Here is a 71,808-nt window from a genome sequence, read left to right on the forward strand (position 1 = left end):
TCATAAACAAATGACTCATAATAACCTGATTGAGGAATTTTGGAAGAGGTTGTGATCTATTCTCCCGTGACCCATCAGGGAAGATGATTTGTGAGGTAGATTTATAAGGATAGGACTTGGCTGGTAAAAGGAGGGAGGAAGGAAAATAAAAAAGGGGAGCTATTATAGGAAAAGAAAAATGATGTATGTTCTGGAGGAGAGAGAGTGTTTAGAAATGTTGCAAAATGTCTGAGGTGTTGGACAGGAAAGCACTGGAACTGATAAGCGGACCCTTAAAGCCTGGCTACAGAATTTAGGCCTCGTTCTTTGGCATTGGGAGGGCGTTAGAGCAGGTCTGCGTGTTTTTTCAGCAGAAGGGAAAACAGTCTGAAGGAGGAGAGGGCCTGGGAGGAGGCCTCCCGGGAGGCCGATGCTAATCTTATGTTCATTCTCCTATATTTACTGTGCACCTACATGTGCCTAGAACAGCTTGAAGGGGGCAGCGTGTACCAGTGAACGAGACCGCCAAGGCCACTGCCCTCAGAGAGTCTTACACGCTACTGGGAAGAAACGGGCGATAGAAAAGCACACACGGCTAACAAGACTGAGGAGGCCGGAGAACACGTAGAAGCAGGGTGTTATGAAATGGAGTCAAGTAGGCGGGAAGGCTGCTTGGAAGTTGAGTCAGAGAAGGCCTCGCTGGGAGGCAAACAGAAATGCAGAGGAAGGAGACAGATACCTCTGGGCGGGGGATGGGGGTGGGAGATCCGAGCGCTGACCAACCCTTTAAATTGTATGGGACCTATGGGACCTATGGTTTACGTGTGCATTTTTCTGGGAAGACTCTCAGAGGAGTGTTGCATCTCTTCCCCCCATTTATTAAGAACCAGCACGTTGAGTTGCTTAATGAAACATTTTGGGGCTCGAATCTACAGTTGGGTGTTCAACCCAACAGAGCTCAATAGCATCGTCCTCAAAGGACTGCAGCCGTGTCTTCCTCAGATGTCTGTGCTTTATTATAAGGGGCATCTCTGACACTTTTAGTATTTGTTTACTTACACACATGTACCAGACATGTTCACTTACACATTTACGTGTTATATATGTATGTACGTAATAATGCCTATATACTAATATATCCATGCAGATGTGTGGCTATATATGTGTGGGTATTTTTGGATATATGCCAACGCACACACATATTTTGGGGAACTGAACTAAGACATAGGCATTTGGGGGGCAAAACTGGCCTCCTCTGTCAGCTAAGTATATCCCAGATAGAAAAGAGTAATAATACTAAAAAAAAAGTAATAATACTGAGCTTTTGTTTTTCCCACTGTAAGACCAATAACTGATGTGGCCCAACCAGGGCTGGGCTTGCCCTCTGCTGGGGAGCCTTCTGTCTTCTATTCTGGCTGTTTCACTATTCTGTACCCCAAGCACAGCCAACTGTCTGCGGTTCTGCAGGTGATAGTCCCGCTGGTTAGGTCCCCTGCGCACGGGGCCCCTGCCTCGCTGCCACAGGTGCTTGCAGTGCTCTCAGCCCGGGGTCAGGGTTGGGGTCAGGGTCAGGCCGCGGTCAAGGAAAGGCCGCGGAGGGAAGGCTACAGAAGCAGGACCCTGGCCTTGACCCCAGCCCCCGCCTCAGTGCTGCAGGTGCTCCCAGTGCTCTCAGCCGGGGGTCAGGGTTGGGGTCAGGGCCAGGCCGCGGCCCAAGGGCAGGCCACAGAAGGAAGGCTGTGGAAGCAGGACCCCGGCCCTGACCCCAGCCCCCGCCTGGCTGCCGCAGGTGCTTGCAGGGCTCTCAGCTCGGGGTCAGGGTTGGGGTCAGGGTTAGGCCGCGGTCAAGGGAAGGCCGCGGAGGGAAGGCCACAGAGGCAGGACCCTGGCCTTGACCCCAGCCCCCGCCTGGCTGCCGCAGGTGCTTGCAGGGCTCTCAGCTCGGGGTCAGGGTTGGGGTCAGGGTTAGGCCGCGGTCAAGGGAAGTCCGTGGAGGGAAGGCCACGGAGGCAGGACCCTGGCCTTGACCCCAGGCCCCGCCTGGCTGCCGCAGGTGCTGGCAGTGCTCTCAGCCCGGGGTCAGGGTTGGGGTCAGGGTCAGGCCGCGGTCAAGGAAAGGCCGCGGAGGGAAGGCTACAGAAGCAGGACCCTGGCCTTGACCCCAGCCCCCGCCTCAGTGCTGCAGGTGCTCCCAGTGCTCTCAGCCGGGGGTCAGGGTTGGGGTCAGGGCCAGGCCGCGGCCCAAGGGCAGGCCACAGAAGGAAGGCCGCGGAAGCAGGACCCCGGTCCTGACCCCAGCCCCCGCCTGGCTGCCGCAGGTGCTTGCAGGGCTCTCAGCTCGGGGTCAGGGTTGGGGTCAGGGTTAGGCCGCGGTCAAGGGAAGTCCGCGGAGGGAAGGCCACGGAGGCAGGACCCTGGCCTTGACCCCAGGCCCCGCCTGGCTGCCGCAGGTGCTGGCAGTGCTCTCAGCCCGGGGTCAGGGTCGGGGTCAGGGTCAGGCCGCGGCCTGAGGGAAGCCTGCGGAGGGAAGGCCGCAGAAGCAGGACCCTGGCCTTGACCCCAGCCCCCGCCTCAGTGCTGCAGGTGCTGGCAGTGCTCTCAGCCGGGGGTCAGGGTTGGGGTCAGGGCCAGGCCGCAGCCCGAGGGCAGGCCACAGAAGGAAGGCCGCGGAAGCAAGACCCCGGCCCTGACCCCAGCCCCCGCCTTGCTGCCGCAGGTGCTTGCAGGGCTCTCAGCCCGGGGTCAGGGTTGGGGTCAGGGTCAGGCCACGGCCCGAGGGAAGGCCGCGGAGGGAAGGCCTCGGCCCTGACCAGCTGCAGGGCTCCCGGGTGGCGGGGGTCGTCCTTGGGGTCGCTGCCCCCCCCGCCGGCCCCCGGAGCTCCCGGCCGCCCGCGGCCCGCCGCCCTCCCTGTCCTCCCGCCGCAGGAAGCCCGAGGCCGCGGAGGGGCCCGGGGCTCGGGGCGGCGGCCGCGGAGACGACGGCGAGGACCACGCGTGGGCCTGCGGCGCCCTGGGGTAAGAGGGGCCCCTGCACCTGCGCTGGGGGGGTGGGGGGGCTGCAGGCTCCGGGGTCCCCCCCAGCGGGGCTCCCCTCCCGCCCCGGCCGCCTCCCCGGGGGCGCCCAGCCCTGCCCCGCGGCCCCGCGGCCTCCCCAGCAGCCCGCGCCCCTCCTCCCTTCCCGCCCCAGGGCCTGGCATCCACAGGCGACCAGTACCCCCCCCTTTTTTTTCATCTTTTATTTATTAATCCACGAGAGACACAGACACAGAGAGGCAGAGACACAGCGGAGGGAGAAGCAGGCCCCACGCAGGGACCCCGAGGCGGGACGCGATCCCGGGACCCAGGGTCATGCCCTGGGCCCAAGGCGCCCCTGGATCAGTACCTCTTGATCCAAAACTTGGCTGAACCGTATTTCCTACGGATTTCTTCAGGGCACACCTTCCCCCCAGGAGCCCATACACTGTAAAGGAGTCACGGACACTCTGGCTCCGCGTGGCTCCGCGTGGCTGTCCTGCCTGACTCTTCCCAGAGAGTCCTGCGTTGAGCCGCAGCCCGTCCTACCCGTTAGCCGGGGCCTCCCTGATGCTCCGGCCTCGCACAGGTGCCCGCAGAGTTAGTGTTTGGGCCTCTGGGCCGTGGGTGTCCCCGCCGCGCGCCCCGGGTGCTGTTCTGCCCCCAGGTCAGGCCCGTTTTCACCCCCCCCCGGCACCTGGGTGTGAATGGTGAAAAGCAGACATCATGGGCCTGGTGTCTAAGTTCCAGAGAATTCGTCATGTTGGTTCTAATCTGCATTTCACCTCTTTGATAGTGTCTCCGTCCCCACCCCCCCACCCCAAGACCTTAGTTTCCTGAGCTTCTGTGGGTCAGGCCCTCCAGTTTGCCTTTGTGGGAGCTTTGGGGCGCCTTGGGCCTTGCAGGGCCCATCTCCACGGCCCCGCCCGGCCCTCGCAGCCTGCCCCAAGCACCTTGGGGCCTCTGGGTGCAGAGCCCGGCCCCTGAGGCACCTTACCCGCCGTGTGCCTGTCCCACCACCTGTGTAGGATTCTAAGGAAGCAGACGAGCAAAATGGGGAGAAGAAGCGGTGAGAGCGGCGGCAGCAGCCCTGGCGCCCCCGGCACCCCTCCCCAGGTAGGGCGGTGCTACCCTGGGCGGCTGGGCGCCCCCACCCCGGCCGAGCTCCCCCCACCCTGCCCCAATCCCTGCGCCCAGTGTGCTCGTGGTGCACTGGGAAGAGCCAGTGGGCCGTCTCTCTGCTTCTTTTAACAAAGGGAAAAGTCAGCCAGCAGCTCCCCAAAGCTCCAAAGCGGTTCTTGCGGCAGCTGGATTTGGGGAGAGGCCGCACCTGGCTCCTCGGGCCGCGCCCACCTTTCCTCATTCCCTCACACGCACCCTGGGAAGACGTGGGTGAGGGGGTGGGCTGTGGGCAGCAGCAGTTCCCAGGACCTCCGGGGGGGCCACAGCACGCCTTCCCAGTTGACCCAGTTCTCGCTGTGTGACCTCAGCCGTGGTTTCCCTTCACTGTGTCCCCCGCCAAGAGTCTTCCTGCCACATGCTGTTTTGCCCGTTAGGGGACTAGGACCCCAGAGCTGAAAGAAGCCTGATCCTCTGTCAGGGAGGTTTTTAAAAATCCAAATAACTGAGACTCACCTCCATCCCCACGGAGTCAGAACTTGTCATTCCTCCCCCCCCCCCCCAAGGATCGTTATTTTTAAAAGATGTATTTAATTTAGGGAGAGAGCTCATGCACCTGTGTGCAGGGGAGGGGCAGGGGGAGAGAGTCTCAAGCGGACTCCTCACCTGGGACTTGATCCCATGACCTTAAGATCATGACCTGAGCCAAAATCAAGAGTCAGATGCTTAACCAAGTAAGCAACCCAGGTGCCCCTCCAGTGTTTTATGTATGTATGTATGTATGTATGTATGTATGTATGTATGTATGGGGTTTTAAAAAAAGATTTTATTCATTCATTCATTCATTCATGAGAGACACAGAGAGAAGCAGAGACACAGGCAGAGGGAGCAGCAGGCTCCTTGTGGGACTCGATCCCGGGACCCCGGAGTCACACCCTGAGCAGATGGCAGATGCTCAACCCCTGAGCCACCCAAGGCGTCCCTCAAGTATTATTTTTAAAACACTCCCTAGGTGAGGCTCATGCAGAGACTGGCCGTAAGTCCATGTTGTCTGGGGGAGCAGGGAATTCACCTCCAGAGAAAGATGAGCCGCAGCCGACCTTCCGATGTTCGACTACCCTTCCCGCCAGGGGATAGTTTTCTCATGGGCCAGTGACGTCCTCATACTATCCTCAAGCTTAACCTGCTTAATCTCCCTGTTCCTCCTTTCGTTTGGGGTGATACCTAACATTTTAGTTGTGTATTGCTTAGAGTTTAATTTACAAAGGATTTTCTCTTTTGAGATAGAAAACAAACTGAGTTCACTCCTTAAAAATTCCTTTAAAAAAAGAAAATGAACTCATCACCTCTTCACATTCCCTATTACAGGGTAGATTGCTACAGTCCTCTCCTGTACACGCCCCACATTTCCCCCCCACAGCGCCCGGCACGTGCCAGGAACATAAATAGTACATATTAGGGCCTTTCCCTATTCATTTTTCGGCTTGCTTTTGAACATTTCCCAAGTGGTTTTCAACATCCGGAGTCTAGAATGAGTAGCGGACTGGTCAGTGTTGAGTACAAAGTGCAGATTAGAGAATTTTCGTTGGCGGATGGAAAGATTTCATAGGCTATCAGATGTGGTGCTCAGATACAGAAAACTTGGCGAATGTGCCATTGTGCGCCAGGCACACACTGAACTGGATATTTTATTATAGTTTTATTTTTTTTTAAGATTTTTTTTTTTTTTTAATTCATGAGAGACAGAGAGAGAGACAGACAGACAGACAGGGCAGAGACACAGGCAGAGGGAGAAGCAGGCTCCATGCAGGGAGCCCGACGTGGGACTCGATCCGGGTCTCCAGGATCCCACCCCGGGCTGAAGGCGGCACTAACCGCTGAGCAACCCAGGCTGCCCTGTTTTATTATAGTTTTAAAATCAATTTTGAAAACCTGTGTGTCTTTACTTTTAATAAATAAGAATGAAACCATAAGTTAACGTAAAAGCCTTTCTATCTCCTACTAGGTGTTACCAAGCTGGTAATAGTTTGAAAAGAGAACAGTGCATGTTTCTCAAAAATGCTGTTAGTGTCCTTATAAGAGGGAGAATGGGTCATGAACCTTTATGCCTTTCTCACACTTTAGCCACAGACATGAAAAATTATGTACTTGAGCTTTTAAAGTGTTCTTAACGTTAAGTTTATCCTAAAACAAATATTGTTTTAGAACTTGTCTCACTGGAATTTGGATTCGGAAGTACCTGCTCCTGAAAATAAAAATCTCCCACCTGGAAAGGATAGTGCAGCAGGTGGTAAGAAATCCTAGACGTGTGTATTTATATTTATACATGTTGCAAATCTATATTCATAGTTATGATATCAATGGCCACTCATATTAAAGGGGGTTTGTTTTTAATACAACCAGTTTTATGTGACTATTAATTGTCATTTTTTTTCCATACACATTCTTTCAGGCAAAATGAACAAGGTAAGGATAAATGTTTGGTTTTAAATCGTTCACAAAACGATTATTTTAAAACTATATGTTCATTAAAAATTTTTTTTCTTTCTTTAAAAATTTCAATTTCATCTCTGTAGAGTTCTTCAAACAAGTCAAAGCCTTTTCTGTTCTGCAGGGCTGCAACTGGTCATTAAGTTAATATATATTTTATCGTATATTTTGTTCAGTGTGCCTATACCAGAAGTGGAAACTAACGTTGCGTGACTATAGTGTTTTGTAGTCACTGCCAAAGGAGAAGTAGTCTCAGCTCTTAAGATATACTGAAGCCGTTAAGATGGTTACTATTTTGTTTTGAAGTAGTGAGGAAATTAATCTTTCATCTACTTGTTTTTGATCGAAATATAAAACACTGAACTGTTGGTAAAATAAAGTTAATCTTAATGATATTCGAAGCTCATTAGTTAACACTGCTGGTATTTGTAACAGATTATGTTAAGTTGCTGCTGAAGTCAGTAAAAGCAAATGGTATCTGTATGTATAAAAGGGAGTATTTTATGACTTTATATTTCTTGGTTAGAACAAGAACTATATATTCTTAGAACAATAACAGGAAATAGGGATGTATTGTGTTTAAAAGTCTTCTGCTGCTTTATAGAACCATTTGGAAATTCCAATAGATCAACTGATGCTAGAACTTAATTCGTCAGAGCATGCTCACAAAGGAACGCAGGTGAGATTTTATTCATCATACCCAAAGCATCTTTCTTGAAAATGCATGCAGTTACTAAGATGTTGTCCGTGGTTTTTCTGTTATCAGAACAGTAAACAAGGGATGTTTCAGTTATGGAGTTATCCTCTTAACGAAGGAAGTACCATGGAGAACAGGTGAGAGAATATTGATTTTCGTAAACCCCTAAATTAATGAAATACACTTAAATACACATGAGTTAAAAAAAATACTAAAAAAAGATACACGTGAGTTTACTCACCTGAAATACCAGGAGAAAAAAAACAACTGGAAGAAAAAGTATTGTGTGCCTTTGTGGCAAATTATGGAAGCTCACCCTAAAACAGGAAGTGGCTGGCATACACTGAGGGCATCACTGGAGTGTGAAGAATTCAGAGTTTCCTGTGCCCTGACAAGGAGAGTTTACGTGGATAGAGTTGGAGCTTGTTGTTGAAGGGAAAAAGAAGTGTAACAGAAAAGTCATAGTGCGTCGGGTAGGAATGATTTCTGTCCCTTGCATATGTGAATCCATTTAACCGCCACAGCGATCCTATAAGGCACTGTTGCCAGCATCCCTCTTTTACAGATGAGGACACGGAGTCAGGGTGACAAGGTATGTGACTTGCCCAAAGTCATGCAATGAGTGGATGGAAGAACCAGGCTCACGCAGTATATTGCTTCTCAGACCTTGTGTAGGTTTGATTTCTTAGTTTTTGGTTCTTAAACTTTGGTGCGTGTTAGAACCAGCTCGAACGCTTCTTACAAAAAACCAGTTTACTGCTACGTGGGGATGACATTTATTCAACACCGCGTCACTTTTACACACAGGATGTTGTTTGATGGAGCTCCTGAATCCGAACTAGAGAATGAGTTCCTCAGTTTCGTGCCCACTTTGGACAGTAGGGTGGCTCACTGGATGGTAGCCGACCCCCCGGCTGCCCGGCTCCCCATCAGAGGCCTTAGGTCTGTGAGGCTCCCAGTAAAACTCACCCGATGCTCAAGTTTGAGGCGTGAATCCAAGAAGTGCTACGGGCCCATAAGGACTAGTGTCCTAAGGGAACGTCAGTGTGAGGGGCATAGGAAAGCCACCTTCACTAGAAAGATCTCCCCTGGGAACAAGGACGTCAAGGTAAGAGGTCAAACGAAATGAATGGAGTTTTATCACACTAACACGGAGCAAACATAAACTGAGTCAGGAGCGGGGCAGTGGCTAGGATTACGAACCAGGGTCCCACCACTCAGCTCCTCCACTTAGTAGATGTGCGACCTTAGCCACTCTGTGCCTCAGTTTCCTTTCTCATAAAAGGTAGAAAGTAAAAGTGCCTATCCTACGGGGTGGTTGTGAGGGCTGAACAGTATGATGTGTTTGCTGGCATTAGTCACTGCGACCGGGGAAGCCCACGTAGGTTGCAGAGTTAGAAGTCGTGTCCATGAAATGTCCTAGGACTGAGATTTTCCTCCTCAGTAGCCATCAAGAAGCCCAGAGCATAAAATCAATATCTTTCATCTAATGTTTTACATTTTGCAAAGTACGCTCATGTAATTGTCCTGCTTCTCAGCCCACCCCAGGGTCGGTACGATCATTACCATCCTGCTCACTGGTGGCAAAGGGGTTCAAACCTAGGTCCTCACGCCCAGATTTCATGGCCTTTTCAATAAACAACATGGACTGTATCTATTATCAATTGTAGGTTTAAAGTGGCTTCCTTGTGGTTTTACAAAGTTTACAAGTTAGTTTAATATTTAGCTAAATCAATACATTTTTACTATTTTCTACAGAAATGAAAGTATTTTTCAATATCCTTTACTTTGTTGTGTTTAAACTGGCATGAGGGGCAGGCCGGGTGGGTCAGCGGTTTAGCACCACCTTCAGCCCAGGGCCTGATCCTGGAGCCCCGGGATCGAGTCCCACGTCGGGCTCCCTGCGTGAAGCCTGCTTCTCCCTCTGCCTGTGTCTCAGCCTCTCTCTCCCCTTGTGTCTCTCTCTCATTAATTAAACAAACAAACAAACAAACAAACAAACAAAAAACTGGAATGAAAGGAAGCAAGAAGATAATGAGACTGTATATGTCAATTAATGCTTCAACTCTTCCAATGTCAGTACTTCAATAAGCTTAAAAAAAAAAAAAAAAAAACCAGACTATAAACCCAGTATTCTATGGCATGGCTCTTTTGCAGTTTTCATTGTAATACACTACCTAGAAGCATTACTCATAAAATAAAAGAACACCATCGGATGAAAATTACTATGGGATAATTTTTTTTAATTGTATAGTTTTTTGGGTTTTTTTACTATGAAATAATTTTTGGTAAACATTGTTTTTGCTTCTTTTTATGTTAGCATGACTTTTTAAAACCACAACAGCTAAAGTAGAAGGCCTTCTTGAGAAACCTAATTACATCCTTTGAGTTTCCTTTTATCTAATACTGGGTGCATAAACATTTCACTATAATTTCACTTTGAGTTGGAGAGCCCGCTTCTCAGATGTCATCACTGCACGTACGATATTAATAACAGGCAAACAGATATAATTAGCCATCGTTAACCGGTGGCCACTCATAGATGCAGCCGGCCATTTGTGGGTATGATGACCTGGTCACCTGGGCATGCACGAAGGGATGTCCAGATAATATTCTAATCTATATTTTTTTTTTAAATGTATATAGTTGTATATAATCGAGCATATTTAGAAATGAACATACATCTGTTACAGATACACAGAGGCCGTTGGAAACTAAATGTTAACCAGACTTTGATAATTTTGCTTATTGATTACCATTTTAACAGCATTTTAAGTCTAGTCAACAAACCATTCATTAATTAAATCATTTTTTAAAGGGATTTCAAAAAGTCTGCAGTGGAAACTGGCTTTAATGTAACCAATAATCCCATGAGGCTCTTCACTCTGAACCACTCACTGACAAGTGCTTCAGTCGATAAGCAAGTTGATCCTTACCCAGGACTACAGATGCCGTCAGGTCTCTGCTGGCCCTATGCCGATGGAGACTTCTTTAAGGACAGAAAAGAGCCTTATATTAATTTATGTCCAACTGCAGAAAACAATAGTGGTGAATCTTTATGTGCCCCAAACTGGAACTTGAAATATGGAAACAGCAGTGTGGAAGAAAACTTAACAGACGAAAGTGATTTATCTGAAAATGAAAAAGCAAACGATGGTTTGCTCAGCTATTTTAAAAAGATGGACCTGAACTTAAAGCCAGAAACAATAGTAAATGTTGAGGAATCTTTCACAGAGGAACCAAGTGAAGTATTTCCATATCCCGATTTTCTCCCTTCTCCTTTCAATACCCTGGACTTGCACAAATTAGCCCTCTCAAAATCTGAAACTTGGAAAGCGACAGTGGAGCCTCCAGAAAGCTCTGTTGAACATTTGATCACTCGGTTACTGGAAATGGAAAGATTACAACATCTGACTATACAAAAAGAGAGGCCCAGACTACAAACTACCTTCTGTGCTCCTGCGGCTTCTGAACGCCCTTTCTCCTCCAAAGCTATCCCCAAAATGAGACAGCCCAAACTTTTGGACTCTCTGAGTCTTCAGACAACTTGTGTCAATAAAAGTCGTGAAAAAAGAAAAAGCACTTGTGGATCTTGCAAACTTGAACAAAATGCTTCAAAATGGAATGGGAGCAATGCCGGCAAATGCAAAAGGACTTCCAAACCACCATCTCTCAAAAGTTCATCCACCACCAAACAATTGGTTGCAACTTGTGATGACATTAGGAACCTCAGAAGCTCCATTTTAAATCCATGCCAAGAACTCTCAACCAAGGCCACTACTTCCCAGACAGCCCAATCATTGGTTAAAATGGTCTCAACCAGATGTCTGCCACCAAGGTCTCCGATCCCAGTTTCAGCTATACCTCTGTCTTTTCCCGAAAATCAGAGAGAAGAAATTAAGACACCAAGGACCAAAAAGAAACCTTATCAAAAAAACATTGAATTAAACAAACCACTCTATATTCAGAAGTTAAACTGTTTATCACCTTCCTTTACAGCTAAGGATAAGTGTTCACCCATTGACCAAAAATAACTTTTCTCCTCCTCTTCTCAACGTGAGCAAGTCTTATTTCCAAGAAGCTTGGCTAAAACATGGCTCATCATTCCGAGATGCAGGTATTACACACATGAAGAACTTGATGTGATGTGGCGCGGAACTCGTGAAAAGCACTGCTGAGATGTCTAATGTATAAATCCACGGGCTTCCATACTGACGTACTTGGCAATCTTTTGCATGTTGTGTTTCAAAGGAATGTTTCACTTAGTAAATCAGTCAAAAGAGTATTCTTTTGTTGTGATTGTTTCCCAGAATTCCATCATCAATAAATGCTGTAATCGACTTGCTGCTGGTATATTTTTGTGTTCTGTGACAGTCTTAAGAGTGCAGTTACCTCTAGTAGGGACTTGCTCTTTGGGTTTTCCTGTTCTGGTGGTATCTCTTTTTCTTTACTATTTCTAAAACCCCCTTAGTCTACCACTTTGACCTATTTAGTTGACCATTAACAGCTCAAATACTTGATTTTGTTGAATTAACATGCAAGATCCTCTAGATCCTCCCGTGAATCTTTAAATTTTTTTCCTTTCCCAGGTCCTTTGTCACATACATGAAAGCGAGATCAGTTCTCCCGGGACCTAAAGAGAGCTGTAGGCATGAAACAACCCTCTTCCACTCAGACCTAACAGTTTTCAGAACGTCAAAGGAAAAATGAGAAAAGGTTGCTGTCCACATAGCAGCCAGAGTCTATTGTTAATGGCACTTTCCCCCTGAAGTTCTTTGTTGCTGGAAGTCTTAGCCCTGGTTAGTTCATATGCAAACAGCTAAGGCCTCTTTTTCTAACTTTCTTTTCTTTTTCTTTTTTGTATATATTTTTTTACTGAAGTTCGATTTGCACCAAGGCTTAACTCATTAAAAAGAAGTGTGTGTGTGTGTGTAAGGGAGAGCGTGTGAAACAAACCGGGTGAGTCGGGGCTCTGGAGCAGGCCCGCGCGCACAGAATCCGAGAGTGGGGCTCAGGGACCTGCATGATAAACCTCCTGCGTGATTTTAATGCGGGGGGTTCTTGGATCACATTTTGAAAGATATTGTAAAGGACAAACTTGATGTAAAATACACAGCTCAGTTTGGATGTTTGGGGGCGAGGGGATAGTATGCTTTGGTTTTTAGTGGATGATTGGTGAATTCAAATGAGTTTTCCTTAAACATTAAAAAAAAAAAAGACGAAAACTTCAAGCACTGCCCAAAGGAAAATGAGAAGTAAAAGGCTATCCCCCACTCCCAGCCACAGCCACCTGCCAAGGCATGGTCAGTATTACATTTCGTGGATCATTCCCCCCCCCCCCCCCCCAATCCCAGCAAGATGAAATATTCCAGATAGGGACGGAGCAGATGAATTAAAGGATGATTCAAGTCCATGTTGAAGAGAGCAACTGCGGCTTGTTTCTTCTATTTTTAGTAAAAGAATAGGCTCAAAGAGTTCTTAGAAGCAGAGGATAGAATGCTTAGTTTTTAGGTTAATTTCAAAGAATTTTCTGGAACCACACCAACACGATAGAAAATAAATGTAACTGTTCAGGACCTTATCATAGGACAGGATTTTACCTCCACCCCACAGCTGGTATCACCATCCACAGAAACAGAGAATAGGTCACAGATCAGAATGGGCTTCCGGCTCGCCACTGGTCTCCCCCACCAGCCACTCTTCCTCCCCTCAAAGTTCTCATGGAGTCTTGAGCCTCATTCGGCAGCCCTCATCCCCCTTCTCGTTTCTACCTTCTTTACCTGCTTGGATTTTACCCACTCACCGTTAGGGTTGTCATGATGTAATTTCCACCTGTGAAAACATCGGGAAAGGGGACATGCCTGTTCCACTGTACCCCCAACAACCATCGCCCGGCATTGGAGGCCCCCTTCAAAGTACTTGATGAAGGAAGGGGCTTGGCCCGGCCTGGAGGACAGTTAGGGGACACGGCAGCTACGAGCACTGGGCGCACAGCCAGACGGAGTTTGAACCCAGGCTCTGTCACTTGACAGCTCCGCACTCAGGCAGGCCCCTTAAGCTCAGTTCTTCACTTTCCTAATGGGTAAGGTGAGTAGAGCATCTTTTATCTCACAGAATCATGTGAGGATCAAGTGGCTGGCAAGTTAAAAAACTGATGAGGGAAACTAGGAGTGACACAGAAGGGCCACACTGCTGCCTCGGCACTGGAGTGAACAACTCAGATGATGAAGGTCCTGCTTCTCGCGAGGCCAGCGCCAGGCATCCATCCGGTACATGGTAGGGGGTAGTGAAGACACAATCCCGTTTTCAAGAAGACCCAGAGTGGGAGTGGACGTGGGAGACGGCAAACAGGAGCTGGGGAGTATTTTAGAGGTAGAGGTAATAAAGGATCAGCAGTTATGAGAAACGGATCCTTGGTACTCAAGGACTGAGGGGTGGGAGGAGATGGATTCTAGACTTTGAGGTCTGAGAGGTAGGTAGGCCAAATTCTAACTGGAAGCATAACCAGGCGACTTTATCTAGGATGCCATTAGACCCAAGAAGAAGGAGCTACTGAAAACACCTATCAGAGTTATAAATTAGTCCCAATTGTTTTAAATATAACTATGTAAAATAAGCATTAGCAGCAATGCTGACTTCAATAATGAGGCAAACGTACTCATTTTAACATGATCATTAGGAAAAATAGTTGAAATTTTTTGTCTGAGCCCCTAAAATGAGGACAGAAGAGGCACATACATCGCAAGTAGACGTAGCCATCTTAAGTTCATCTTGTGAAATGATGGGAGTAAAATAGGCAATATTTGGCTAAGAGAAAAACTGACCATTGGGCGAGTGGGAGCAAACTGAAAGACTTGGCTGTTTTTCAAACCCGTTCGAAGCCAACTTCCACCTCTATCCCTGAAGAAACACTTGGTAGCTTCTAGCAGACACACACAAGCTGAAGTAATTCTATTTAGGCAATTCGAGTTGAATTTGGCTTCCTGGCTTGCTCATAAATTCCCCATGTTTTGGCTCTCCGGTATGGGCGCTTTTTCTTAGCTCTTTTTTGGATCTTAACCGTGGCAGATTCTTATTCATCAGTGAAAAAACATGTAAGAAAGTTCTCTTGAAAGCGTGCCATACCCCCTCCCAAACCCAATGCACCCGGCATACTACTTTCCCTAATAAAACACAGGAGCTCGTGACCTCGTCAGTTGCTTTAGACAGAGGAATACGTAGTTCTCAAACCTCCGCTGGCCCACGTAGAAAACTGCAGCCGGGGCCTTGGCAAGGCGGCTGGCCAGAGCCACTGCCATTATGGCCCATTTCTTACAAAAACCAGGGCTTGACCACGAACGAGGTGGAGAAGGTAGCATCTGCTAGGTCAGGTGTGCCACACGTAGCCAGACACTCTGGCCCTGCATCCTCCAGTCCCGCTTTGTGTGTTAAAAGATTCATTCAATCTCCTGGCCCTTCTTAATGCTTTACATTTTAAGCTGAGGACATTTCCTTAAAAGGAAATGAGGAGTGGAGAGACAAAGGACACAGTCCAGTATTTGTCAGGCTTCCCCATCAGCAATGGACCAACTGGTCTGCATCATTACAGCAAAGGGAGTCATCTCATTATTTATGTTTCTATTAGCATAATCAAATCAGAAATATATGTAACAAGAACACAAATACCATACCCTTTGGTGTGTTCTGCATGGAGTTGCTGGGAAGTATTTTGGGGTCTGTAAGGAAGATCATACCAAGTCGGCCGTTTCCTCTACACCTTTCCCCTTCACGGGTACTCACAATGCACATCAGGTATCTTCTGAGGAACTTTTAACACAAATATTGAAACCCCACTTTAACCTGGCAGCTAGCAGTCCTATTTGGGCACAGAATACCTTTCAAAGCACATCTATGAACACCAGTGAAATAGCATCTAAGAAACTTTAGGTAGGAAATGATGTTTTTAACTTAAAACTAAACATAAAATACCAAACTACAACAAAGGAAGAATCAGGAGACAGTATGGTAACAAGAGGCATATTTTATTAGTTTTCCCAATAATTGGAAAACATTGCTGCTAAAATTCAAGTTACAATTCAAATGATACCATGATTAACTGGGATACATATTGAGTATTTTCAGAGACCAGCTTCCATATCTTGATCACTAAATGGAAAGATTCTTCAGAACAGTCCCTTACCCTACATACAGAAGGAGAAAAAAAAATTAAAGATGCCATGATGATATCTATCAAACTGGAAAACATTTTAAAAGTCAATTTAGCATACATTATTGACATGTAAAAAAAACACAAATGAATTTGTACCGAACATTTCCATAAGGAAGAAATGCCATCTAAAAGGATGATAAAACTCATGTTGAATACAGACTTGAACTAGGATACTACTACAAGAAACATTTTATGAAGCCCAGTTTCTAATCAGGTCATCATAACTAATGAAAGGAAAGTATTCCAATTTCTACATTTTTCCTATCTCCAACATTTAAAAGGGCATTCTTTAACTACTTCTGTGATTCCGGTTTCATTTCAGAGATTCTATTTCTACCTAGCCAGCTAGCGTTATGAAATGATAAAGAACACAGAAGGAATGCAAATCTGAAACAGATCTGAGAACATTACATTTCTCTGTCTCTATCACATACCATGAAACATATACATTTTTTGTATTGTAGAAATGTCCTGAGTATTTGTTTTGGAGAAAAAAGGTAATTATTATAATGGAAAAAAAATTACAATACCTTAAAAAACAATTATTTTGAAAGTAGTAGAGTGGAATGAGTTATACATTGGGGAATAAACAGGATGCTATTAATAAGGACTTAAGGGTGAATATAAATACTGGGAAGGTCTTTAAAATTTATGACAAGATGCTTCCCTTCCTTCAAAACTTTGATACCTCATTCAACCGGATTTCTGATACCTTCAAGTATAAGGTCCATCTAGAGAATGGGGTCTACAGTGTATCTGCTTTCCGGATCTCATCCCCCAGCTACAGAAAGAACTATGACGTTTTTGAGGATTATGTCCTAAGATTTAGGAACCCTGACGTCTGACAATCACATGGTATTTTTGCTCAGATGTGTATTAAACAAATGCTTTATCAGAGATTAACTTGTTTGAAAACTATACAGCTACTCTGAAATACGAATGCAGGATAAAGATAATTCACTAAATCAGGACCATCATCTAACAGAGGTCTTACAAAGTTCCAAATTTCTGCCTCAGAAAATTACTAATTCTAATAAAATCACGTATATGTATGTAAAGAATGTTTACAGGGTTCCCTTCAAGTAGACAAATCTAGGAATGCTAAATTTGGGAACAAAGATCTACTCTCACTTATGAAGAAAAACTGACAGTGGTTCTAAATATTTTGTCTATCTTAAGACCATGACTGGACCACTTGTAAAAAAAGTTATTAAAAGGGAAAGTTGGGAAAAAGAGTATTAAAGGAGTTGGGTAACACTGTTCTTAAAATTCCACTTTCTATTCTTTTGCATCTGCAAAGGAGATAAGATACCTAAAGCTAAAGACTACTTTTTGATGTATGTGATCTTGGTGGTTTTTCTCACAACCCCTAGGAACCAATTTTGATGGCCATGTGTTCTGTGGAATCTCACCATTCAAGAGTCTTTCATAGTATCACTAAATCTGACCACAGTGTTTATTTGGGGGGGCGGGGTGGGGTGGGTGGGTACGGAGGGGAGAGAGTGGGGAGCAGAGAGAGGAAGGAAGCATGATAAAACAAGCACTTTACAGATGAACACCACAACAGCACTACTACTCTAAGTGCCAAACATTAACGAAACCCAAATCATAATGCTGAAAACTAAAAAAATTAGACAAAAATTAAATGGAGGATTCTTTTTTTTTCTTTCTTTCTTTCTTTTTTTTTTTTAAATTTTAAATCTTTTATAGGACAGAAACCTTAGCTCATGTCTTCTGGCTGTCATCATCTTCCACTGAACTGCACCTAAAACACAAAGAACAAGTAACAAGCAACTTTGTTTTTTAAAGAATAGGTTAATAGTTTTGAAGGCATAAGATGAACTGTTTCTAGTGGAAGTTAACTTATTAAATAATTACATAAAATGAAGCCATGAAAATCACCAGAAGCATCAAAATGTTAACTATTTTGAGTGCAAATAACTACAAAAGACTCGAATATGCAGCATATTATCACCAAAATAAAGTAAGTCATGGTGGGAAAATCACTACCCATTTTATTTTGTTAAGGTAGACAAGCTGCACCTGTGATGCCTTATTTAAAAGGCATCACTCTACCTGAAGATGGAAACCACCTTTAATTTATTTTAGTAAGTCTAAACCATGAAGAGACGGGGTGTAGATTCAAAGTTGGCTTATTATATCATCTATCACCTTCCTGGCTGTAGTTCATTTCATGTCTTTAAATGGAGCAAAACCCACCAGAAGAATGCTGCTATTCTGATTTTCCATTCTTGAATGCACCAAAATGTGCATGCTTGTTGTAATTAGGTGCCTGGGTGAATAAAAAAATCCCATTTACAATTTAAAAATATTATTTAAACCCCCAAAATCTGGTTATTTTCCACAATGCTCAGGAAGACAAGCATTATATTTTACCACCCAAACAGAAAAGATGTACATACATTTCTGAAAAGTCTCTCCTACCATGTTAAAAATACGAATTCCTTTGTGTTGCAAACCCAAGCTGATTTACATGATTTTGTTTTAAATTGTTGCTAAATGTTTATCTACACATGCTGTCAGAAATAACCTTGTTAAGAAGGTGAAGCTGGTGTCTCAGCAAATCAGACCCCTTGGAGAAGGCGGTGAGTGGCCTGTGCCCCGTTTTCCTTTTCTCTTTCCGCACCATCAAAAGGAAAAGTGAGAAAATAGCAGAAACATTAGTTAAATCCTGAATTACACGCCGTAACCTACAGGAATTATCTCACTACACTGAAAACTGACAATACTTGTAGGATTTTTTTTTTTTTTTTTGACGAAATAAGTTAGGATCCTGATTATTACTAAAACGATTAACTTGTGGCTAGGCTTAATCTTTAACAAATAATTCTTTTAAAGACTTAAAGGAAGAAACGAAAGGTTGCTTTTTAACTATTTATGGTTTACCTGACTTACCAGCACTGAAGACAAAAACTTTTAAAAATGGCTACAAATGCCTTGTTCACAAAAGACTTTATTATCTAGTGATGCATACTGAGAACATACAGAAATCTGCATGGTCCACTTCACATGCAGGAGAACAATCTTCACTTTACAATAAGTGAGTGTCAACTGTTTTATGCAATAGACAACACTTTAAAGTCACATTCTTAAAGAAAAGCTTCATTTACAAAAGAAATAAAAGGTAAAGAAGCAATTACCGCTTTTAAAAAGCAGCTGCTTTGTTCAAGAGTGGAAGGTTTATGCCTGTATTGAAAGACAACATGATCACAAATAATGAAAACAATGAACAAATGAAAAACACTTTTACCATAAAGCAGTACACTTTCAAAATGACATACAAATAGTTAAAAATTTCATTATGTTGTCTAACTTTTAAATATGAGGACTTTCAGAATTAGGCCTCAACATGTGTAATTAGTAAAGGAAAACTATGCCTTGTTTCTACGTCACTACGAACTGTATTTAACAAAATGTATATAAAGTCTATAGCAAGTTGATTTAAAAAATTAAAGTTAATAAGAAACAGTACACTGAAGGCGCTCTATCCATCAAGCGCATACTCTTCCAATTTTAAATGTGATGAACAGAACAGAAACTGTAACTATGCCACAGTTGCAATGCCAAAAAATAAAAAAAGATCAGTTATCACACATGCAGGGAATTCCGCCACAAAGCTAATATCCCTCATTTGTCAACTGTTCCAATAAAATAACATCTTAAAACACCAGTGATGTTGATGGTTTAGCTTACCTTCAGTGTACTGAATGTTGTACACAACCTGCTTTAAAAGAGGAGACCATCCCTGCAGGCAGGCTCAAGAAGGAACAGACCCCTTTCGGCACTGACTACACCAAGGGCATGCTGCTGTGGCCTGCACACACACACCTAGGAAAACGTGAATATAAACAGCATTTATGCTGGCCATTTTATCTGAAGACCAATATGAAGCCAAGTTTGCTAAAAATAAATCAACCACCCAGTATTACTACTCATTTTATAACAGATGCTTTTTGTCTTTTATGTGAACTGCAACCATATACATTAGCACTGTAATTTTGTGCAGTCTTGGCAATTAAAACAGTTCTACAGTGAAATTTCACATAAGACACAAAACAGATTAACTAACATTTCTAAAAGAAATATCACCCTTGGTGTTAATTCAAATATATCATGCTTCCTCAAATTTGCTGGAGAAATATTTATAAGTTTATATACATTAATAAACTGCTGTGAAATTTCTTCAGTCTTTGTATTTAATTACTCAAACCCTTGGAGCTTCTTCATCTCGTTTAAATTTTTTCCTGGATGAAGGCATGCTGTAGGGCCTGGTTGATGCTAATTCGTTTAGCTGGGTCCAACATTAGGATCTGGTCCAACAAGTCCTTTAGCTGGTGTACTTTTTTACGCTGGTCTTCAGGAAGTCGCTGGCACCCAATCAAGTCAGCCAATAGGTCCTTGGTTGGATTAATGGTGCTCATGACAGTAACTTTCTCCTAAAAATAATTTTTAAAAATGTGTATGTCTACATGAGTTACTAAGTATATGTACCTTAAATTAGACTGCTTGGTCTATCAGAACTTTTAATACATTGGTATATATAAATATATCATCATCTACTCATTTAAAACTTCCCCATGGCTTCCTCTATTCTCTACATCTTTTTAAGAAGCAACCAAAAAACCTGAATGAAAAAAAAAAAAAAAAAAAAAAAAAAACCAACCCCAAGGTAGCTATGATAGTTTAAAAAAAAAAAAACATACTGTTAATTTGGTAAAAAGATCTAAATGCTAACAGAAAGGAAGTCTATGAAAATCAACACACAGTTAAGTAATTAGTAATAATTAACAGCAAACACTTGCTATTTGAACTGTCCTTTCCCTATCATAAAGTACCATAAAGTAGGGACACAGGAGGACACGGAAATGTTACATGCTCTGACAAAGTTAGGAATAGACAATATAATTGGGACAAAAACAGAAAAGTCCTTACTTCAACCTGGAGGTTTTGCAAAGCCTCATACAGAATGTGTATTTCCCCTGAGGCTTGAAGCTGGATCAACTTTTTTTAGGGGATGAGGAAGTAGAGGTGGCAAATAAGGTCAGGATGGTTTGTAAACAGAGAGGTCTGACACAGCATGCCCTTCAGCTAACTGCCAGATGTGGAATGGTAGGGTTTACAGAGTACCTACCACGAGGGGCTGCAAACTGCTGAAGATGGCAGAGTTCCATCAGAGAGGAACCCAATGAAGAGATTTTTTTAAAAAAATTTTTATTTATTTATATGATAGTCACACAGAGAGAGAGAGAGAGAGAGAGAGAGAGAGAGAGAGAGAGAGAGACATAGGCAGAGGGAGAAGCAGGCTCCATGCAGCGGGAGCCCGACGTGGGATTCGATCCCGAGTCTCCAGGATTGCGCCCTGGACCAAAGGCAGGCGCCAAACCGCTGTGCCACCCAGGGATCCCTCAATGAAGAGATTTTAAGCAGGGAGAATAACATGATCAGATTTGTTTTTAAAAAGTTCACTCTGGCAAGCAGTACAGAAGCTGGATGGGAGGCCAGAGAAAGAATGATCCAAAGAACAGAGGAAGAGAGTCTAAATAGGACCTATAATAAAAATAGACTCATTATCCTAGACAAACATTTTTAAATCCCTTCCTCTTTCTCATAGCCTGATTGTGTTTGATTCAGGAATTGGCCAACAGCAAAAGGAATTATTTTTAGTATTTTAAATGTTCGCAGCTCCTAGTACCACCCAGTATTCAGTTCATTCACAAATAAGACAATCATTTCACATAAGGACAGTTAAAAGAGACTTACCCTCTCTGTTACTTTATCAACTTCTATATACATGAAGTTGAGATTTTGATCAAAATGTTGGTCTTTGAATACGCCTTTCCGAATCATCTGGCAATAAAGCAAAACAAAACTTGGGTCTTGAACTATTATGAAATAGTCTGGCCTACCAACAACTTAACACATAACCAGTCACAATTAAGACTTATTTTGTCTCTCTGGGTTTGTTTTCTCATTTAGGAATCTTTTAGATTCCTTGCTCTAGAGAGTTTAACATCTTTGAAAAAGCTAATATAAATGCTGTGCCTAAAACTATTTAATAACTTGAAATTGTATTTTCCAAGGCAGTGACTTAAACCAACTATACCATCACATTGTGCTTTCACTATTCAAAACTGAGGCTTAAAAAAAAAAAAAAAAAACAGGCTTAAACAAAGACAAAATCATTTGTTCTCAGATAGGAAAAATATAACACATTAGGGGCCTTTTCTCTTGGAAAAATATAACACATTAGGGGCCTTTTCTCTTGGCAGTTTAAGAAACCCAGTGACGTTTTAAAAATTAAGTTCCAACAGCCCTGAAAAGATACAGGTCAGACCTCATTAATACAAATACCAATGTTAACTAATTTCTGTGTAAATTATTCTAAACAAGTGCAACATGATTGAATTTGGACAGTACCTAAAAAACATAATGGCTTCTGACCTACTTTGGGAAAAATCTGTAAACTCCCAGAAATTCAGCAAATTAAGCTGAAGTCATCGGAAATCTAACATATAGCCCTCAGACAAGTTAATAAGCGCCTAAAATTTCTGCTTCATTTCTGAAACTAATTATTGCAGCTGAAGCATTAAGGGCAAGTTTTATGTTAGAAGGACGTCAATTTCAAGTGAGTTTTTCTTGGTACCTTCCTTTCCCAAATAACTTCCAATCTTTAATAAGCTGATTGCCATCAAGTTCCTTTTCCAATATTCACCCGTCATTCTCTGGCAACTGAGCTCTTCTTCACATCTGAACTAACCTGACCTGCATCTTTTTTCATTCCACCTCTCAAGCATGTTTGGTGCTGTTACCAATAACGGTGAGCTCCCAAGGCTGCTTCTCTGCCCATCATTAAAGGATAATAAATGGAACAAGGGAAGAACAAAGATATGAAACAGTCATATATACATGTATGGTTGCTTAACAAATTTATGCTCATCAATCTCTCTTCCTCAATTCCAATTCTATTCTGTAGGCCCCTACTCTTCTGCTTAAAAGAGTAAAGAAAAGCAAAGAGAGACATTAGAGGGGAACAGGAAAATGGAGTTCTCTTATTCACTTCTGATAGCTCTTTGCTGACTAGAACCACTACCTTTAGTAGCAGAAATGAAAAAGAGCTAAGGAATCACAGTAGCCATATAGCTGCCTTTCTGAAATGGTTTTATAGCCACTAGTGAGTGTGATGAGTACCAGTAATGCATTGATCTACAGTAAACTATTGCTAAGACGTTAAAAAAAATAATAATAAAAACTCACATTAATGCCCTACCTTATTTGGCATCTTTCCTTTGAGATCCATGGCGAGCTTCAACATATGGTTATTGGTCTTGCCAGGAAATAAAATTTTTCCAGTGTAGAGCTCATATAAGGTACAACCTACAGACCACATATCTATACCATAGTCATAGCTTTTACCTATAACTGAAAACAAAATGGAAGTTTTAATACATGATGATAGTAACAATCACTATTTACTTTCATTAATAGGGGATTAATTTAGCTTGGCTTACATAACTGCAATCTTAATACCTCACTTTGGCATTAGCTTCATGTTTTTTTTTCCCCCACTAATTCTTAACTTAAAATCTTAAAAAATGAGGGAATGCAGAAGGAATTGAAAGGGGGGCAGGGGGCAGAGGAAGTGTGTATTTCTTTTATTTCACCTTTGGTGGAGGTGCTAACCAGCCTCAACCAAGGCACAGGAAGAGCAAAAACAAAGGTCCCATACAATCCATAAATTTGATAATCAGACCTTGAGTAATCAAGAGCAGTCTTCTAAAGCCGAAGATTTTCCACAACTGTTTTGCTACTCTTGCCAGACATGATCAAGACTCCTGTCACAACTACCACCATTCCACCTGAGGAGGATGAACTTGCTACGGTTCCCTTCCTCATCAATGACCTCGTGCAGCTGCTGAAGTGCGATGGAAAACAGTACTTAGACATTAAATATGCTGTTTCCACTGCATATGATGGCCCAGGTCAAAGAACATTTGAAGAAACTTACTGATTTCAGGAGCACGATAAAATCTACTGACAAGATAAGGTGTTATGTCATTATCCGCAACATGTGAAGCCGACCCAAAATCGCAGAGCTTTAAAATAGTTTTTGATTCATTAACCTGCAAAACAGTTTATCATGGAAGTTTAATTCATGTCCAAAATAATTATGACAAGTAATCAGATAAAAATAACTGGCTTTGAGAAGTTACTTCCAATACTGAAAACAAAGTTACCCATTTTAAAATTCCTTTTCTAATTATGTAATAAGTCAATTTCCTAATTATAAAAAAATTAAAAGCTATTAAATATTTGATTACAATGAGTAAAAAAAAAAAACTTTTTTCAGTGAAGAAATATGGGCTAATACCAAGGACATTTAATTTTAACCAATGCTACTTAGAAAAGGGAGGGATATAGTAAGAGAAAAATCTCATTGAAGCAAAGCATCTTCTAAAAATCCCCAGAATACCTGAATCAAGTCGAGTTACTATTTAAAGGAATATGAAGACAATTCATTAATAAGGATCAGATTTAGGTTAACTTTCAAGTGACTGTAGTTAACTTTCAGTTGCCAGAAAATTATGACAGCAATGAAAGCAGAGGATGATTCAGATTAAATCTGGACAAAAACAGAATAAGAACATTCTTCATCCGAAGCGGCTAGACCATCCCATATTTAGCAATCACTTCAAGTCTAAAAAGTATCAAATCCCTTAAATATAAAGAAGGTATTAGTCAAGAAAATGTTAAATATATTTGGCACAACTGATAAACACGAACTCTATATTAGTTATTTGTTTCTTTTTTCCTTTGTAAATACTTCAACATACACAGTAACAGTGACATCTGCTGAGAAAGGCTGGAGTTGCTCCCATGGCTGCTGCCACTCATGAGTCAGAAGCATGTTCAGGTCTAACAAGTGAAGATAATTCATATTCCAGAGTCCCTTCCCCCCTTCAAAAGAGACACACACAAATTCCGAGTTGGGACTTGAACTTGGCCTACAGTTCCCACCCCAAAGAAACATAACACTTTAAATAAACTAGGCACTTTCTATTGGGACACCAGAATACTTGGTCAGTGTTACAGATTGGCCCATTAAAGAGGATATCCACAGAATTAAGCTAATAACGGAAATGATTATTTTTCACTGACAATTTTTAAATGAGAAATTATCAGTTGAACTCCTGGGCTGGTTAAGATGCCTTAAATAATCACAGGATACCCACACTTATCTGCACTCTCCAGTTTGGCTACACAACCTCCATGAGAAACATGGAACTCCTACCACACTGATGGCTGAAATGCTGGGCTAAAAGGTTTGGATTTTCTTTCTTTCTTTCTTTTTTTTTTTTTAAAGGTTTGGATTTTCATTCATAAACAACTCCCTCTGGTTTCTGATGTCTACCTCCTCGTTCTCAGGAAGGAGAGAAAACCTGAAATGTCTGAAGTCCATGTGTAAACTACCAGAGTAGCATTAACTCAAAGAAAATGAAGTTTTAAAAACAAGAGCTCCTAAGATACTGGCAAATGTCTTAACTTCTATGATGGTTACACAGATGTTCACTGCATAATTACCTTTAAATTTTACATATTTTATACAGTCTTCGGTACAGATGGTGTATTTCACAATTTAAAAGAAACAAATGAAGATAAACATTAACTTTGAAGTTGACTAGACAGGTCTATAATTCATTTATTTCACTGTAATTACTTAGCTTCTCTGATCCCAGGTTATATTAGATGTGCAATACATTGTAAAGTCAAACACAATCTATTATGATGATGGTCTCATTATTAATGCGGTAGTCTGGAAAGAAATATTTTAAGATACTAAAAAAGAAGAAAGCTCTGAACTAACAGCAAAGTTATTGATGAGGAGTCCTTAACAAACTTTAATGGGATCATAACCTTTTAAAAGCATAGAATGTTATCAGCAGACAAGCTAGGAATTCACCAAGTTGTGAACACATCCCCAACGTTGAATACTTCAGTATGGGGTGAAGAAATGGGGCCAGGGAAGGAAGTAGTATGTGTACACTCACTGCTCCCTAATGAGGATGTATTACTTCTAAATTAAAAACAAAAAACAAAAAACAAACAAAAAAACCACACAAACCCTGTGAAAGCTGTGTATTACCACACCAGAAGTCTCTACTAGGGAGGTAAGATTATGAAAAGGGATGCCTTTCAACCTTAATCACAATCGAGCTCTGCTGTGTTTGGGCTCCTCCTGGGCACCTATAAAACACTATTCCATGTATCTACTTAAGAAATAATTCATTTAAATGTCTCTAACCCTGTTAGACCACAAACTAGAGAACAAAGAGCCATGAACAGTCCTATTTCAAAATGCATTTTTTCTGCTTAGATACCAGAGGAAGCCCATCATTACTACACTAAGGCACTCTTGGGATTTGTGTGTACTCAAATCTATCAATTCAAAGGAATAATTGGGACAACAGCCTATTTCCTCTTTCTTTATACTTAACTATTTAACATTTCATGGATCAATTTCCGAAAAAGTAAACACTGGTTAAGTCCTTTCTAATGGGTAACTAATATGCTGAGTTATTCTTTTAAGACGTTTCTACAATAAGACAGTGGTAATCACGTTACTGGTAAGAATCTAAATGGATGCACAAGGCAGCCTGATCGTTTGACTTACCAGGATATTGTCTGGCTTGATATCTGCATGTAGGATATTGCATCTTTTAAGGAGCTTTAATGCCAAGAACAACTGCTGACTGTAGGATCTTACAGCTTTAATATGAAGACCAACATCCTTACCGTATTTTTTTAACACCTCTCGTAAATTCATACTTTTAGGAGAGAAAAAGAAAAAAAAAATCACAAAATTAGGGGTGAAAATGGAAATAAAAAAGGCAAAAACATGTTTAAGTATAAAGTAAAATCAAATCCAAAATACAAACTAAAATGAAAGTTCTCTGTTCAAGAGCCCTCCCAGAAATTTAATAAATTACGCTGAAATGAGAGCACATGAACCTGTGTGTATATAAGACAATTTTCCAATAAAACTCAATTTTCAAAATAAATAGAAGGGAAGACATACAATGCCAAAATTCCTATTGATTTTAGAATGGGTTTATATTTGAAAGCCTAAAAGCAGAGCTACACTTTTGAAGATCAAAACTGTTATTTCTACTCCACTACTTCCATTTCTTTTTATTACATTGTGAGAAATCTCTCTGTTGAGCTGAAGGCTACATGAGGTTAGTGCCTGACATATAGTACGTGGTCGATGAATGTTTATACATTAATGACTGCCAAAAAGCTGCTCTTAACCAAAAGTAAAAAAGAAAACCAGAGCTAACTGGAAAAAATAAACACGCAGAAATCTGTCATGGCGTTTATCTAAATTTTTAGCAATGTACAGGTTTGACAGTGTACCTTAGAGGCTCAAATACGAGACAGAGATGCTGTTTGTGATAAAAGTGTCTGAAGAGTCGCAAACAATGAAATTTGTCATCAGGATCAGCATCATTAAGTTTTTTCAGGAATTCTAGTTCTTTTAAGCCAGTTTTTTGCCTGAAAAGAAAAATAAGATTACTTTAAAACTGAATGCAGCATTTAAGAAAACTAAACAATATTTTCTAGTATCCAGTCTCATCTATCACAAGTGATATCTTGTATTTCTAAAGTACCAATAACAAATCTGTTGAGGAATGACAAGTGTCTATGTCATTCACACAGTACTTTACACTTCCAAATATTGTTTTCATGGAACTTATTTCCACAATAATCAACAGAAAGAAACACTGGAGGAACTAACTCACCTTGCTTTAAGGAAATTCAATGTTGCATATTTTATTTTCAGGGAGGGGGGGATGAAGAGGGAAAGAGAGAATCCCAAGCAGGTTCCACACCCAGCATGGAGCCAGACACGGGGCTCAATCTCACAACCCTGAGATCATGACTTGAGCTGAAATCAAAAGTTGGATGCTCGACGGACTGAGCCACCCAGATGCCCCCAATCTTTATATTTTTATTTTAAAAATGTCTTGATGTAAATGCTTTAACAAAAATGGAACCACACTAAGAGTCAAAGAATGGAGGTCTTATCAAATATTAACATTTGATTTTCCTCTAAAATTCTAGTTCTAGGGATCCCTAGGTGGCTCAGCGGTTTAGTGCCTGCCTTTGGCCCAGGGCGTGATTCTGGAGTCCCGGGATCGAGTCCCCTGTCGAGCTCCCTGCATGGAGCCTGCTTCTCCCTCTCTCTGTATGTGTCTATCATGAATAAATAAATAAAATCTTAAAAAAATAAATAAAATAAAATTCTAGTTAAAATTTGTCAATAAGCTATATTTTTTAAATGACTTTAATATATTTTCTAAGCCTAGGGCAGCTGAAGATGTTGATATACATTATAACTGTTCTTTCCAGTGTTTTAAAGGCAATGGCAAGTTGACTTTAACATTAGCTCAGTGTGTGGTACAGACTGTACTTATTAAAACTTACGGGTATGACAATTACTTCTATTTTACAAAAGACCAGGGGCAACATATTCAATACCAGACGTGTCATTTTATAACTGCAATACTTACAGACTGTGTTAACTTTTAAAAAATGTTCACTTGTGAATATCTGTGTTTTTAGGTTTTATTATATAGGTCTTCTGAACTTACATGAGCTCATTGTTTCTGATGATTTTTACAGCCACTTCTTGGTTGGCTCTTGCATTATCTCTGGCTCGTACAACATTACTGAAGACACCCTGGCCAGTGTAGCCATACACATTGTAACGCTTATCTAGGACTTCACCTATGTTCACACCTAAAAAAGTAAATTAAGAAATGGAATTTTGACCATATTAAGTAATTACTTAACAAAACCATGAGATACACATAATAAATCAAAAAGAAACAGTGCAGTCACTTTAAAAAAATGTGTCAAAGCTCTACTCTGTGCCTGATTTCCTGGACACCACGGAGAATCAAAGACGAGCCTCCATCAGTCACTCTGTCATAATGTGGTTCAAGCTGCATGTCCACTCCCTATCAACTGCTGAAGATTTTAACATTGAGTAGGGAAGAAACGTGCTCACTGAAGTGTTTCCAACTGTAGTCCTGAATGACAAATACTGCATGACTGGTATCCCAAGTTCCTTGTATGTCGTATTTCTTGGTTTCAGATCAAGACGAAGCAAGTGACATTCCCCTTTCCTCTTGGAGGATTATCTCATAGCTGAAAACAACTCTGAATAGATTTAAGTTGCACATCAAGTCTTTACCTCACTTCTATTCATGAAGCTCCTACGCTGCTTATTAGAATACAACATGGGTTCATGCAGCTATTAGATGTGCCACACATTTTAAGTGATGGCACTGTAATGTGACTTTCAGAGCTCTCCAATGTGTGACTGCAGCAAGCAATATATTTCCACAAAATGTAATTAACTCTAAAATTAATCAGAACTGTGAACTTACGGTAATAGCCTTCTGCATCTGTCCAGTTATCCCTGAGGTTGGGATTCTCTTTGAAATCTTTTCCAATGCCAGCAGCCCGAAGACGAGCACTCTGAAATGGAGCAGGTGACAAGAGAGCGATTTACCTACTAATCAGGCACTTCCTTTAAAAAGCAAAATGGGCCAAACCAGCTATAATTCAATATAAACATTTTAGCCAATTAAGTCAACTCTTACCATCACCTGTGTAAATGCAATATAGCTAAAAACATAATTACCCAAATCTCACATCACAATAATGATCAGAAAAAAAATTAACCAAGTATCTTCAAAAACTCTTAGGAATAGGACTAGGGCATTATAAATGAAAATAAGAACTTGGAACTTGATCTGTTTTTTTTTTCTTTTTTAAAGACTTTATTTATTTATTCATGACACACACACACACACACACACACACACACACACACACACACACACAGAGGCAGAGACACAGGCAGAGGGAGAAACAGGCTCTGTGCAGGCAGCCCGACTCAGGACTCGATCCCGGGTCTCCAGGATCACACCCTGGGCTGAAGGCAGCGCTAAACCACTGAGTCACCCAGGCTGCCCTAGATCTGGTTTTCTATAGCTCTTAATAGACAAAGGAGGACAAAAATTACAGAGGGGTACTCAGTTAACCAGTGTTCAACTCTCTCCCTTACCAATTTCTGTATTTCTTTCACTGCTTTGTCCACGAAACACCCCTTGGCTTCTCTTCTCATATATTTATTTAGCACTTCTGAAGAGTATTACATCACTTTCCATGATACCAAGAAGACCCTGAACCATACATAGTCTAAGCAAGTGATTGGTGCTGATACTTTCAGTGGCTTAAACATCCTGTCATCCTGTCTTAACTTTGTTTTGGTGTTCTTGTAGCAAAACATACATACATTACTTAAGCCAATGACCAATGTTTTCAGGGTCCTGGACAGATTGCTTAACCCTACTCCATTTTTAATTTTTCTATTTTATGTTTATCCCTTCACTCTCCCTTGCCAAAGCCTCATTTTTTTTGTGTCCTCTTGAATTTATAATGAAAACGGTCTCATACTTTTGAATATGTTCTTAAGCCTTTTCCAAGAAAGAGTACTGATAAAATAGCTTAAAAAAAATTTCTTAACCCCCTTCCTTGTATTAACATTCCCAACTCTTCAGTGAGTATTAGTATCCAAATCCTAAGTTCTCAATCACCTACAATATCAAAGCCCAAAGTGGACTCTCTTCTAACACAGGCCTAGAAATTATTGACATCTTATCTCAGCTAACTAAGCACCCCCACCCCCATTTGTAAATCCAAAAAAAATTTTCAAAAAAATAACTACAAAAAAAAAAAAAAAAAAAAAAAACACTACATGTTTAAATAATTTGGTGTTTTTCTGAAGCTCTCAAATTATTCTGCTATACTCGTTTTTAAAATCCTGACCTAATTTTAAATTTAAAAAATGTTGCGACACTAGTACATAGAGTTTTCAGATATACCTCAGACTGTCCAAATGTTAACAGTTATTAATTTGCTTTATCCTTCTCTATATATAACACACATACTTAGTATATATTTTTAATAGTTCTGTTTTTATGACTTTAAAAGTTACTTACATCAAAATAGGCAGCAAACATATCATCAGATTCTGTAAACATATCAGGTGCCAAGAGCTTCTTTTGAGATGAACCTTAATGGAAATTAACAGTAATATTTGAAAAATGAAGGGATACAAATTAAAACACAAATAAGTCATCAATGTAAATCATTAGCAATTCATACTTTCCCCCCTTTTGTACATCAGTTTTTCATTAACCAACTTAAAAGTCACTTTGTAACACTTTATATAAAGCTATCTATTTTTTACTAAAATAATGCATTTTAGAAAGTTGAAAGACCTAATGGCAGTATTTTCTCCACTGTTAAATATGCTAATAGCTAAATGATTATGTATTAAAATCAAAGTTCCTCTTTAAAATATTTAATTTCCAAACTACAACTCAATCTCAAAAAGTTAATACTCCCATTATAGATCTAGATCTGTATATATTTCTCCCCTAAAAAGTCCAATAATCCCAGAGAAAAACTGGGCAAAATAAAAGGAGTTAAAAAAAAAACCCAAGCAATGGTTTTAAGCATATGAACCTATACCCAATCTCATGTATATAGTAACGGAAACACAAGTTAAAATTACTATGAAATACCATTTCTCTTTTGAGACAGGCTAAAAAACCTGAAAGCATGAAAACATTCTGGTAACAAGGCCCTGATAAACAAGTATTCAGACATTACTTGGGAGGCAACCGTACAAGCCTTACAGAGTAAAATTTGTAAATATAGCAAGATTATATTCATCAGACATAGCAACCCCAATTCTAGGAAATCATCTCAAAGACACCATGGTGAACATTAAAAAAATGACTTAATGTACAATGCCACTGTAATTAGTGCTCCAATGAATAATCAACAAGTGGATACAACACAAACATCCACTCTTAGAAGACAGAGTGAATAAACCTTGGTATACTGATTACACTGGAATAGCACAGAGCTGTAAATAGGAATGAAGATCTTTTCATACTGATGAGTTTGTCTATTTTTGTGTGTGCTTGTGTAGGCAGCATACAACACACAGATGTGAAAGACATTTTAATAATCAAACAGAAAATTCCTAGAAATCAAAAGCAAACAAAATAAAACCTAAATCTATCTGGTGCGTAGTATAACCATACAGAAGTATTTCACATGAATTTATACCTTGGAATGTATCCCAAAGATAAAAAGAATCATTACATTTTCAATTTGCATTCACTACATTCAATATTGGTGATTATACTGAAAATTACGTACATGAAAGCCTCAAAATAATCTAAATAATCATGTTATTAGGAATCATGTTTTTCACTATAAAAGAAACAGGAAATCAGAGAAGTTAATAAAAACCCTATAATCTTAAGTTCGAATTGGCAATTTTTCAGTATGAACCTCCTCTTTCCAAAAATATATGTATATCCTAGCTTTGAACTGAAAAGTCCCATGAATGATGAACACACCCTAAGTGCCTTGTGAAGTCTAAATGGCATTTCTTATTAAATGGAACCAGGGTTTCATGGAGCAATAGCTGCTTCTGTTCTGGGATAAGATATGCACAAGGTGACTTGTGGTATCCTACAACATGGTAGAACAGGGAGTTTGCAAACTACATAGTGGGGGCAAATCTGGTCCCTTGCTTGTTTTTATACGGTCTATTTTTACATTTTTAAAGGTTATGGGGGAAAAACAAGAATATTTTGTGACATGTGAAAACTATATGAAATTTAAATTATGGTGCCCACATAGTTCTGGGAATGCAGCTGCTTCTGCATTACGACAGCAGTTCAGTAGTTGGAACAGAGAAAAAAACATAAATTACGAAAGCCTAAAATATTGACTATCTGACTTCACAGACAGTTGCCAACCTGTCCTAAAAAGAAACATTTTAATACCAATAAATCCCATAGGATGTGGATCAAAAACATATTAGAAACCAACTTAAAGGGGCTCCCTCCTCATCTCAGTTGGAGAGAGAATTTAACTACATAATGATACCAAATAATAAAAACCTGACAAAAGCCACCTAAATCTCACTAGTCATCTCTGGAGGTTGTTAATGTACCAATACTATTTTATACTAAGTATTAGTCAATAAAAGCAAAATTCTCAAGCATTTATCCCAACTTTCCCGTACAAACCATATCTCTTGGGTAATCAAAGAACAGAAACCTCTTCTTTTATAGAATTACAGCTAACCATTCAAAAGGAATAATGGACATTTAAGAATTACCACTTCAGAGTGTGCCCACCTACCCCCAACCCCTGAGAAATAATGGATCTAAGTAATGATCACCAATGGCTGCTGAAACTGCCAGGTCAACAGCTGAAGGGAAACTTCATGTGAGACAGATGTGATCATCTTATCTAAACACAAAGTCTCAACATCAATAAAAATAGGACAAGCACACACCACAAACCACCTGATGTGATGCAAGTACACACCACCATTTATGCAGTATACTTGCCAAAAAAATGAACTTAAATCTACTCAAGTCTCTAACACTTTTATTCGATTCAAGAAACACTGAGATAGAGGAAATAAGATAAATGATGCAAGAATGTGGCAAAATCAGAATGGAAAGAAAAGTTTATGGGACACATGGCCCCAGTTATCTCCACAAGAATATGGAAAGAGGGGGAAGAGAAGGATGAGAATAACTCTTAAAGACAGAGAGATTAAGAGATGTGCATCTTATTTGGATTTTGATTCAAACCAATTGTAATTAGAAAGACATTAAAAATGATAAATTATTTAGATATAAGTAGTGTTTTATTTTTTAAAGATTTTATTTATTTAGGGAAAGTGTCAGCAGAGGGAAGGGAGAGAAGTGAAGGAGGATCTTCAAGCAGACTCCCTGCTGAGTGTAGAGCCCAATATGGGGTTTAGTTCCAGGACCTTGAGATCAAGACCTGAGCAGAAATCATGGTTGAACACTTAACTGGACTGAGCCACCCAGGCACCCAAGAACTGTTTTTGTCGTCGTTGTTAAAGTCCTTATCTAGCAGAGATACAAAATGAAGTATTTATAGATGAAATGAAATCATGGCTAGGATTTGCTTAAAATACTCTAGCGAACAAAACAGAAGGCAATGACATTTTTTTTTTTTTTAAAGAAGCTCCATGCCCAAAGCTGGGTTTGAACTCAAACTCAAGATTAAGAGTCACATGCTATGACTAAACCGGCCAGGCAGCCCTGATGGAAGGTAATGAATACATGGGATTCAGTATAATACTGTTTAGGTTACGTCAACTAGTCAAAAACATTTATAGGGAACATTTAATATTGTTATTACCATAAGACTTAGCAAGGGCAATGTTTCTAATCCTTTCCATATTTCCCCATCCTAAAACAATCTTTCATTATTTACAGAACTAAAAATTCAGAGAAAGGATGGTCCAAATAGAAATCTAACTTACCATTATTCTGTTCGACGGTCATTAGATTATGCTTGGCTTTTACGGAGGCCTCAAATGTATCAACATTTTCCCGTTCATACTCTTTAACATCAGCAGCTACCCTTTCCAGAATGTCATCCGGAGAGGGTGACCGTGTACAGGTACTGCTCTGTGGGCTGCTTGGTTCAGATGGCACAGACATATTGCTATCTTCAGCAAGATATTTATATTTCTGTAACAATAATACAACATGTTATTTTCATAAAATCCGACGCATATTTGTTAAGAGGTATTGCACTGAAAAGAGTGTAAATGTTAAAAATTTTAAAAAGGTACTGATGCCTTGATTGAATCAGATCCGCAATCCCTTACATATAACTCCAAAACTCACAAAACTCTGAAAAAGTTTTTCTATGTTTGGTGCACACTCATTAGGAGACAAAGCCTCACCTAACAGATGTGAAACTATTTATAGTCTTTTTTTAAATCTCCCCCATTGTGAACATAATATGCCTCACTGCAGAAACACTAATGTGTTTGATAATGGGGTGCTGTTCCTGTTCTAGACCCCACTAGTGGGGCTAAATAATATACATAGATGCACCATATTACCTTTCTAAAATTCAAATAGTTCTGAGTTCTGAAGCACATCTGGCCCCAAGGGCTGGAGATAAGGGATTGTGGACCTGGGCAAGAACAAAAAAAGATTCAACCAAGTCTCTAGGGATATCAGTCTAATAACAACAATTTCATCAGTGCCCCAGAAAAGTTTATCTGAAACTCCAGTTTTGGCCCATATCCTCTGGTGATTCAAGTTCTTTCCTTTCCTCTGACCCACCAGTGCCTGATTTATGATTTGCCATGTATATGTAGGGGAGCTGGCACATCTCTTCTTTCCTTCTGCCTGCTGTCTTCCTTATAGGATCTAAGCATTTTTTCACTTCTTCCAGAATGTGTTCTCAACTCCATCACTCACCCTGCCATTATTAGGAGAAAATTTTACACTTTACAGGGACTGCCATCCACAAAGGATCTAATGGCCATGGCTCTATCTCAGGATGGCCAAGGTGTAACTGATAATCTATGAAGGCAGGTAACTTGATCACTAAATGACAATACAAAGATCTATGTACTATACCCTTTTCTCCACCCCATTTTCTTAATTGCCTACCTCTAAACTACTTTTTAAATTACTGAGATGTTCTATTTAAGCAATCACATCTACACAAGGAAATGTACTTTTTTTAGTCATTAAAATGCCCCCCCCCATAGAAAAAGGCATAATTTCTTGTGAAACAAAATTCCTCCAATTTATTCTATACTCATTTACGAGGGCTTTCTTAAAAAAAAGAAAAAAAAAAAAAGGAAGCTTCAAATGTTGTTAGAGTCCTATATGTAAAAAGGGGCACTATTTCAACTTTATTAGGAAATTATCTTTTCAAGTCTCATATAATTTCACATATATGATTTTTTAAGACTTACTCGATTGTTACTAACATCACTTCTTTATTAAAGTAAAAAACCTTTTACTAAGAATAATTGTTTAAGGATTGCTCAAAACCTTAATATCACATACCTGAACAATTGCCTGCCTCTGTATTCTTCTCTGTTCTATTAGAGCTTCTTCATCTTCTTCCTCTACATCAAAGTCTTCAAGGCTTAAAAAAAAAAAAAAAACATATATATACACACACACTTAATTTCAAACATCCTTAGGGAGCCATAAACCAGAACTATTACATAATTTAAAAATGAAAACTGAAAACACAGGTCATCCACAAGCTCCAGCCTAAGTCTTAAGCCATCTTACTCTTTTTCTCCAGTTTCTAAACTCTCTCACAGTTGTCTGGTTTGGAATCCTGGCAAGTAATTCAACCTTCCTCTGTCTCATTATTTTCATCATTTGTTTCATAGCACCAAACTAGGGAACAGAAGAAAGATCCTTAAGTTCGAAAGAGTCATCCCTGGCTCTACCATGACCGTGGTATTACTCAAGTCATTTCACTCAGCCAGCCTCAGTTTTAACCCCTACAGATTAAGAGAGTGAGACACACAAGCAACCAGTATCTTCTCTGGGTCACTGGGAAAGCTATGGATCCTTTCCCCATCAAAAACACACATGTAAATTTTCACATGCACTCTGAAGGGGAATGTGACTCTACCTCCCAGACCTGCCTGATTCATCTCAATTTCTTCCCAAAGAACTCCGTAATAATCTTTACCACCCCTTCTCGCACCTTTCCTAAGATCTGCTACTTTGCTGCAGATGAGTAAGCAAACTGTATTCTCAAGGTACCAGGATCTATGTTTAACATTCCTCATTTAATCTGCATATCACTAGCTCTGACTGGGCTTTCTTGACCTTAGCACTATTGACATTTTGACAATTCTTCGTTATGGAAGAGGGCGCTGTCCAGTATATTAGCAGATACCGAACAGTATCTCCAACCACAAGATCTCTAACCACAAGATGACAGGCAAAAATACCTTTAGATATTGCTAAAATGTCCTCAGAGAGGCAAATTACCCCAGCCGAGGGCCACTGCTCTAAATTATCTTAGTTCTTGAGACGTTCCATCTAGACAACTAAATTCGCACTAAAAAACATTTCTCCGTTAGACAATGAAATGTGTCTGTAGCTTCTACACTGTAACAGACATACCCATTACCAAATAGCCTCAACTGCAAAGTATGTAATCTTTTTACACAAACTGAGAAGTTTAAAAATTCATATACCACCGCTGCTCCTCCAACCACTACGAAACTGCTAGTCAAGATTGCTAGGGCTATTTAACAGATCTGTTGTCCCTAACAAAAATGAAGAGAAGGCTCATGATATTCACTCCAGTCCAAATGAAACCTCTAAATTCAGAAAATCATGACCTCTGTCACATAACCTATAAGATATGCACAAAAAATTAACTTTCAAATTTAAGACTTAATTAATAGATTCACTTACAACATCCAGGTGGAAATCAAAGAATTTCAGGTCAAATAGTACTTGTCTAAATTGGAAAAAGGAAATTATGGGATATTCCATTCTTACTTATCATCAGATGAAGATTCTTGTTCAACTTTCATTCCTTCTGATAGACTTCCTTTAAATTTATCTTCCTTTACTTTGCTTCTGCTCCTACGTCTACGACCACCCCGTGATCGAGACCGCCTTCTCAAGCGTGACCGGCTCCTCCGACCTCTGTCCCTATTTTGGGGAAAAAAACTTATATATATATACACACATTTAACGTACAAGGTGGGGAAGCTGTGGGTGTGCTGGGGGCAGGAGTATACAGCAACTTTCCGTATTTTTCCAAAGCTCAATTTTGCTGCGAACCTAAAACTATTTTAAAGATGAAATCTTTGGGACACCTGGGTGGCTCAGTGTTTGAGCATCTGCCTTGGGTTCGGCGTGATCCCAGGGTCCTGGGAGGGAGTCCCATTTCAGGCTCCCCGCAGGAAGCCAGTTTCTCCTTCTGTGCATGTCTCTCTCTGTGTCTCTCATGAATGAATAAAAATAAAATCTTTAAAAAATAAATAAATAAAAATGAAATATTTTTTTAAAAGTTAATTAAAAATTTAAAGTAAAATAACATATCAGAGAGACTGGAATAATCAACTTAATTGAAGGTAACTAAAAACACAGTTATTGTTCTTACTGGACTGTGAAAGGGACACAAAAGAACTTTGTGGGCAATGGAAATGTTCTTGATTATGAGACTATGTGTTCATCAAAACTCATGTAACTACACCAAAAAAGGGTGAATTTAGTTTATGTGAATGTTTCAATAAACCAAAAAAAAAAAAAAAAAAAAAAAAGAGAGATCACCAATAAGGTATAGAAAATAAACGTGACAAAAAGTCTAATTATTTTGGTCTTCAGACATTTTTATAAGTGCATAAAGGTCTTGCCTCATGTTAAACAAAAACTATTATAGCTCAAGAATTAAAGGCAAAGTTTATGTTAGAAAGATGCTGTGGAGCCTCCAAAAAGAAAAGGCTGCTAAGTCTAGAAGGAACTGGCAAACTCTGTTAACGTCACATCTGACTACCTTGCTTATGTCACATTTCTCAAGAACCCTTACTAAAATGACATGAAAAGAACAACTGAAAAGAAAATCCTCAGGCAAAGAGAATGGGAAAAACTACGACAGCAGAAATGTCAAGAATATTAACAAATCAAATCTAAATATTAGTCCAACAAAATCAGACAAAATAAATAAGAAACAAGTAAATGCATGCCACAAAACCCAGGAAATCCTCAAGAATTGGAGACACCATATTCTGCTGGATATGTGAGGTAAAAGCTAAAAAGAACCGGCTGAAAGTCTTTAGAAATAGGCTCTGTATACTCCCTTTTCTAACTCAGTAGAAAATGCTAACCATCTCCCTTCACATTCTGGCAGAGTACTTAAAATTTATTTTATTGAGAGGTGTCGGTTGTTATAAAAACTGACCCAGGTAGCAGGGAGGCACAATCCTGAACACTAAAGGATTAAGCGGAAGTCTACTTTATGAAGAACCATAACTCTCCTGGCAGCCATGTCAATGTTCTCCAGCAGATGAGAGGATTCTAGAAAACCGCTAGCCCAAAAGAAAAGAGCTTCAGTCACTGATATGCTAAAGAGATTTAATCACACTGAAGTGATACCCACTAATCCACAAATTCTACATTCTCAGAATGAAGAAAGCTTCCATTCAGCTTTCTCAGCAGCTAAGTTTTAACTGAGAATAGGCAACAAGAAGGACCCAGCTGTTTGAATGAAGTCCTCAAAAAGGTAAAGGAACAGCAAAAGGGATCTGGAAAAAAACAAAGTACAGGTAAAAAGAACTATCAAGAATAAAAACTCCCAAAAATAAACTCATTACCATCTTTGAGATGTTATTTCTATAAAACATGAGTAAAAAGGCATATAAAAAATTAAACAGCCAGTAAGTCTTAGAAATAAAAATACAGAAGCACAGGAGAAAAAAAAATCAATAGAAAGGAAAAATTTAGACAAAAAGTAGAAAAGGACAAACATAAAAGATGACTGTGGTGGGGGGGAAACCAGTGGAATATAGAAGGCCCAATGGAGGGAGGGGAAGGGGGAAAAATAATGGGCAGGAAAGCAAACAAAAATAAAAACAAAAGAGAGAAAATTTACCAGAATAGCTAGCCATCTTCTTCCTGCTTTAAAAGGGCCTATATAGTGCCCAGCAAAATCAATGGAAAGAAAAGAACCATGCATCAAGGCACATTATAGCGGAATTCCAGAATGTAGAACATTTATTATAAAAGGAGAGGAAAAGAGAAAAAGTAAGTCCTATAAGAAATGCCCAAGCATCAGAATAGGACACTGGGCACACCTTCCACTCAGGTCATCACCTCAGGGCCCTGAGATGGAATCCTGCCTTGTGCCTGCTTCTCCATCTCTCACTCTTACTTATGTACGTGTCAAATAAATAAATAGGACTTCTCAATAGCAATATTGGAAACTAAAAATCAGTGAAATAACAATTTCAAAATTCTTAAGAAATGATTTCAACCTGCAATTCTATTCTTTGACAAATCAAATCAGCAATGAGGATTTAAAAAATAAAATAAAAAGGCTTTTAAGAAACAAAGGTCTCCCAAAATGTCCTTTCCATAGGAAGCTATCAGAGATGCATTAACAAAGCAAGGAAGTAAAACATGAAGATGCTGCATACAGGGAAGGGAACCACAAAATAAGACAGAAACAATGGAATACTCAAGAGGACAGAAAAGGGAAAACAAATTCTACAATGATGGTAATGAGCAGGCCTATCAGTCAGTCTGGAGACAGAAGGCTAGAAGCATTAGCTTGTCCCCTTCCTGTGACTATCTGCTCAGCAATGAGCAATATTGCGCAAGATCATAATAATTGTAACTGGAATCAGAGAGAAATGTGATACAATTAGGTAGAAAAGAAAGTGTGAGGGGTGGGATTAAAAAAAGTAATTGTTGGGGCACCAGGGTGGCTCAGTTGGCTAAGCATCCGACTCTTGATGTCAGCTCAGGTTTTAATCTCCCGGTTTTGATTTCAAGCCCCACACTGTGGAGCTTACTAAAAAAGAAAGAAAAAGAAAAAAGAAAAGAAAGAAACATAATTTTCCAAAGTAAGAAATAGATAATATGGCAATAACTTCAAAAATTTAAACATATACCACCTGAGACAAAGCCCTTCAAGAAATCTAGTATATGAAAATACTCAGATGATGTCAAGATGTACTCACTGGTTGGAATATAAGCCTTTGGAGTGCTGTCTTTTTAAACTACATTCATGTATTAGTTCAATTAAAAAACATTAAAAAATTGGCATATGAAGTCCATTTATATTTGAGTGAAAATATTTAACACACGGGGCACCTGAAAGGCTTGAGTTGATTAAGTGGGGAGTCTTTTGAGGTCTTCTCCCTCTTCCTCTGTCCGTCCCTCACCCAACTTGTATATACACTCTCTCTAAAATAAATAAGCCTTAAGAAAAAATATTTAATGCATATATTTTTAAATGATTCCTGCTTCACAAATCAAAAAACACTTTGATTAACCAACTCCCTACATGGGCTTCACGTAAAATGGTTTCTATTCTGACTTAAACAAGTGTTTTGCCCAGTCTTTCACAACTACTGAGGATATCATCTTGAGTTAGGTTTGTTCTAATGGAACCAAATATAAATTAATAGAAAAACAGACACAGTATTTGCAATTACATAATGCCAGGAAACTGGGCTACTTATTTATTACCTTCTGATCTACCCTCTTTAAAAAAAACAAACCAGTAAGCATCGTTCACCTATTTAGCTTAAAAAAGGGAAAAAACCATTCCCCCTTTAAAAGACTGAGTTTTCAATTAATGCTGATTTATTTAAATTTGAAAGAAACATCTATTAAAGAAAAACCAGTGTGTGCGTGTGACATATCACACTAGTAAAAAGGAAATTACATAGGATCACAGCTACAACTTTTCAGAGAAAAATGATCTTTAAGAAAACCTACCAACTGAGCTAATACAAAGCTTCAAAGCACACAGTTTAATGAATTATAAGGTCAACATATGTAACATATCTCTACCTCCTCCGTGGAGACCTGCTTCTTCTCCTCGGTGACCTACTACGTCTGAGTGGGGAACGAGACCGTCTTCTAATGGGAGATCTACTTGTCCTTCTTCGGGTCGGAGACCACCTATTGAGTGGGCTGGCATCTTTTGATCTTTCACGTCTACTGAGGAGATCATCTCGAGGTCGTGTTCTTAAGGGGACCAAATACAAGTTAATAAAAAAAAATACATCGAATTAATGAATTTGTTTTGCATATAAAGGACATCTTAAGAAAGGGTACACTAACCTGAAGACAGTATGCACAGATTAACATGTTTTTTTAACAAAACTTGAATTCAGAAAATCACAATGACATTTTGGTATTAAGGTACGCACATAGTAAAAGGTCTACTTCCTCCTTCTCACAATTTGAAGAATTACAAAGGTTATTCATGTTGTTAAAGCCACGGATTCTAATTCCAGATAAAACTTGCCTAAGGGACAGTACTCCATTTCCTCAGTTTGAAGACGGTCCTCTGCCTAAATTTTGACATTTTTGCAATATAGTGTCTCATTTTTAATATATTATATATAACAGCATCTTACAATCAATGTTAACCTTAAAACAGCAAATGCATGTAAGGGATTAGAGAAAGGGATAGTCCATCTAGTCAAGGATATACATATTGGTACATCCTTCCTAGAAAAACATTTGACAATACTTTATAAAATGTAAATGCACATTACCTTAGACTTTGCAATTTCACTTCTATGCATCTATTCTATAAAGAAACGTCACATATAACCAAGAGACATCTTTGCATACAATTGTGAAAAACTGGAATCAACCAAAATTTTCATGTTTCTGCAAGGGAATGATCAGAGGTGACCCCTGAACATGTAGTTCTGAACAGCGTAGGTCTACTTAAAGGCAGATTGTTTTGTTTTTAACACAATACAGCACTGTACATGTATTTACTCTTCCTTATGATTTTCTTACCTCTAACTTACTTTCTTGTAAGAATACAGTATACGATACTACAGCATACAAAATATATGTTTTCTAAGGATTCCAGTTAGGAATAGGCTATTAGAATTATGTTTTGGGAGAGTCAAAAGTTATAGGTCCATTTTTGGCTGTGTGGCAGACTGGCACCCATAACCCCTGTGTTGTTCAAAACTCAAATGCATTACTGTATATCTGTACTGTGAAATACGGTGCTGCTATATAAAGAGCTAAAAAAGATGTTTATGGTCATAGAAATGTTTCATAAAATAAAGCAAATCACATGTTAACATGTAGGACTCCACTTCTATAAGAAAGAACATTCATATAAACTGTATGTACGTCCATAAAAAAAGGTAGGAGGACACAATAGTATGACTGGTAGTGGAGGGCTCAAGAGGGAGAGATTTTACAGGCTTTTGCCTATCTGAATTTCCCTTTAATTAGTATCTTCTGTAAGTAAAAAAAACAACTTTGTTTCATATATTCAACTCTAGTCCTTAATAAACTGCTCAGAATTTCCTTTTCAAATGGAAAGCAAATTGAAACAAAGATCATTTAGAAACACTTTAGAGAACATAATCAGCAACACTAACAACTCAATTTAGAAAGCTAAAGGAAAGGAAGAAGGGGGCCATTTAATTACAGTGTCATAAAAAGCAAGCATATTTCTTAAGATACAGCACTTTGAAAACAGCATTCTTGAAATTTTTCAGAAAATAATTTAAACTTCAGGGTCATCTTGCATCTATACTTACACACAATACGTGGCTAGTAATTTGTATCTTTACATAGTATAAGCCAACATTCTTTTAAGCTAAACTTGGCTAATTTCACATGCCCAATTATTCAACACAGAGATACTAAAAAAAAATCAGTTCTAAAGCAGTTTAAACAATTCCCACCCACTCTAAAATCCTTCATGTGCCTTAATCACCTATTAGTTATATGATGCTCAGTAAGCTAAATAATCTCTCAATCTATTTTCTCATTTATTAATTGGAGAATCACTTCACTTTATGAGAGAAAAATCACGAGAATTTGAGGAAAAAAACCCAATGGGGTAAAAGTATTATGCAAATGTGAATTATTACTATTATTGGTAAAAAAAAAAAAATCATTTCTTAACACACTATTCTTTCTAAACTTAAGACTTAAACAATGAGATTTATGTAAAATAATTAGTAATAGAAAAAGATGTCCACATTTGCTTTAAATTTGTTTTGGGTGCAAAAAAGATTTGGTAGTCCCAATTTATATTAGAATTCAAATCATGCCAATTCAAAAGAATGGACACATCATAATCCTTAAATTGATACCTCCTTTTTTTTAAAGTTAAAAATTTCAGCTTATACTGTAATAATCCTTGCTCTAGAAATTCCCCTCACTTCCCATAAATGGGTATACATAGATTCATCAGCCAAATCACTTGGATTTAAGAGTGTTTCTGTATATCTGATACTAAGTCAATAACCTGAAAAAAAAAAAAAAAAAAAAAACACTGATTCTGTTACCAAGTCCAATATTTGTAAATCCCTTGGTGAAGTTTCTCATTGAAAAAAGTATAAATATTAATATAGTTAGTGGATAGGATCTACCTAAAACCATAAAACTCTACTTAACACCGTTAAGATTGATTATACTACCTCATTTCTTCTTGTCCACAAGTTCTAGTTTCTTCTTTTTAAAATATGGTGCATTGGTAAAAAATCACTAACATTATTCTAAAAACAAGTTACCTTGGAGAAGAAAGTCGTCTCCTTTCTGGTTCTCTTCGTTTTCTTTCCAAGGATCGGCTCTTGGCTCTTCTCCCAGGCGACAGAGTTCGGGAAGGTGATTTGCTCTGCTTAGACCTTCTATCATTTACAAGTGGAGATCTACTTCTTCTTGATTTATCCCGTTGTTTTGGAGACAAACTTCTTCTTTTAGGACTTCGACCAGGTCTTCTACTGGGTGACCGATTTTCTTTCCCAGAAGAAGCGTCTTTAGAGGGAGATTTAATTGGCTTCTTTTCTTTATCTGTGTCAGATCGTTTTGATTTTCTCTCTTTGGATCGTGATCTTCTGTCTTTGGATTTACCTCTTAAGTCAACTGGGGATCTGGATTTTTTGCCTCGATCACGACTTCTACTTTCATTTATAATTGGGGATTTTTTTCTATCTTTTGATCTACTTTTATCTTCAATTTTAACTTTGTCATCAGGAGGAGACCTGGCCTTCCCAATTTTCTCTTGAGATCGCCTTCTAAGGGTAGGAGATTTTGATTTTCTTGCTTGATCTTGAGACTTACTTCTCTTGGATGGACTTTTAGACTTTTTCCTCTCCTTTGACTTGCTCCTAGTTGTCTTCTCTTTAACTATTTCAATACCACCCTTACTTTTCTTTTTATCAGACCTATGTCTAGTCCGTTCTTTGGATCTGCTTTTACTTCGCTTTTTTGTACTATTTTTATTGTCCATAAGTTCAAGTTTACCCCCCTTTGTACTTGAAGATCTGGTACTAGACCTATTTCCATTTCTTGCTTTTTCATGAATCTCCCCCTCTTCTTCAGAGCCAGACTCATAACCTTGCAATATGAGCCCCATCCCAGACTGGACCTTTCCTTCCATTAACTCATTATCAAGTTCAGCTTTAATCAAGGCTCTCTGTTTTTCCAAGTCTTCCAGCAAAGCTAAATCATCAAGTTTAGTTCTTTTAGCTGGAGACATACCTTCTTTGTCAGAAGCATCAATAACTTCTTTTCTTTTGTGTTTCTTATGTTTATGCTTATGTTTATGTTTTTTATCCTTGTCTTCTTCTGAGGAATGTTTATGTTTCTTATGTTTACTTCTGTGTTTATGTTTCTTTTTTTTGTGACGACTGTGCTTATTTTGAGACTGGTCTTCTGATACTTCTCCATTTTCTTCATTTACACTCTTTTCGGAATTATCAGCATCTTCCATCCTATAAATGTATCAAACACATTTCAAAATTATATCATTTATCAAGTGTTTAGTCGCAACAAAATAATAATAAAATACATCTCAGTGTAATACATGAAGTTTGTCATTGAAATATCTTCAGAGCAGCTTCAGACATTTTATTAAAAAGACAGATGGCAAAAACAGACTTAATGATTTAACTTTGTTTCTAATAGTTGAACTCAAATACATAGATTACATACATAGAGATTAAAATAATCTTTAATAGAAAAAATAAAAAAATCAGTACAGTGAAATGTTAATATTGATTTTAATAGTCATTCAGTTACTTGTTTTTAAATCATAATTCCCCACACAGATTTAACACCAAAGACACCCCTCCCCATTTTCTTTTTCCGTAAAACATACTGCAATATGTTGGGAGACTACTCTCTTTCTTCACTTTAGGTTGAGAAGTATACTTTTTCTTTCTAAAATCTTTACAGCCAATATTCAGCTATACGCAAAACAAGCACTCTTATCAGTGTGCACTGGTGGCTGGTTGTTGAGCGTAACATACCCCCAAGGGTTAAAACTTCAAAGTGAGCTGGCCAAGGAGTTAAGACACTCAGCCTGTGGTGGCCACTGAGCAATCATGTGGTACTAGATTCAATCACATCAAAGGGTCTCCTGCAAGTCAACAACAGTCCAATGTCAGCAAAAGCCTGTGGTTCAACTAGTATTTGTTCACTGTGCTAATCTCTTTAAATTTCAAATGAAAGATTAGTTTCCAAAAAATATGCTCATATTGATAGGTACCATGCAAATAATAATAATAAAAGTAATTACATCAGAGGGGTAGCTTTTGCTTACATGTTTGGGCTATGCTGAAATAGTTTATGATTCTAAATTATTTTCCTAAATCCTTACTGTTTATTCATCCCAGGTTAAAGGCTACAATAGCATTATTTAACCCTCTCCTTTAAAATCACTCCATACTAAATCATCACATTCCAGAATATGGGACTAACTCCAGATTTTAAATCATCTGAATGCAGACCAACACAGTACTATTGGAGGAAGATATGGATTATTTTGTCAATGTCCTTCTAATTATGTACTCCTGTACTTTTAGTAAATTTATTATTTGTTCTTATTTTAAGAACTAAGGAATTCATTTTTTTTTCCCCGAGAGTAAGCAGGGTAGAGGTGGGTGAGGAGGAGCAGAAGGAGAGGGAGAGAGAAAAATCTTAAGTAGGTTCCACATTCAGCATGGAGCCGGATGCAGGGCTCAATCTCTTGATCCTGAGATCATAACCTGAGCTGAAATCAAGGGTCAGATGCTTAACTGACAAGAGCCACACAAGGGCCCCAGAATCAATTTCTTCTAATATATATATATACATATACGTATGTGTGTGTATATATACATATATATATACATATATACACACACATATATATATAAAATCACTATACCACTTAAGGCATTAAAAAAGGTAGCAGGAAAACAAAGATGTACAAGACCAATATCTACCACCTTCAAGGAAATTACAGTCCAGTGGAAAAGAAAGTCACATGAAACACTGGAAGAATACAATGATAAAGACCCAAATAAGGGCATTACGGAACACTGAAGATCACCTAGAATCATTCAGAAAACGGTCAAGGAGATCAAAGAAAAACCCAAGCTATTTGTTAGGAAGGGACTCTGAAAGGAGAGAAGGAATGTTTATTGAGAAGGTATGTAGATTATAAAGACTAATATTGTCCTAGAGAATGAGTAAGAAATTAACCCGAAGGGAAAAGAATACTTTACCTAGGAAATAAAGGTGACAAAAAGCACAGTTATAAATAGCACACTATAAGCAGATCAGTGTTGCCAGGGATTAAACTTCTGAAGAAACTAGTCTAATGGTTACGATCTCAAATAGACCTAATCCAGGAGATAAAAAGATATTAAACAAGATTCTGGAAGTCAGTAGTTGAGACAGACTTTGAGGCTCACTGGGATCAGAGGCCCAGGATTAGGTTGCTGGATAGGTGGTCTATAAGGATACTGCCATTAGGCAGGAACTGGAAGAGAGTCTGGTCCTCCAGCCAGGTCTGTCTTCAGTAAACCTGGAAGGGTTGGAGGAGGGGGGTGACACACCAGAGGTACACTTGCAAAGTTGTTAGTTGACAACAATGAGGGGTGTGGAGAACATGAAGAACACACAACTACTACCACAAGGCAAGAACTTTGGTACTGTGGACTGTGAGAAAGAAGTACTTAAGAAAGCTGCAGAGAAGGCTGTATCTTCTGGTTCAGAGATTTTGGCTTGGACTGACTTCTCTCTAATGGGGTACAAAGAAGACAATAAATACAGCAGGGTTCTCTGGATCATCAAACTTTCTCAAAGAGCTAGAAAAAGTGTGGTATCTTTATGTGGAAAAAAAACTCAATATGGTTCTATTATTGAGGGGAGAAGGGGAAATCACAGATTTAAGAAGATACAAAGACCTTTAAAAAAATTTTTTTTTATTTGAGAGAGAGGGAGAACACGAGCAGGGGAAAGGGCAGAAGGGGGGGAGAGAGAGGATCCTTAAGCAGCTGTGTGTAATACAGAGACTGAAATGGGGCTCATTCCAGGACCCTGAGATCCCGACCTGAGCTAAAACTAAGAGTCAGACGTTTAACTGAATGAACCATCCAGGGGTCCTGATACAAAGACGTTTTCAACTTTGTTCTTTATACAGTTATATCGTCATAGAGGTAACCACATCCCTTCCCTTGGCATCTCCCATCGCACGACCTAAAAAAGTGGTGGTATGTATCTTTTTTCCTGAAACTTAACTTACAGGGGGAAAAGTATGAGAAAAACTAAATGAAGCTAATTCAATATATGGAGAACCTGTTTAAAGGCTGAGAATGATTTTCAGGTATATAAAACCTCAGTGGCCAAAGTACACAATTCTAGTCAATAAGCTAAAGGTCAAACTACCTAAAGATCCTCTAATGTGTCTTCAGGAACCAGTCTCCAGAGCCAGACTGCATGGATTCAAATCCTGGGTCCAATACCTACTACTTATGTGGCCTTAGGCAAATTTTAAGATCTGTCTGGTCTGCAGGCACTGCATCTACAAAATGGAGAAAACAGCACCTACTTCAAAGCAAGCTGTGAGGACTGCATGGGTTAACGCGTCATTAAGGCTCATAACACTGCCAAGCACAAACTAAGCGCCCCCAAAGTAAGAGATTATTCTTCCTCAGAGACTGGATAAGTAAATTTACTTGCCATGACACTATGGAGCCGTCAGGGCTTTGTTCAAATGCTGTTTCCAACATAACACCCCTAGCGTCAGTTTAGGCAAGTTACTCCTCCAGGCCTCAGTTTTCTCAACTGTACATATTAGGGAAATAATAGTATTGATAAATCAGAGGCTTGTTGTAGAAGTTCATGTATAAAATGCTACCAAAGTATTAAAGAAACACCGTATCTAGGACAGAGAAGACGAAGTTTCAAGGAAGTTTAAGGGTCTTCTTGCCTTTGGTCAAACACACACCAAGTTACTGAGAAGGCTAATGTTCCATTACTTGGAAGATGCTTTTAAATGTCAGACCATCTCACTACTCTGTGTGAAACTTGATTATTACTTCCTATCATATTCAGAGTAAAAACCAAATTGTTCACAAGGCCCCAAACTATCTGCCCAACCTCCCCTACTACTTTCCTCCCACACTCACTGTGCTTCAGCCACACCACTTTCCCTAACAATAGGTAAATTCCTACCGCAGGGCCTTGATAACTCATACTTGCTGTTTCTCCACCTGCAATGCTTTCCCCACACATACGCATGGCTGTTCCTTTGCCTAGCCTCAGGTCTGTGCTCAAATTACTTTCTCAATTTTTTCCCCACCGATTCCTTTTAATAATAATCCTCACCCTACCACACACGTATCCCCTTTCTCTGCTTATTTTTTCCTCTGAAGTAACTGCCACCACCTAATTCTTGTCTCTCCCTGTAACATACGCCCTACGAGAGACGAATCTTAATCTATTTAGTTCACTGCTCAATCCCTGAGGTCTAGTCAACTATCTAACCTATAGTAAGCAGGTACTCAGTAAGGAATCTGTTATGTCAATGAAATGATTTGTACTGGCTAACACATAAAAATTGTATTCATTAGACTATACGGCTGGGCTTATACTGGCTATACTACACTCATCTCTTGTCAGGAAATATTTTGCTTTTGCTCAGTTATTATCTCCAATGCCTCACACTGAATATACATATCTGGTGAACGCAACATCCCCAAATGATTTAACTATCTCCCTCCCCAAGAAAAGTCTATTCTTTGAATCCTTTCTAATGCTTCCTACAATTTACAAGTCTTTAAGGCGTTGCAAATCAAAATCCTTAAGAGTTTACCAACAGAAGTAATTTTCTTCAAAAGCAAATCTAGCTTCTAAAACTTCTGAGAATCCAAAGCTACATCATGGTGCCCAGTGCCACTCAAGAGTTGTTTCCATGAGTGTCTCTAGTTTCTAATGTAACTTAATCTAAGAAATAAGGACTACATTACTGATGTAGACACTGTAAGGACTTAGGGCCTATTAGTTTAATCTTAATAATTTTACACTTCTTTTACACTAGGGTTAGCTCACCCTCCTCAATGCAAATTCCATAGGAAATACCAATTGAAGTCAGCAATCAGGAAAACCTGAACTCAATGAGTCAAAGGCATATAACAAGCTTGTGCTAAGGCAGCTAATTTAGGTTTATCAACAACTTTCTTCTAAAATTTTAGGAAGAGGTACCCTTATTAAAAAACTTGATAGTCTTCTTGCATAGTTCATATTTACAATAAATACAGGTATTTAAGTTCCATATACGTAAACTTACATTTTAGCAGTTACATTTTGCAATTTAACACTTGCAATTTACACATTCAGCAGGTCTACGTTTAAACTAACGTGGTCTACAACAGGTTTGTTAGAAAACAGGACTTAGAATTGAGCAGTATCCTTCAAATCACATTATTTGGAAATGAAGCTGATCTGAAGTGCAGACTATATGTAATTGTTAACAGTATTTCTATCACTTATTTTGTTAAATGTAACAGTTTCATCCTTCAATGGACTCTGGGCATCTGGCACAATGAAACAACTTTAAAGACTAATTACCAACCACTAATGTTATTTTAACTTCTCTTTGAAATTTTTAAAAAAGGATACTCTTAATGACATCTTATTTGGGAGGCATTCAATTTATGCTTTGGAAACAGAGAATGGTGAGCAAAGTGAACGCCATTACTTCTTTACAAAGAAAGTAATTAAGCCCGTTTCTCTGACAACTTCAACTACTTTAATGCAGAATTAACGTAGATGTAAAAATAAGAATGGATCTGAAGGATCCAGTCTTAAAATGAACTCCTCCACCCCTCCTTTTCCAAATCGGGTGTGGAAAATTAAGCTTCAAAGAATTACAATGGTCACATCAAAAAGATGGACCTTTCTGGAACACTGTAAGTCAATAAAAAGGATTTCAAACCATAAAGGCTATGTTTAAAAGGAGCCACAATGGGGGATCCCTGGGTGGTGCAGCGGTTTGGTGCCTGCCTTTGGCTCAGGGAGCGATCCTGGAGACCCGGGATCGAGTCCCACGTCAGGCTCCCAGTGCATGGAGCCTGCTTGTGTCTCTGCCTCTCTCTCTCTCTTTGTTTGACTATCATAAATAAATTTAAAAAAAAAAAAAAAAAAAAAGGAGCCACAATGTACAGTGGGTGACTTACACAGTACAATAGTTAGGAGCAAGGCTCCTGTATTAAGACTACCTGGGTTTAAATCCTGGGCCTGCCACTTAGCGTGACCTTGGGCAAGTTAACTTAATTTCTCTATGCTTCAGTTGAATCATTTGAAAAATACAGGAAATAACAGTATCTACCTCCAGAGGGTCGTTATAAGGATATTTGCTCAGTGCTCTGAACAGTACCTGGTACTTGGTAAGTGCAAATAAGCAAATGCAGATAAAAATTTAAATGTTTAAAACCATCAAGAGGCTGAGTTAAGGGGATGGACAAAAGTAAAAGCCATTAAAAAGCCTTCGGGGAACTTAGAAACTTTTTGTTTCTCTCCAAATGTTCCACTCAGAATACAGTTCCTTCGGGTGTAACCTACTCCGTGGCCTCCAAAGAACGGTTTAGACGCTATATTCCAGCATTCACTTAGGAGCAGCACACACACAGCACTTGCTTTCACACCAAATTCATTTTCTTTGTCAAACATTTTCAAGTAGGTGAAAAAATACTCCATTTATACCAAGAATTCTGTGGGGAGGGGAGGTGGAGTTAAGGACTATTTCAGGGGCATTCACACTGCACGAGTATAAGTAAGTGTTCATTATGAAGTCTCGTATTTGGTTATGCATGTAAAACGACAAACGCGCTCCTGAAAAATGAATCTGAACTGTACCTGAAATCAAATAAACGGACACGAGGCTACAGAACTTTGAGGAGGCTGCTAGAAATAACAGCTGCACGGCATTGGTACCGCACCGGCAGAGGCACAGAAGCCGCGCCGCTCTGCCAACTCGATGAGAAACAAAAAGAGGTGAAGTCTAGTAGAAACTTCACAATCCGTCTGCGCTCTTCTAAGTCAAGTCGGGAAGAAACGGGGCCGCCTCCAAAAACCATTAATGAAAAGACTCAGCGTGATTCTCTGAGTAAAGCAAATGATTAAGGGAGTCCAGAACTGAATGCACAGCAGTGAAATGCCGGGGAGCCCGTGGCAACAATTTCTCCTCTCCGTCCCCTAGTTGCTGGGAGACCACAGCCACCTCTTACCCTAAAACGAATTTAAAAGACAAACAGGTGATGCTAATTAGTGCACAAACACAGTCGCGGCGTGAGTGGTCGTGGAATCCGCTCTCTCTTCCGGGGGTTCTTGCGTGAGCCTTCCCAACACGAACCGGAACGCAGAATAACTGCTCTCGAGCAGAGAACTGAGACTCTGCGGCATTATGCAAGTGACGGGCTCAACTTGGCCCGCAAAGATTCTCGCGTTAGCTTTGATCACAGACCTAGAGCGCTGGCGGCTTGGGAGCAGCTGGGACCTGTTCCCCTCCCCTGCAGGGCTCCCAAAGCAGCCCTGCAACCCGAGGCCAAAAAACGTCAGGCCTCAAAAACCAAGAACTTGATCCCGGTCCGCCTCAAGTTTGCAAGTTGGCCCGTCGGCTGCCAACGGGCGGAGGGGGAACGGAAGCCCCACGGGGCAAGGCTGGCCCCGGCTCCCCAGCTGCCCTTCTCCTCCCTGCAGCCAGGACGACCACAGGGCCCCGCGCGCACAGCCTCGGGGCGCGCTCTCTGCAGCCGCCGCCGCCGCCGCCTGCAGCCCGGGAGCTCCGCTCGGCCCCCGGGGGGGGGTGGGGGCACGAAGGCGCGACCGCACAGTGGCGGCAGCCGCCTGGCGCCCGGGACCTGTAGAGGCCGCTCGCGCGTACGCCTCCCGGGGCAACGACGCGCGGCAGGCCGCGGCCGCCTCCGAGCCAACAGCCGCGGCCTCCGGGGCCCGCCCGCCCCACCGCGCACCGCGCGGGGAAACGCAAACTTTGCTTCTCGCCGCGAGGCCTCAACTTTCCCGCCCGCCCGCGCAGGTCCGCGCCGCTTCCCGCTCGGCGGCCCCGGCCTGCCGCCCCGCGCCCGCAGACCACTTACTCTGGCTGTTCCCGCAGCGACAGGGTCTCCGCGGCGGCCATCTTGAACTTCCTGACTCCTCGGCGGCGGCGGCGGCGGCTTCCCGGGCGGCGGAGGCTGGCGGAGGTGGAGGAAGAGGGAGCGGCGCCGTCGCGCATGTGCTAACCGCGGAGGGGACCGTGGAGCTCGGAGTCCGCTCTAAGAATCCGGATGGAGAAGTGCATCCGGGGACAGGGCGCACGAGCGCCGTGACGCAACTTCCGGGGAGGGGCCTGGGGCGAGGGGGCGGGGCGAGGGCGGGGGGCGTGGCTGCGCGCGGAGGGCCATGCGGCACCTGCTAAGTGTTTAGGGCCGAGCGCCCCAGGTCTCCCCCGCGGCCCGGTGTCGGCGCCGGGGAGGAGCGGCGGGCTCGGGGCTCCGAGAAGGGCTTTCATCGTGCGGCCAAGTTGAGCGAATTCTCAAACCAGGGCAAACGGGGTGATCTCGCTCCTGGCACGCAGGAGCGTGGGACGCACCGTAAATGCCTTTTTAGCCGCTGGTGGCAGGAAAAAGGAGAAAGAAAAATCCTTTTTAATGAAGGGGCTTCAAGGAAAACCCTGCGGCGAGACGTTCTGAGAACACTGGGAAGTTAGGACTGAGTCTACGACGCAAATGTTTTTTTTTAGACTGTGGGATTATGATGGATACATTTATTTGAAGCTTTTGCATTTCCTTTCAGACTTTGCTTAAAGGTAACCGATTCAGGAGTCGTTGGGTTTGCTGGTTCGGTGATATGTTTGGTCCCAAACACTATGCGATTTTCTTTTTCCATAATAATGAATTTTACGGTTAATGGGGCCAAATATTTTTCTGAGAAAAATTTTTGACTTTTACCACCACGCAGGTTTCTATATTCGTTTTCTTTCTCTCAAAAATACCTTTCTTTATTCTGTGGAACCCGAAATCAGGGTGACGTTCGTTTTCCTTCTAGAAATCAGTTGAGTTTGGTTTAACCATAGAAATCTGACATCAACTGAGGGGGGGCACTTGATGGGATGAGCACTGGGTGTTATGCTATATGTTGGCAAACTGAACTCCAATAAAAGGAAAGGAAAGGAAAAAGGAAAGGAAAGGAAAAAGAAAGGAAAGGAAAGGGGAAAGGGAAAGGGAAGGAAAAAGGAAAGGAAAGGAAAGGAAAGGAAAAAAGGAAAGGACAGGAAAGGAAAAAGGGAAAGGAAAGGAAAGGAAAGGAAAGGAAAAAGGAAAGGAAAAAGGAAAAGGAAAGGAAAGGAAAAAGGAAAGGAAAGGAAAAAGGAAAGGAAAAAGGAAAAGGAAAGGAAGAAAGATCTGACAGCAGGGGAAAAAAAATCTGACCTCAGAATATCTGGGCTTGTTATACATGCATCTTGGCTTTCCGAGGCGAAGGTTTGCAAATATTCTTACAGAATGAGTCCGCCATTGGCTTTATCCTAAACGTTTACAGTGTGAAGAGCTTTTCCTTCGTGGACTCTGTTAATACAGAACACTAATCCTTGGATAATTACGGATTTTTGTAGATTCCCTCTCCTTCCCGACTCCGCTGTAGCACTTCTTCATGTGGTCCTTAATTATATTGTTTTCTTGGTGAAGGCTTTTTCTTTCTTCTTAACAATGAGATTCAGATATAATAAACTGGAAGACTTTTCTCATGGGATAAAGTTTTCAGAAATATGTTAAGGATGGCTTATTTCTTCAACCATGTCTCCGTTTAAGAACCCACAATGGGGGATCCCTGGGTGGTGCAGCGGTTTGGTGCCTGCCTTTGGCTCAGGGCGCGATCCTGGAGACCCGGGATCGAGTCCCACGTCAGGCTCCCAGTGCATGGAGCCTGCTTGTGTCTCTGCCTCTCTCTCTCTCTTTGTTTGACTATCATAAATAAATTTAAAAAAAAAAAAAAAAAAAGGAGCCACAATGTACAGTGGGTGACTTACACAGTACAATAGTTAGGAGCAAGGCTCCTGTATTAAGACTACCTGGGTTTAAATCCTGGGCCTGCCACTTAGCGTGACCTTGGGCAAGTTAACTTAATTTCTCTATGCTTCAGTTGAATCATTTGAAAAATACAGGAAATAACAGTATCTACCTCCAGAGGGTCGTTATAAGGATATTTGCTCAGTGCTCTGAACAGTACCTGGTACTTGGTAAGTGCAAATAAGCAAATGCAGATAAAAATTTAAATGTTTAAAACCATCAAGAGGCTGAGTTAAGGGGATGGACAAAAGTAAAAGCCATTAAAAAGCCTTCGGGGAACTTAGAAACTTTTTGTTTCTCTCCAAATGTTCCACTCAGAATACAGTTCCTTCGGGTGTAACCTACTCCGTGGCCTCCAAAGAACGGTTTAGACGCTATATTCCAGCATTCACTTAGGAGCAGCACACACACAGCACTTGCTTTCACACCAAATTCATTTTCTTTGTCAAACATTTTCAAGTAGGTGAAAAAATACTCCATTTATACCAAGAATTCTGTGGGGAGGGGAGGTGGAGTTAAGGACTATTTCAGGGGCATTCACACTGCACGAGTATAAGTAAGTGTTCATTATGAAGTCTCGTATTTGGTTATGCATGTAAAACGACAAACGCGCTCCTGAAAAATGAATCTGAACTGTACCTGAAATCAAATAAACGGACACGAGGCTACAGAACTTTGAGGAGGCTGCTAGAAATAACAGCTGCACGGCATTGGTACCGCACCGGCAGAGGCACAGAAGCCGCGCCGCTCTGCCAACTCGATGAGAAACAAAAAGAGGTGAAGTCTAGTAGAAACTTCACAATCCGTCTGCGCTCTTCTAAGTCAAGTCGGGAAGAAACGGGGCCGCCTCCAAAAACCATTAATGAAAAGACTCAGCGTGATTCTCTGAGTAAAGCAAATGATTAAGGGAGTCCAGAACTGAATGCACAGCAGTGAAATGCCGGGGAGCCCGTGGCAACAATTTCTCCTCTCCGTCCCCTAGTTGCTGGGAGACCACAGCCACCTCTTACCCTAAAACGAATTTAAAAGACAAACAGGTGATGCTAATTAGTGCACAAACACAGTCGCGGCGTGAGTGGTCGTGGAATCCGCTCTCTCTTCCGGGGGTTCTTGCGTGAGCCTTCCCAACACGAACCGGAACGCAGAATAACTGCTCTCGAGCAGAGAACTGAGACTCTGCGGCATTATGCAAGTGACGGGCTCAACTTGGCCCGCAAAGATTCTCGCGTTAGCTTTGATCACAGACCTAGAGCGCTGGCGGCTTGGGAGCAGCTGGGACCTGTTCCCCTCCCCTGCAGGGCTCCCAAAGCAGCCCTGCAACCCGAGGCCAAAAAACGTCAGGCCTCAAAAACCAAGAACTTGATCCCGGTCCGCCTCAAGTTTGCAAGTTGGCCCGTCGGCTGCCAACGGGCGGAGGGGGAACGGAAGCCCCACGGGGCAAGGCTGGCCCCGGCTCCCCAGCTGCCCTTCTCCTCCCTGCAGCCAGGACGACCACAGGGCCCCGCGCGCACAGCCTCGGGGCGCGCTCTCTGCAGCCGCCGCCGCCGCCGCCTGCAGCCCGGGAGCTCCGCTCGGCCCCCGGGGGGGGGGGGGGCACGAAGGCGCGACCGCACAGTGGCGGCAGCCGCCTGGCGCCCGGGACCTGTAGAGGCCGCTCGCGCGTACGCCTCCCGGGGCAACGACGCGCGGCAGGCCGCGGCCGCCTCCGAGCCAACAGCCGCGGCCTCCGGGGCCCGCCCGCCCCACCGCGCACCGCGCGGGGAAACGCAAACTTTGCTTCTCGCCGCGAGGCCTCAACTTTCCCGCCCGCCCGCGCAGGTCCGCGCCGCTTCCCGCTCGGCGGCCCCGGCCTGCCGCCCCGCGCCCGCAGACCACTTACTCTGGCTGTTCCCGCAGCGACAGGGTCTCCGCGGCGGCCATCTTGAACTTCCTGACTCCTCGGCGGCGGCGGCGGCGGCTTCCCGGGCGGCGGAGGCTGGCGGAGGTGGAGGAAGAGGGAGCGGCGCCGTCGCGCATGTGCTAACCGCGGAGGGGACCGTGGAGCTCGGAGTCCGCTCTAAGAATCCGGATGGAGAAGTGCATCCGGGGACAGGGCGCACGAGCGCCGTGACGCAACTTCCGGGGAGGGGCCTGGGGCGAGGGGGCGGGGCGAGGGCGGGGGGCGTGGCTGCGCGCGGAGGGCCATGCGGCACCTGCTAAGTGTTTAGGGCCGAGCGCCCCGGGTCTCCCCCGCGGCCCGGTGTCGGCGCCGGGAGGAGCGGCGGGCTCGGGGCTCCGAGAAGGGCTTTCATCGTGCGGCCAAGTTGAGCGAATTCTCAAACCAGGGCAAACGGGGTGATCTCGCTCCTGGCACGCAGGAGCGTGGGACGCACCGTAAATGCCTTTTTAGCCGCTGGTGGCAGGAAAAAGGAGAAAGAAAAATCCTTTTTAATGAAGGGGCTTCAAGGAAAACCCTGCGGCGAGACGTTCTGAGAATACTGGGAAGTTAGGACTGAGTCTACGACGCAAATGTTTTTTTTTTAGACTGTGGGATTATGATGGATACATTTATTTGAAACTTTTGCATTTCCTTTCAGACTTTGCTTAAAGGTAACCGATTCAGGAGTCGTTGGGTTTGCTGGTTCGGTGATATGTTTGGTCCCAAACACTATGCGATTTTCTTTTTCCATAATAATGAATTTTACGGTTAATGGGGCCAAATATTTTTCTGAGAAAAATTTTTGACTTTTACCACCACGCAGGTTTCTATATTCGTTTTCTTTCTCTCAAAAATACCTTTCTTTATTCTGTGGAACCCGAAATCAGGGTGACGTTCGTTTTCCTTCTAGAAATCAGTTGAGTTTGGTTTAACCATAGAAATCTGACATCAACTGAGGGGGGGCACTTGATGGGATGAGCACTGGGTGTTATGCTATATGTTGGCAAACTGAACTCCAATAAAAGGAAAGGAAAGGAAAAAGGAAAGGAAAGGAAAAAGAAAGGAAAGGAAAGGGGAAAGGGAAAGGGAAGGAAAAAGGAAAGGAAAGGAAAGGAAAGGAAAAAAGGAAAGGACAGGAAAGGAAAAAGGGAAAGGAAAGGAAAGGAAAGGAAAGGAAAAAGGAAAGGAAAAAGGAAAGGAAAAAGGAAAGGAAAGGAAAGGAAAGGAAAAAGGAAAAGGAAAGGAAGAAAGATCTGACAGCAGGGGAAAAAAAATCTGACCTCAGAATATCTGGGCTTGTTATACATGCATCTTGGCTTTCCGAGGCGAAGGTTTGCAAATATTCTTACAGAATGAGTCCGCCATTGGCTTTATCCTAAACGTTTACAGTGTGAAGAGCTTTTCCTTCGTGGACTCTGTTAATACAGAACACTAATCCTTGGATAATTACGGATTTTTGTAGATTCCCTCTCCTTCCCGACTCCGCTGTAGCACTTCTTCATGTGGTCCTTAATTATATTGTTTTCTTGGTGAAGGCTTTTTCTTTCTTCTTAACAATGAGATTCAGATATAATAAACTGGAAGACTTTTCTCATGGGATAAAGTTTTCAGAAATATGTTAAGGATGGCTTATTTCTTCAACCATGTCTCCGTTTAAGAACTAATGGTGTGGGATGCCTGGGTGGCTCAGCAGTTGGGCGCCTGCCTTTGGCTCAGGGCCTAATCCTGGAGACACGGGATTGAGTCCTACGTGGGGCTCCCTGCATGGAACCTACTTCTCCCTCTGCCTGGGTCTCTCCCTCTCTCTCTGTGTGACTCTCATGAATAAATAAATCTTAAAAAAAAAAAGAAAAGAAAAGAAAAGAACTAATAGTGTATAGGTTGGGACTTCAGAGTTCTGATTGTTTTCTGCCTTGGGATTTTCATCCCTATGTAACTTTTCAAAAATAGTATGAATTGAGTCATATTTATGGTTTATTATATTCTCTGCCCCACCCACCATGAAGGCAAGGCCATGTGTCATTGTATCCAGACTGGCTGAAGTGTCATTAAAATAAATTATTTAGGGGGATCCCTGGGTGGCTCAGCGGTTGGCCACCTGCCTTCGGCCCAGGGCGTGACCCAGGGTCCGGAATTGAGTCCCACATCGGGTTCCCTGCATGGAGCCTGCTTCTCCCTCTGCCTGTGTCTCTGCCCCTCTCTCTCTCTGTCTCATGAATAAATACAATCTTAGAAAAAAAACCAAATTATTTAAAAATAAACTTTAAGATTAAAATGGACAAACACTGGAGCCCCTGGGTGGCTCATTGGTTGAGGGTCTGCCTTCAGCTCAGGGCGTGACCCCTGGGTCCTGGGATCAAGTCCCACAGTGGGCTCTCTGCATGGAGCCTGCTTCTCCCTCTGCCTGTGTCTCTGCCTCTGTCTGTCTCATGAAAAAATAAATAAAATCTTTAAAAAAATAACATTATTTAAAAATAAATTTTAAGATTAAAATGGACCAACAGGGATCCCTGGGTGGCGCAGTGGTTTGGCGCCTGGCTTTGGCCCAGGGCCCGATCCTGAGACCCGGGATCGAATCCCACGTCGGGCTCCCGGTGCATGGAGCCTGCTTCTCCCTCTGCCTATGTCTCTGCCTCTCTCTCTCTCTCTCTGTGACTATCATAAATAAAAATTAAAAAATAAAATAAAATGGACAAACACTGGAGTGTCCAGGTGGCTCAGTGTCTGCCTTCAGCTCATGGGTCCCAGGACCGAGTACCGAATCAGGCTCCCCTGCTTCTCCCTCTGCCTCTCTCTGTGTCTCTCATGAGTAAATAAAATAAAAAAAATAAAATAAAATGGACAAACACAGACATAGTGTAGGTATGTGCAAACCCGTAACATTTATTCTTGGAAATAAGAGCAAACCTGCAAGAGATCTCCTCTTGGATACAAAGTAGAATATCCGTTAAGGCGAAGGAAGTCCGGCACACCTGGCAACAGCAGGTAAAAGGTAACGTACTTACAAGGAGTCAGTTCCGACGTGCCAAGCCCGGGTACGGGAGGAACCTGACCCCCAGGCCTGCGCGCGTTCCCACCTAAAAAAAAAAAAGAAATTAAAGATTTTTGTTTATTCATCAGCGACACAGAGAGACAGAGACACAGGCAGAGGGAGAAGCAGGCTCCCTGCAGGGAGGCCCAAGAGGGACTGGATCCCAGGACTCCGGGGTCACGCCCTGGGCCCAAGGCTGGCGCTAACCACTGGGCCACCCGGTGGAGGGGGGGCGGGGCCTGATTCTGAACAATTTAGCTGAATCCTTTACGCGTTTCCGACCAGCTGGCTCGCCCTTGCACGGTTCCCGCCCCACCGGCCGCGCCAGGCGGACCTGTCGCGGATTCACCCAAAACTGTCGTTTTTTTGTTTTTTTTTTTGCAAGCGCGGGGTTTGGTTTGGGCGGCGTTGAACCGTTGAACGAGGGCAAGCATCGCTGGCCGCCCGACAGTCCGGCGAACGTTCCCTCCGGGACCAACGGAAGCCCCAGCTCGGCCTCGCCGCTCTCCGCACCCGAGCCCGGGCCCGCCAGGCGCCGCCCGCACTCCCCGCCGGAAGGCCCCGGAGGCTCGGCCCCCGCGAGCATGCGCGTCCCGGCCCACCGCCGTCCGCCCGCGCGCCCAGGGCGGCGTGTGCCTGCGTGCGTGCGTGCGTGCGTGCGTGCGTGCGTGCGTGGAAGGGGTGGGCGTGCCCTGGGCTCCCCGCTGCCCCCGCCCTGTGGCCGCGCACCCCGGCCGGGAGCCGCTCGTCTCCGGCCGCTGCCGTCCCGCCGCGCCTCCGCCGCGCCTCCGCCCCGCCAGCCTCGCGGCTCTTGCCGCCTTCCGCGCCCAGCGGTTCTCCGGGCGCGGCGCCGGCCCCCGCGAGCCAGTAGGGCCGCGGCCGGGGTGGGGGGGTGGGGCGGCTGGCCCTCGCGGCCGCCCGAGGCCGGAGCCAGAAGACGCGGACGCGCCCGCGGCGGAGAGCCTGGGACCGCGGCGCCTGCAGCCCCGCCGCCGGGACACCGCGGCCGGTCCGGGCCCGAAGGCGGGCGGCGGGGGCGGCGGGCGTCTTCGACCAACTCTCCTCTCCCTCTTCCTCTCCTCTTCCTCATCTCTTCCTCCCCCTCCTCTCCTTCTTCCTCTCCTCTTCCTCTTCCTCTGCTCTTCCTCTCCTTTTATCTTCCTCTTCCTCTCCACTTCTGTCCTCTTCCTCTCCTCTCCCCTTCTCTTCCTCTCCTCTTCCTCATCTCTTCTTCCTCCTTCTCCTTTCCTCTTCTTCCTTTCCTCTTCCTCTCCCTTTCCTCTTCCTCTGTTCGTCCTCTCTTCCTCATCTCTTCTCTCCCTCTTCCTTTCCTCTTCCTCTGCTCTTCCTCTCCTCTCCTTTTATCTTCCTCTTCCTCTCCACTTCTGTCCTCTTCCTCTCCTCTTCCTTTCCTCTTCCTCTGCTCTTCCTCTCCTCTTCCTCATCTCTTCCCCTCTTCGTTTTCCTCTCCTCCTCCTCTTCCTTCCTCTTCTTCTCCTCTTCCTCTCTTCTTCTTTTCCTCTCCTCTCCCTCTTCCCTCTTCCTCTGCTCTTCCTCTCCTTTTATCTTCCTCTTCCTCTCCACTTCTGTCCTCTTCCTCTCCTCTCCCTCTTCCTCTCCTCTCTCTTCTCTTCCTCTGCTCTCCCTCTTTCTCTCCTCTTCCTCATCTCTTCTTCCTCCTTCTCCTCTCCTCTTCCTCTTCCTTTCCTCTTCCTCTGCTCTCCCTCTTCCTTTCCTCTTCCTTTGCTCTTCATCCCTTCCTCATCTCTTCCTTCTCCTCTCCTCTTTCTCTTCTCTTCCTTTCCTCTTTCTCTTCCTCTGCTCTTCCTCTCCTCTTCTTTTATCTTCCTCTTCCTCTCCTCTTCCTTTCCTCTTCCTCTGCTCTTCCTCTCCTCTTCCTCATCTCTTCCCCCTCTTCATCTTCCTCTCCTCTTCCTCTTCCTTCCTGTTCCTCTCCTCTTCCTCTATTCTTCCTCTCCTCTTCCTCTTCCCTCTTCCTCTGCTCTTCCTCTCCTTTTCTTTTATCTTCCTCCTCTTCTCCACTTCTGTCCTCTTCCTCTCCTCTTCCTCTTCCTTTCCTCTTTCTCTTCCCTTCCTCTCCTCTTCATCTCTTCCCCTCTTTGTCTTCCTCTTCCTTCCTCTTCCTCTTCTCTTCCCTTCCTCTGCTCTTCCTCTCTTCTTCCTTTCCTCTCCTCTTCCTCTTCCTCTTCTTTTATCTTCCTCTTCCTCTCCTCTTCTGTCCTCTTCCTCTTCCTCTGCTCTTCCTCTCTTCCTTTCCTCTTCTCTTCCTCCTCTTTATTCTCTCCTTGTTTCTTTCTCCTCTTTCCTTCTTTCTCTTTTTCTTTCTCTCTTTTCTTTCCACTCTTTCTCTTCTTTCCTCTCCTTCCTTTTTCTTTCTCTTCTTTCCTCTCTCCTTCCTTCTCTTTCTCTTCTTTCCTCTCTTTCCTTTTTCTCTTCTCTTCTTTCTTTTTTCTTTCCTCTTTCTTTCTCTTTCCCTCTTTCCCTCCTTCCTTCTTTCTTTTCTTCCTTTCATCTTTACTTCCTTTTAAGTGTTACTACTTCCGTGCAAGATCCGCACTCCAGGGACAGTTGGAAAGTACTTTTGAATTACATTCCTCCCATGGAAAAGACGGTTACATCTGGGCCATGGAAGCTACCGGGTCTCCATCCAATAAGCTCTTAATTGGCTCATTTTAACGAAGTTTGCAGACAAGAGTATCGTGAAATCCATGGAGAGTTCTCAGGGGTCAGAAGAATGTAGATCGCCTTTTAGATGAAACTCAGGTTCTTTATGCAGTTTAGATCCAGACCCCGAATCCGTGGCTGGGAAGACCCTGGAGGCTGAATTTTCTATTGCGGGACAAAAGGTTTTTACTTTAGTTCCACGAGATTTAGGGTTTTTGTTGTTGTTGTTGTTGTTGTTTCGGAAACAGAGTTCTGATGCATTCGTGAAAATCTGCAACATATAAAAAGCAAAACAAAACCACCCAGAATTCTATTGTCCAAACTGAACCAGCGTTAACATAGTGTCTTTTGACCTATTTTCATATGAAATACTCAGTTTTCTTATGCCTATGAGTAGGACAGGACGGTTGGCTTTTTCACGTAACACACGCATCTACTTTACATGATTCTAGTTTGAAGAAACACTTTTAGAACTATGTGATGTCCATTTTCCTATCGTTAGTGGATATCTATGTCTTTTCCACCATTTCATAGGACTGTCATGAAGTGATGTTTAGTGTTCAGAACATGACCGTTCAAGGGGGTAGACCGGGGCTTCACCAGTCGGCCACTTCAAGCAACTTAACCTCTCCGAACCTCATTTTTCATTTTAACTTCAGTATCACGAGAGTAATAGTTGCATCACAAAGGGTTGTGATAAGAATTAATTGAAATGGTGGATCACATATTAGTGAATACTAGCTATTTCTACATGTGAAGTTTTTTTTCTTTTTTAATATTTATTCATGAGAAACGGAGAGAGGCAGGCTCCCTGCAGGGAGCCCAGTGCGGGACTCGATTCCAGGACCCCGGGATCACACCCTGAGCCAAAGGCAGGTGCTCAACCTCTGAGCCATTCAGGCATCTCTCTACATGTAAAGTTTTTTTCGTTTTTTTAATTTCTTTTGTTCTGATTTTTTTTTTTTTTTTTGTAATATGCATGGTTTATTTCCAGATTTTGTATATGGCTAAATGCTATCACCATGCTGGGTGTAAGGGGTCTTATACACAGCTTTTTATACATTTCACTACATAAGTTAACCATAAAAACATAAAAGTAGAAATATTTTTTTGCAATGAAAAATTGTATTTGTCTATAATTTAAATAATTACCATTCACATGTTATATTAGGGCCTATTCTTTCTCACTTTTTGTACATCATATGTTATTTTTAGGAATTGCATTATAAACAAAGGGCTCAGTGCGGAGAGAGAGCAGTGCTTAAGGAATAGGAAAAAAGCTGGAAAGGGAGGTAGTAGAATTTAGATTTCATTTCAAATTTACAGAATAAGTTCAGGGTTGAGGAATGACCTGATTTAATTTGTTTTGGAAGGTCCACTTGGCTGCTGTATGGAGATAGACAGCAGGGCACCAGAAAAGGAAAGATGGAATCCAGTCAGGAGTGTAATTCCGTAATTCTGGTGAGTGATGGTGGTAGTTTCAACCAGGGGGGAAATGGAAAAACTGGCTGGATTCTGGATATATTTTTGAAAGGGCCGGTTATAGAATTGATTGATTCATTGCATGGAGGGTGCAAGAGCCCACGACTTAAAGGTTTGTGGCCCGAGCAGTTGGATGGATGCAGTTGCTGTTGACAGAGATAGAGACGGAAGGAGGAGCAGATCTTGGGGCGGGGGGGGGGGGGGGGGGGATGAAGAACTCTGTTTTAGTCAGATACGGCTTTGGAGTCTGTTGCTGTCTAATTGAAAGCGCGATATTTTTTTCAAGATTTTATTTATTCATGAGAGACAGAGAGAGAGGCAGAGACACAGGCAGAGGGAGAAGCAGGCTCCCTGCAAGGAGCCTGATGAGGGACTAGATCCTGGATTCCGGGGATCAAACCCCCAGCCCCCCAGCTGGAGTCAGATGCTCAACCAGTGAGCCAGCCACTCAGGCGTCCTGAAAGTCCTGAAAGCAGGGTCTTAAAGACTTCAGTTATAGTTGTTTCTCCTTTCACTTCTGCATGAGATACATTCCTGTTTACAGACCTTTTCCATTTTGATTGACACTTTTATTTTTATAAAATGTCCCTCTAGTAACTTTTAAGAAAGTGTTTACTTTGTTTTATACAGTAATTTCAGCCGACTAGTGGTTGCTGCTTGCGTGACATCATTGCGTAGTGTCTCCTGTAGACAGCACACAGTTGGATCCTGTTTTTTTTAGTCTAAGTCTAATGATCTCTGCCTTTCGATTAGAATGCTTAATTCATTTGCATTCAATGGTATTGGTACAGTTGGATTATGTCTCCATGTTACTTTGTTCCTTTTATATCTAATGCGTTTTTTATTCCTCTCTCCCTCTTTTACTGCTTTATTTTGCAGCAGGTGAATATTTCCTAATGAAGCAGTTTATTTAATGATTTTTGCTTACCTTTTCTCCTTGTTTAAAAAAATTGAAGTATAATTAACATACAATATTATATTTGTTTCAGATGTATTATATAATGAGTCAGCAATTCTCTACTCAGTGTTCATCATGATAAGTGTACTCTTAATTCCCTTGGTCTGTTTTACCTATCCATCCACTTCCCTTCTGACAAACACCAGTTTTTCTCTGTATTTAAGAGTCTTATTTTTTTATGTCTCTTTTTTGTTTTTGTTTCTTTAATTTCTCATATGAATGAAATCATATATTTGTCTTTGTCGGCCTGACTTACTTCACTTAGCATTATACCCTCTACATCAATTCCTATTGTTGCAAATGGCAAGATCTCATCCTTTTATGTGGCTGAATAATATTCCATTGTATATATGTACCACATCGTCTTTATCTATTCACCTATGGAGGGACACTTGTGTTGCTTCCGTATCTTGGCTATTGTAAATGATGCTGCAATAAACATAGGGGTGCATATATGTTTTTTTTTTTTAGATGTATTTATTTTAGATAGAGAAAGAGAAAGCATGCCTGTGGGGGGGAGGGGCTGAGGGAGAGAATCTTCAGGCAGACTCTCCATTGAGCATGGAGCCCAGTGCCACGCTTGATCTCACCACCCATGAGATTATGACCTGAGCTGAAACCAGGAGTTAGACACTTAACCAACTGGGCCACCTAGGCCCTCCTGCATATATCTTTCTTAATTAGTGCTTCAGTTTTCTTTGGATAAATACTCAGTAGTGGAATTACTGGACCATTCTATTTGTAATTTTTAATCTTAGGAGGAACTTCTATAATATTTTCTGCAGTGGCTACAATAATATACATTCTCACCAGCAGGGTACAAAGGTTTCTTTTTCTCCACATCCTTGTCAACACTTGTTACTTCTTATCTCTTCAATTCTAATAGGTATAAGAAGGTATCTCATTGTGGTTTTAATTTTCTTTTCCCAGGTGATTAGTAATGTTGAGTATCTTTTTATATGTTTATTGGCCATTTGTGTGTCTTTTGGGGGAAAAATATCTATTCAGGTGCTCTGCCCATTTTTAATCAGATTATTTGTGGGTTTTGTGAGAGTGTGTGTGTGTGTGTGTGTGTGTGTGTGTTGAGTTGTATGAGTTCTTTATCTATTTTGGACATTAACTCCTTATCAGACATACCACTTGCAGTATCTTCTCCTATTCATAAGGATGCCTTGTCATTGTTGATGGTTTTCTTTGCTGTGCAAAAGCTGCTTCTTTTTTTCATGAGAGATGGAGGGGGGAGGGAGGCAGAGACACAGGCAGAGGGAGAACCAGGCTCCACCCAGGGAACCTGACATGGGACTCAATCCCAGGTCCCCAGGATCACGCCCTGGGCTGACGGCAGTGCTAAACCACTGAGCCACCCAGGCTGCCCAAAAGCTGCTTCTTTTGGTATAGTCTCAATAGTTTAACTTTTCTTTTATTTCTGTTGCCTAAGACATATTTAGCAAAATTTTGTGATGGCTGATGTCAAAGAAATTACTGCCTGTGTTTTCTTCTGGGAGTTTTATGGCTTTATGGCTTCATATATCATGTTTAGGTCTTTAATCCATTTTGAGTTTATTTTTGTGTATGGTATAAGATAGTGGTCCAGTTTCATTCTTTTGCATGTCCAGTTTTTCTAGCACCATTTGTTAAAAAGACTGTCTTTTCTCCATTGCTTATTTTTGTCTCCTTTGTCATAGATTAATTACCATATAGACATGAGTTTATTTCTGAGCTATTTTGTTTTATTGATCTATGTGTATCTATTTTTGTGGCGGTACCATACTGTAGTGATTCCTATAACTTGAAATCTGGAATTATGATCCCTCCAGCTTTGTTCTTCTTTCTCAAGGTTGCTCTGGCTATTTGGGATCATTTGTGTTTCCGCACAAGTGTTAATATTATTTGTTATAGTTCTGTGAAAAATGCTGTTGGTGTTTGATGGGGATTGCATTGAATCTATAGATTGCTTTGGGTAGTATAGACATTCTAACAATATTTCTTCTTACAATCCATGAGCATGGAATACATTTCTTTTGTGTCATTTTTAATTTCTTTTTTTTAAAGATTTTATTTACTTATTCATGAGAGATACAGAGAGAGAGACAGGCAGAGAGAGAAGCAGGTTCCACACAGGGAGCCTGACGTGGGACTTGATCCTGGGTCTCCAGGATCAGGCTCTGGGCTGAGGGTGACACTAAACTGCTGAACCACCCGGGCTGCCCACATTTTTTATTTCTTTCATCAATGTTTTTTGGTTTTCAGAGTACAAGTCTTTCATCTCCTTGGTTAAATTTATTCATGGGTATTCATCATTTTTTTTAAAGTGTTTTTTTTTTTTTTGGTTTTGTTTTTTTTTTTTCTTTTAGTGGTTGCTCTAGGGCTTACCATAAACATCTTAATTTACTAGACTCAGTTTTATATTTACACTGACTTAATTCCGATGAAATTAAAAACCTCACTACAATGTAGTTTTAATCTATTTCTCTGTTTTTTATGGTATAATTGTTATCATATATACAGATGTTACAAACCCTATAGTACATTGTTAAAATGATTATATCTCTTAAAGAAGCTGAAAGAGAGCATATACATATTTATAGCTTTTGTTATATTGACCATGACTTCTTTTTTTAAAGATTTTATTTTTAAGTAATCTTAACGCTCAACATGGGACTCAAACTTAGAGCCCCAAGAATGAGAGTCACATGCTCTACCAACCGAGCTAACCAGACACCCCTGACCTTGACCTTTTTATTTATGATTTTTGGTTCTCTTCATATGGGTTCATGTTGCCATTTGGAGTAATTTCTTTAGCCTAGTACAGCTTTGCACCTACTCACCTTGTTTAGCAAATATGTTATGTTTCCATGTGTCATAGGCTCAATAGTACATTATGATTTAATTTTTCATTAAATTCATTTCATTTGTTCATTAAACTTCATTTCATTAAAATCTTAAATTTAATGAATCTGCTTGGAATTTAAAGCACTTTGTATTAAAAAACTTTTTTTTTAATTGCAGCAATTTGTGAAATAGACATCTGCATGCACTGTATGGTATGTTGTTCAATAGGCCATTTTATTTGGCTATGCTTTTAAGTAGGTAAATGGATAAACACACGGTGGTACATCTATCCAATGGAATACTATTCAGTGATAGAAAGAAATGAGGTATCAAGCCATGGAAAGACATGGAGGAATCTTAAGTGTACATTGCTAAGTGAAAGAAATCTTAGGGGCATGAGGGTGGCTCAGTGGTTGAGCATCTGCCTTTGCCTTAGGTCATGATCCTGGGCTCGTGGGATCAAGTCTCACATCAGCGCCCCCCCCCACCCCGCCCCAGGGGAACCTGCTTCTTCCTCTGCCTATGTCTCTGACTCTCATGAATAAATAAATAAAACCTTTAAAACAAGAAAGAAATCTTAGTATCTGAAAGAAGTCATAGCATAGTATGATATTATAATGATGGATACAGGTCATTAAACATCTGTCCATACCTATAGAATGTACAACACTGAGAGTGAAGCCTAATGTAAACTGTGGACTTTAGTTAATAATAATTAATCACGATTGGCTCATTAATTGTAAAGAAGACTATATCACACCAATGCAAGATGTTAATAACAGGAAACTGAGGGGGGGACAGTACAGTAGTCCCCCCCCCCTTCATGGTTTCACTTTCTGCAGTTTCAGTTACCCATGGTCAACCGTGGTTCAGAAACAGATGATCCTCCTTCTGATGTACCTTCAGAAGGTTAGTAGTAGCCTAGCACTATGTCACAATGCCTACATCATTCACCTCACTTCATCTCATCACATGGATATTTTATCATTAAACATCATCACAGCAAGAAGGGTGAGTATAGTACAAGAAGACGTTTTGAGAGAGAGAGACCACATTCACATAAGTTTTATTGCAGTGTATTATACTTGTTCTATTTATTATTGTTAATTTCTTGTCTAATTTATGAATTAAGTTTTCTCACAAGTATGTATGTATAGGGAAAAACATAGAAAGTATGTATAGGGTTCAATTTACTATCTGAGGTTACAGGCATCCACTGTTGGTCTTGGAACCTATTCTTTGCAGGTAAGGAAGGATTACTGTATATGGTGATACTGTTTTTCTGTAATCTTTAAATACTACAGAAATCTATAAAAAAGAACTTTTAGTAAATTTGTGAGGTAGAACTCTGTAGGTTATAAGTGTATCATTGCGTTAGTAGGTGGACTCACAGGTAACTAAATGTCATTTCAGCAACATTATTCCCTCCACATTCATAATAGATATTTTTAAATGATTTTATTTATTTATTTGAGAGAGAAAGAAAGAGTACAAGAGAGAGCCTGTGAGCAGGGCAGGGGCAGAGGGAGGAGAGAATCTAAGGCTGAGTGCAGAACACGGTGGACGAGGGGCTCAATCTCATGACCCTGAGATCATGACCTGAGCTAAAATCAAGAGTTAGACACTTAGGTGACTGGACCACCCAAGCACCTCATACAATAGATTATTTTTAAAATTTTATGCCTGTAGTAAAGATTTAATATCAGCCCTTTTGTATTCTGATTATATCTCAATAAAACTGTGAGGAAAAAAAGATTTGACACCAGTCTTTTTTTTTTTATAATAAATTTATTTTTTATTGGTGTTCAGTTTACCAACATACAGAATAACACCCAGTGCTCATCCCGTCAAGTGCCCCCCTCAGTGCCCGTCACCCATTCACCCCCACCCCCCACCCTCCTCCCCTTCCACCACCCCTAGTTCATTTCCCAGAGTTAGGAGTCTTTATGTTCTGTCTCCCTTTCTGATATTTCCCACACATTTCTTCTCCCTTCCCTTATATTCCCTTTCACTATTATTTATATTCCCCAAATGAATGAGAACATACAATGTTTGTCCTTCTCCGATTGACTTACTTCACTCAGCATAATACCCTCCAGTTCCATCCACATTGAAGCAAATGACACCAGTCTTTTAAAATGCCTTTTCATGCATTCATTTCTCTAGGGTTTTTTTTTTTCTCTATTTGTAGGTCTGTGTTGTTAAATTAATGAATTCAAATTTAAAATTTAGTAAATTTCATGTGATTCTGACGTTATCAGAGGAAAGCATAATGCCCAATCCTTTTGCTTCCCTAGGGGAAGACTTTGAATCTCATGTTGCAACTGGTAGAAATGCTTTCATTAGTTATATAAAGTACAAGCTTTGCCATGTATCAGCAGCACAAAGAAAAGCCTCAAGAACCAACCACATTTTGATTTTCTTTTAAAGGATAGGTGGCATTACAGTTTTCAACTAGAAATAAATTTTGAAACTGATGAAATATCAACAATTTTAGAGTATAAATTAGAAAACAAAGAAAATTCAAAAAAGATGCCTTTTCTGTTACCAACATAGAGTACACCCAAACCCAAATTCTGTGTGTGGTCAAAACAACAGTCCTCATGTACCCCCCACACATAAAGCAAGCACACTGTTTGAAGAAGCTGGACAATTTCTGCTAATGGGCTTTTCTCTCTTGTGGCTAATATCCTCTGAGCTAAAACCAGGTAGGAAAGATGGGGGGGGGGGGCAGCCCCTGGTGGCTCAGTGGTTTAGCGCTGCCTTCAGCCCGGGGTCAGGCTCCCTGCATGGAGCCTGCTTCTCCCTCTGCCTGCTTCTCTCTCTCTCTCTCTCTAATAAATTAATAAAAAAATATTTTAAAAAAAGAAAATAAAGAGAAAAGATAGGGGGATCCCTGGGTGGCTCAGATTGAGTGCCTGCCTTTGGCCCAGGGTGTGATCCTGGAGACCCAGGATTGAGTCCCACATTGGGCTCCCTGCATGAAGCCTCCTTCTCCCTCTGCCTGTGTCTGTCTGTCTGTCTGTCTCTCATGAATAAATAAATAAATAAATAAATAAATAAATAAATAAATAAATAAATAAAAATAATCTTAAAAACAAGGATAACAGACCCAGTCTGAGTGCTTTACAACTGTCGGTTTATGATGAATTTCTAGTGTACAATCTCAGAACCTTGATTTAATTAAATGTCCAAAGTAGTTTCAAAACAACTGATGAAAGGCAGAAAAGAAGGAAGAAATGACAAGAGTTCACCTGTTAAAATGTTATGGTGAAAGAAGCCTTCTATGTAGCCTGATATCTTAGACTGAAGTCGTACTTACCCTGGAAATGTCAAAAGAGACATTTTGGATTTGCATGTTTCTACTGCAGTTGAGAAATGACTGAATAGAACTCAAAGGGAAGACACTTAAAATTTCACAGGCTAGTAAGAGTGCTTGTATGGAAAAAGTTTTCTTCGCTCAAAATGATTGGGGAAGGGGTGCATAGGAATTAGTCACCAAGAAAAGGGATCAGTCATTGTATTTTTTTAATGTGTAGAATGTTTAGCTTTCTGTGAAGCTTAGCATGTAACCTCAGGAGACTTGTCACTATGATAACTTGTTTAAGTCTGCACAGTAACTTTACTGGTAAGTTTAGAACCTTTTTTTGTTGCTGTTGCTGTTCTTATTCATTCATCTTCTGTGATGTTCAGCAAATTGTATTTTAGACACGAACAGTCAGGGCACCTGTATTTCTTAGTGCAACTTGCAGTTTGCATCATTTCAGGGAGTTTGATACAATTGGGTATGATCAAAGTGCGTGGGAGTAGAAAATGACTTTCTGGTGTATGTATTACACTGTCTTAAACTGTGCTTGAATATATATATCCCTAATTTTGTAGAGTTAAAGACATATCTTAATAGAGTTACAGTGTGTTTGCTGTGAGTAAATACCGGTGAAGAATACAAGAATTGCTTGTATGGTTTGGTGCTACCACTTTGATTTGTACTAAGGTGCTAGCAGTTTTACCACTTTCAATTTCGTACCATCAGTACAATGTCAGCACAGCCGGAAGTCCAGCAGCATCTTGGTGTTACAAGTATCCTCAGATCTTTGAAAGTTTGCATTACGCCACCTGGCATTTATGAAAGACCTACATTATACTCTTTCCTCACTAATTGAAAGAAAGCCATAGAGGATTTCCACTTTTACCTAAAGCAAAAATAGTGTTTAGCATTTGTTTTACAGCAAGCAGTTATAGAGGCTGTGCACCCCAAGTAGAGAGGATGGCGCTGCCGAGCTCTTTCCCTAGAAACTATACTCAGCATCTCGGTGTGGAGCC

General features: G+C 41.3%; 2 protein-coding genes across 15 annotated transcripts; one reads left to right on the forward strand and one right to left on the reverse strand.

The window, feature by feature from the left end:
• The first annotated feature begins 4,044 nt into the window (after positions 1-4,044).
• On the forward strand, positions 4,045-11,331 carry FAM217A (family with sequence similarity 217 member A). Its single transcript, XM_041772961.1, has 6 exons — positions 4,045-4,107; positions 6,316-6,400; positions 6,563-6,576; positions 7,205-7,279; positions 7,367-7,434; positions 10,116-11,331. Exons 1-6 carry the CDS (start codon positions 4,045-4,047, stop codon positions 11,329-11,331), a joined length of 1,521 nt encoding a protein of 506 aa, XP_041628895.1.
• Positions 11,332-15,299: 3,968 nt separating this feature from the next.
• PRPF4B (pre-mRNA processing factor 4B) lies at positions 15,300-56,665 on the reverse strand. 14 transcript variants are annotated; one of them, XR_005990237.1, is made up of 18 exons: positions 52,612-52,817; positions 43,756-44,958; positions 41,045-41,221; positions 37,019-37,174; positions 35,549-35,630; positions 33,994-34,204; positions 30,599-30,672; positions 28,979-29,069; positions 28,178-28,325; positions 26,940-27,077; positions 26,197-26,350; positions 23,533-23,647; positions 22,795-22,946; positions 21,288-21,374; positions 18,058-19,963; positions 17,727-17,799; positions 17,226-17,271; positions 15,300-15,477 (listed from the first exon to the last, which is right to left on the reverse strand). XR_005990237.1 is itself a non-coding variant. In XM_041770922.1 (15 exons), exons 1-15 carry the CDS (start codon positions 56,593-56,595, stop codon positions 19,760-19,762), a joined length of 3,129 nt encoding a protein of 1,042 aa, XP_041626856.1. In that variant the 5' UTR covers positions 56,596-56,665; the 3' UTR covers positions 15,300-19,759. The 14 variants fall into 14 exon arrangements, 2 of the variants coding, with proteins under 2 accessions (XP_041626856.1, XP_041626855.1); XR_005990236.1 differs by having other exon boundaries at positions 15,300-18,143; positions 18,668-18,713; positions 19,221-19,963; XR_005990239.1 differs by lacking the exon at positions 17,727-17,799 and having other exon boundaries at positions 15,300-17,271; positions 18,058-18,143; positions 18,668-19,963.
• Positions 56,666-71,808: the final 15,143 nt, after the last annotated feature.

This window comes from Vulpes lagopus, chromosome 10 (assembly GCF_018345385.1).
Source record: "Vulpes lagopus strain Blue_001 chromosome 10, ASM1834538v1, whole genome shotgun sequence".
NCBI lineage: Eukaryota > Metazoa > Chordata > Mammalia > Carnivora > Canidae > Vulpes > Vulpes lagopus.

What these genes read in the sequence shown, in the direction of transcription:
- FAM217A (XM_041772961.1), top strand. Translation starts at nt 4,045, where the DNA reads ATGGGGAGAAGAAGCGGTGAGAGCGGCGGCAGCAGCCCTGGCGCCCCC. An exon ending in CCCCCGGCACCCCTCCCCAG is followed by an intron (nt 4,108 to 6,315) that starts GTAGGGCGGTGC and finishes ATATTGTTTTAG; the next exon opens with AACTTGTCTCACTGGAATTT. An exon ending in ATGCTCACAAAGGAACGCAG is followed by an intron (nt 7,280 to 7,366) that starts GTGAGATTTTAT and finishes TTCTGTTATCAG; the next exon opens with AACAGTAAACAAGGGATGTT.
- PRPF4B (XM_041770922.1), bottom strand. Translation starts at nt 56,595, where the DNA reads ATGCGCGACGGCGCCGCTCCCTCTTCCTCCACCTCCGCCAGCCTCCGC. An exon ending in CTCGTATTTGAGCCTCTAAG is followed by an intron (nt 26,351 to 26,939) that starts GTACACTGTCAA and finishes CTCTCCTAAAAG; the next exon opens with TATGAATTTACGAGAGGTGT. An exon ending in AAGGAAAGATGCCAAATAAG is followed by an intron (nt 21,375 to 22,794) that starts GTAGGGCATTAA and finishes CTTTATTGCCAG; the next exon opens with ATGATTCGGAAAGGCGTATT.